Below are 68,101 nucleotides of genomic sequence, written 5' to 3' on the forward strand. Positions count from 1 at the left end.
CTGCTTATGAAAAGATTTCCATTTCATACTTTAGACCCTCTGAGACAAGTTTCTAAGTCAAAAGTCGACGGGATGTTTTTATACACAATAGTTTTGTTGTTCGTAGCATAAGCAGGTGTTTATTTGTACATATATACATATATATATACACACATATATATGCCTCACAAATGGATGGACTACAACCCTGAATGAATAACAAAAATAAGTATAAAGACCTGGCAGTCTGTGCATAGTTTATCTTGTATAATTAAAAAAAAGAAAAAGTATCGTAAAAGTTCTGAATCTGGCACTAAATCAAAATCCTGTGCAAGAATTGGATTTGCCGCATGCTCAACCTAAACCTCAACCATAGACTTTTATATGAGCACCCCTCCCATAAAGGCTCATAAAAGTATGTCCTGTGTTTTCTTGTGCAATCCTGCAAACAGACAGACAAACAGCCAGACAGACCAACGCAGATTTAAAAAAAAAAACGTTTTCCAAAAGGAGGTTAAACTGTTTTAATACCCGAGTCATCCTCAAGCTGAGCGTGGAGGTACTGCTGTTTGGTGTAGAACTTGTTGTAGATACAGTACACGGCAGCCATCAGGGCGACGGTCCCAACCGAGGCGGCGATGAACATGCCCACCTTTGCCTCGTCTTTTCCATCTGTGGACACAGTGAGAGCAGGAACTGAACTCATCTGATGCCTTAATGCAGCTGTTCTGCACGACCTACATGTGTTCTTTGCATTTAAATGGGGAGTTTCCTCTTTTCTGAGCAGGCCCCGCAGTTGTGGTGGGGGAGTAGGAGGAAGAGGAGGGCGCGGAGCAGGAGGAGGCGCAACAGCCCGGACCTGATGGATGCCGATCTCCTGTTCAGATCGCAGGGTGCTCTGAGAGCTGCTCAGTGGGAACGCCAGCAGCAGGCAGAGAGCTGCTAGGCCCGCCATGTCACTCACACACTGGTGAAGAAAAGTGCAAAAACAGCCATCGGACAACCTTTAGACAAATGAAATGCTGATGATGCTAATTATCATGTCATGCATGTTAGAGTATATTTTCAAGTCTATAATATTTGGCCCTTAGTTTATTTAGCAGGGTATTAACAGTTTTATTCTAATCCACGGTGAGTTCATGGTCTGTTGTAGAAAAGAGTGGCAGCGTAGAAGCAGTAGATGGAGGTAAACAGTGTGAAGAGGTGGAATTACCCCCCCCCCCCCCCATAAAGGGATCACAAAAACATCACATCATTTGACAGAGATGTTTTTGTTTTTTTAGCATTTTTATCAATTACACATAACCTATTTGAATCAGCTATATTAAATGTTGTCCATATAAAGAGATTATTATATTATAAATATCTTGTTTTTACCTGAGGCCAAGGTGATGTCGTGCTTCTCTTGCTGGGTGTTGGTCCTGTCCTCTCTGGCTCTGGCTCACTTGTGAGATCGCATCCAAGACGACCGGAGTCCCCAGACTCTCAACATTTCCACCGGGACACCCGAGTACCCTTCCACACATTTATATAGTCACTGGATCCACAGTGCTAGTTAGTCACTCCTTCCAATCTAATCATGCAGAACTTACCTCCACAAAGGAGGTTCTGTTTTTGCTGGCCTTTTCCAAGACTCTGTGGAATCAGTAGTGGGCAAACAGATTTGTTGCATCTTCAAAAGCTACGGATTTAGATCCAGAAGAATCCACCGCTACTGGAAGTATGCTGTAACTTCTAAACGAATAATATTATCATCAATGTAAATCCAATTGCTAAAGGTTTGTTTTCATTAAGGAATAAAAAAAATATATATAAAATAAACGCAGGACCATTATTTTTGGTGTAAATCACAATATAGTGGGACTGAGGTGCTTGGTGGAGGTTTTCTAGTTTAAATATGGAAATAACAGTAATATATAATATTTAGTAAAAATATTCTGTGGATAAAGATGAATAGATTTGTGATAATCTTTTATTTCCACCTGCTGATAATCAAGCAGATGGATTTTATATTTGTTGCATGTCAGTGACTCTTCATACCTGTCGGTAAAAGCTAGAAGGAATTCACACATTTCACAATCTGGTCAAATCCCAGGTCAGAAGGGCAAGCTAATCTTTATATGATATATAATCTACTACATGCTGTCCTTGCAGGCAGCCTTACAGCAGCACATATTTAGATTTAGAACCAGCAAGTAATTTAATGGAAGAAATAGAAAACTGAAACATTTCCAACCCAGATGATTGTTGATATTGTCGAAGCCGTCTCAGTTAGTACAATCAGTAATGACCTTGAAATGACTCTCGGTATTCTCTGTAACGGGAGACAATAAAACGCACTGCAGTAAAGACGCTTTACCAGAAAACTTTCCTGAAGGATAAGGATTCACTAGTATTTGCCAGCAAAAGGGTTTAATGAAGTTTCACTTGCACAATTTACACTTGCAAAGTAGAAATTATTTACATTCAGACACAGAATACTCAATGAAAAAGAAAAATGAACATCCTGAAATTAATTTTATATATATATATATAAAATCTTCTTTGATAATCTGCAACCTGGAAACACATTTTGAAAATAATGCACATAAATAGCTCAAATGCTTAATTACAGTATTACAATTTCTCAAACATTCATATACTACAAAGAGTACAGATACTACTTTGAAGTGAAAATTTGTTTTGGCTTATAATGATACACTACGTTGGAATGCTATTAAATGTAATTCAATCAACCTCATTAAATTTGAAGCCCTTTAGTTAAAAAACAAAAACATTTTGATGCAGATTCATTTTCAAAGCAACTCACTGTAAATATTTAAAAATACACCTTTAATACAAAAGAGGCACAGAGAACTAAGAAGGCATCATGAGCAAGCAATAAGTGAACAGAAAAAACAAACATTCAAATGTACAACAATGTAAAATATAAAGAAGCCCATGTGATGAACTGGCGCCTCATCCAGGGTGTACTCTGGGAGTAGCCCGTGGCCAGCTGGGATAAGCGACTGAAGATGAATGAACCAGAGTACTTTTTATGTACCGTTTAAACACTAAACATAGTTCCTCCAGAAGTCAAGATTTAAAAAGCATACATTTACAAAAAATTACAGATTTTAATTTAAATAAATGTTCAGAAATCTCACATCTCATTACATCATAAACATTTATTTTGTGTCATCTACTTATAGACAATACAAATGCTCTTAAATTAACATTTGGCATAAATAAACGTGGCAGCAGGTCAAACAGAACTTTGTGAAGCCGCTGGTTGTCGCTTTCTGTCCGACATCAGACAAACAGAATAAACATGTTTAGAGTCCGACTTGATGCCGTAACATTAAAAATGAACCGATTAGGACAATAAAAGCTGCAGCACCACTGCTGTATCAGCGGTCCTGCACATTATAGGGTACACCGGCCCCCCTCAGTGGTCGGTAACGCAGCCTCGGTGCTTTCGAGCTCCACGCGTGGCAGCGAGGTTAACCCTGGGGCTTCAGGGTTATAATGCAAACTGATCACAGACGCTCTCCATTGGTTATGAGGACCGTCACTTCAGTTTAAATATATTACCAAGTACACTCCCAAGTGCGGGCTCTAGCTAAAGGAATACAGTCGTCCCTCGCTATATCGCTGTTTCTCACCGAACATTCCTGTCTGTGTCGGTTCTCAGTCATCCAGGTCACGGTCTTTGTTTTTTGGACTTTGTGATATGCATAAATGTTTAAACTTCCATTATTTTATTGATAAAATTATCATTTTCTAGCCTAACAAAAATAAAAACATACAACTACATTAAAAAACATATTACGACACACTGTTCATGAATGAATAAGTTCATCGTGAGAATGGAAAGCAATGCCCCCGATAAACAAGGGACAACCGGAACGTTAAAATGCTCACACCTAAAATAAGAACACATCTAACAATATATCGAGTAGAGCAGACGAGTAGAATTTGATCTACGTGTGCCGTGACAATGATGTGGCGACGCGTTTTTGTGCCGTAACAGTCCATATCCAAAGTGTAACCGTGTCCACAGTTCATGAAAAGGAGTCGGCCGTCCCGTTTCTCTGGTCCAGCTCGGACATATCAGTCATGCTGGTTTCAATCTTGTCCTCGGTGCCGACAATGCTGTACTCACCGATCTCTGCCTCTCTGGCCCTTTGCTTTATTCTGTCCCGCAAAAGGCTGTGGATCAAGGCCACCGGGATGGGCATCAAGGCAAATACGATCAGAAGAGCCAGAACGGCCAGAGCCCAGCCAGGGTATTCCAGGTGCTCCTCGGTAGCCTGGGGAAAAAAGGAATCATTAAAAGAAGGCTCACCAATAATTAGTTCCTTCATGATAGAAGAAGCAGTTTGCTTTACTCCAAATCAAACCCCTAAACTAGTTGTGCTTTATTTTCCAGGCGGAGAGGCTACCTTTTCTTTGTTCCACGCCACATAAGTGGGATATTTGATGAACATCAGGATCACTGTGGCCGTCAGCATCCCCAGCATAGCAAGTAAGGAGACGTACTTCCACAGGTACTTGTAGACCACGCTGGGACGCCAGCCCAGCATCTCTTCTATGTCATCGAGGAATCTTCAAAGGCGCAGTAGAAAACACTCATTTTCTTTACCCCGAAACTAATAAAACGAAGAGCGGAGCTAACATTTGCGGGGGGAGACCTCACCTGTCGGCTCCATACAACCACGACACACTGATCGTCTCGAACACCACCACGATGATGAGGGGCAGAGTGGCGGAGTAGTCGTCAAACATGGTCACAAAGTAGTTCCCACAGTTCTGGGTGAAGAGCAGGCCGATTAAAAAGCCAACGAAGCAGCTGAATACTGGAAAAACGCAAAAAGCAGGACAGACATTGGGATGAAACAACTTGTGGCAGTAATACGATACGTTCGTGGTCAGCGGCTCACTTGTGAATTTGGTCTTGTTGTTGGCCAGGCTGCTGAAGCGGTCGGTGAGCGGAGCCAGGATGCCCTCCATCGTCCCAAACATGGTGCTGAGTCCCAAGTTGAGCAGCATGAGGAAGAACAGCGCCGACCAGAAGGGGCTGCCGGGCAGGAGTGACATGGCCTCTGTGAACGCTATGAAGGCCAGTCCTGTCCCATCTGCACCCTGAGGACAGACGATTCTTTTATTTTATGCGCAGCACAACAAGGTCCACCTCAGCAAACACACGCTAGTTACCTTGCTCATCTCTTCTTCCAGGTCACACCGAGTTAAATTACCCGGGAAACTACTTCCATGCTGGTCGAACCAGGCGCCGTAGTTCTCCACAGACACAGCACCGGGGTCGGAGAAGTTAAAGCTCGGAATCAGGGTTTTGTCCACGCCGCCGCTGCTCAGCTGATCCGACAGCATCTTCAAATTACTAGCGAAAAGAAAGAAACAAAGAAATGTCACATGTTTAAACAGTAAATGAAAACAATCAATCAATCGGACGTTCCTGCTGATAAACGTACATGCCGACACACTCGAGGGTCTTCCGTTTGGCCCGGAAGCCGAGCACCGAAAACACCACGAGAGTCGCGAGCACGGAAGTCAGGAAGTTTATAGCGGAGACGGTGTACGCGTCACGGTGGCAGTTGTTGTTCTTGGGATTGTAAGAGGAGTAGGCGATGATGGAGCCGAAGCCAAGGCCCAACGCGAAGAAAACCTGCGTCACCGCCTGCCTCCACACCTGAATGTCCCCCCAGATTTCTGCCTAAACATCAGCAGAAGGGAGACAATGCGTCGGGGAAATGTTCACTTCGGCATTCCTTGACGTTCAGCCGGACGTCTCTGCCGATACCTTTGGGTAGAACATGTGGGCGATGCCCTCAAAAGCCCCGTCCAGCATGAGCCCTCGGACGAGGAAGCAGATCAGCACCACGTAGGGGAAGACGGAGGAGAAGTACATCACCTAGGAGCGAGTAAACATGATTAGCATCGACAAGCTACCAGTGGCGGCCATTGTTTGCAGAAAGAGCGGTTAGATGCAACATTCCCGTTTTACCAGTTGTTTATGTAATCGCCGGCGTTGGATTGTCTGTCTGTTAGCAAGGTAACTCAAAAATGACAGATTGTGATATTTTCTGAAAATGTTGGGAATGTTACCAGGAACAGATGATTACATTTAAGAGGGGGGGGGGGGTAGAACATGATTTTAGGGTTGCTCCAGAATAGATTTCAATTTCAATTTTAATTGAGAGGCGGAAATAATTGTTTAAAAAAATATTTAACCTCCCATTCCTACCTGATACTAACTGGCTGATGTGTAAAACAAGTATAAATTGGCATTTTTATTGGGGGGGGGGGTTCAATACCTAAACCTTAAACTCCAGAGACTCCATCACAGCAAAATCTGGAATCAAAGCCTAACAGATTACCAAGAATATCCAAGCCCCAGGGCACAGGGATGATGATGATGATGAATATATTTATTAGATAGAATGTTAAAGTACAAGTACAGTCACACAGTAGAATGTATTACAGTACAAATAAGGTCAAACATCCTGTCTAAGAGGAGCATTTCAAAAAAGCCCTTGCGGTCTTGTTTCCGTTGAAAGTCCTTCGTACATAAATCAGACATTTAACAACACAAATAAAAATCAAACCAGTATTAAATTACTATCATAAACAGTAATGTAATAAATCACTGCTCATACAAATATGTAATATCATTTACCTACATCTTCATCATAACACAGATGTTAGGCGACATTTTAAAGGTTTAACTTCTCTCCTCACTGCCAGGAATAGGCTTCAGTCCATTAGCTAGGCTATGCTACATTTAAGCATTACGCCACCTTGAGGTTAAACTCAACTCAGGAGATCGCGGTTACCTTGACAGAGGTCTTGATGCCCTTGAACATTCCCAAGCAAACAATGGTCCAGGCCGCCAGCAGGCAGCAGACGATGTAAGGGTTGAAGGAGCCCGTTTCACTGATGGAGTCTGTGATGTCCAAAGCGTTTCGGTACCAGAAATACGACGTGGGGGAACTCTTTTCACATTCTTTTACTGGTTTAAAAAGGAGGCAGAGAAAGAGGAATTAGTAGCGTCACACGTCAAAAATGTAATACGTGAGGTTGTGGCACCCATTGCTCTGCGTTTACCTGTTACATTATCTCGCATCGGACAATTTTCCCAAGGCAAAGGCTGCTGGAAGGAGTTCCCAAGATAGAAAAGACTCCACGCAAGGATCACATTGTAATAGACGGCCACGAAGGAACACACCTGAGGACGTTTCAGATCGAAATAACCAGGTCAGGAAGAAGCAGCCATCATATTTGGACTAGCTGCAAATAACAGTTTCCATATTGGGAGGAGTGCCGACGCAAAAAGAAGAGTGAGCGCGCTGCTGCAATCCCATTACTATTCGTTATACTCGCCACACAGCTGGAGTAGCCAATCCCGACGAGTTTGGGGGAGATGAACTTCCACACGCCGATGCTGCCCTGTCGGATGGCCTGACCGGCTGCCAGCTCCAGGAAGAAGAGGGGGATGCCTACGACGAGCATCAGCAGCACGTAGAGGAAGAGGAAGGCTCCTGGAGAGAAGAGAACGAGCGCGAGAGTCGGATCGCTCGCCTGAAAAAGGAGGACACGCTGTCCGGCTTTCTTAGTGAAGCACTCACCTCCTCCATTTTGCTGGCACAAATACGGAAACCGCCAGACGTTACCGAGCCCGACACTGAATCCAACCTGAGCCAAAAAGTACTCCATCTTACTGTTCCACCCGTCACGGGCAGCAGGTTCACAGGATTCCTGCTGCCCGTCCTCAGCGGCGGAGCCGCCAAATTCCGACTCGACCGTATTGCCATCGTCTCCTGGCAGCGGCTGCTTCTCCATCTGAGAGAAAAGGACAAAACATAAATAACATTACTGTTAGATATTTATTTACATTTTAAATATATATTACATTCAACTTTCTTTTTTTCCTTTTACGATGCTGAACTGAAATATCTTTGATGAATGAGAAGGCCTTGCACAAGGAATACTTAATAATTACAGACATCACCTGAAACGGATAATTAAAAACACACTAGCATGTTAGGCAATTCCATTTCTAACCCCAGATTAGTAGTTGGGTCTAATAAACATATTGGCGTGCCTCCAATAAAGCAAACTGACCTGGTCACAAGTTTATGTTGTCAAGGAAGCAGTAGAAGAAGCCGCTGGAGCGAACAGCAGATAAAACACAGCGTCGGCGGTAGAACTACGTTTCCCGACTATTCAGAAGTGAACGCGTGTACTCGCTGCTAGGAAGCCCGAAGGAAGGAAAAGCAAATTACTCTTTTTGTCTTCTAAATATATTGCAACTTCGTAAATACGCGCATCCCGACATCTACCTTGCATTTGTATACATTAGTGTACATTAGTATACATTCGTGTACACATGTTTAACACAAGTAAACCGGGCGGCACTTGACAACACCACTATTCAGCCTCGCGCGCGCTTGGTTGGGTTTCCTTCCGCGTGATGCAATACAATTGACTCCGCCCCTCTTACTACAATGCTGCTTTCAAGGGCTGCTCGGAAACTGGAGACATTATTTTACCACACACATGCGAACTAGCCGAATAAAGCCACAAAACAGATAAGAGAATGTTTTGTGGCTCTTTGGGACCCCCAGACCACATCTCACAGACGTGTATTTCCTAACAGAGCTTGTCTGTGATGGACAGGACATTATTTAATGTTTAAAGACGTCGTTGACGCATTTATCAACATTAACACGTGGCATTTCAGATTCTGGCAAAATGTCACTGTTTTAGCATTAAAGTTATGAGCACAACTTTATTTACCGCAGCTTCCCGCAGTCCCCCTAAAACATCAGCGGGTTCCCCGGACCGCATCAGAAAGTCTCTCTGAAACCAACTCTCTGCCACGTATGCTTTTTTTTAGAAGCACATAAATGACACATAAAAAACGAGTCTATCACCACCTCGTTAAAAACGTCACAATCTGTGCAATTGGAAATCAATTGCATGTATAATTGAGCGCTTTTAAATACCTTGTGGTTTCAAATAGGTGATATCCTCGTCACTTGTCCCCAGGTGTCCTCTCCGTCAAACGAGCAGCTGGATCCTCACGTCAACTGCGCCGTGGGTGGACGGAATGGCGTCACGCCACCTTCCCCTTACAGCTGTTGTGACATGTGCCCCCCCCCACGCTTCGATATTAAAACTCAATGAGGCCAGCTTTACATGTTGTTATTTTTATTTGTTTGTTTGTTTGTTTGTTTGTTTTTTACTTGGCATGAATTTTATAGTCAGAAGTGGCCAAAACGTCTAATCTGCGTGTCAGGAAATGTAAGTGACGCTGACCCCCCCCCCCCCCCCCGTGCGTAAATACGCAAGGTCTCTCTTAACGGGGAGCTGCTTTCCTGGGGGCATCATGACGGGAAAAGCAATGGTAATATTCTAGTGAGTAAACGATGAATGTTTGTTCATCATGTTTTCTGGATGCCTGAAATTGAAACAACTCATGCCCCAGGAGGATTTTGGAAAAGCCTGCCCATGCATTTATCTACAGTTTAATGGTGTGCTTACAATTCTCTGTAAAAAATAAATATCTGAACGCTGCAGAATGCTGCTTCTAGAGTCCTCACTGAGTCCAGGAAGGTGGATCAGATCAGATCGGTCCAGTTCTTGGATCGCCCCACTTGATATTTTAAACTGAGGCTGAATACCTTTATGTTTATAACTGCCTTTATTATTTAGTCAATTATTTACTCGGTTCACTGTACTGTAACTTTGATTATTGTATGTATTTCCTTAACAGCCTATTTTTTTTTTTTATTAATCTTCTAAATGCATGTCACATTGATTTAGATTCTTTTCATATGTTGTCTTAATGCATTTTATATTTTCTATAAAAACTTTCTTGTTGAAATGTTGCGTACAAATGAACTTGCCTCACATTTTTATAGGCGTATATATCTAGCCTAGATATGCTTTTATTTCAGGTTCAGTTGTAGCCATGGCTCAGATATTTCAGGTGAGACAGTGTGTTTATCCCTCAGGTGGAGTGGTACAATGGGCGGGGCAGCTCAAGGTTGACACGCCTCTGCTATGTAAAGTCTTGCAATGCCAAAGCAAGCAGAGTAAAGAGTGAGAAACTTGTGGGGACTTGAGACACAGGACAGGATTTACTGTCGTTGTTAACATATGGAATAAAGTCTCTCGCCGCTGGTAAGTTAACGAAACATTTATTTCCAGTCAGCCTCTATTGAAGTCAGAAGTTGTAACATTTAGATAACCTCATTTATTTAAAGCTGATGGATGTGAAAAGTAGCCATGAAGGAGACGCTGCACTCAAAGACGTGAGAAAGTCTGCTGATTTATTAGAAACTACCGACTACTTGTGTAATCGTTTCTGTCTGATGCTGGAGTGTGTGTTTAGTGCATCTTGCTCAATAACAACCCAAACATGGCTTTTTTTATTACGTTTAAATAGCATTGGAATATAAACTCTGGGGTTATGAGACGTTACTCTTTGTCATAGTTATTAATAACCTTATAATCACGTGCTGCATCACTTAGGAGTCGACAGCAGTTTGGTCAAAAACCAGTTAAACCAAAACAACTTCATTGAAACCAGTCTTAAGCAAGTGTAAGGATACTGGAAAGTGCCCTCCCTTGATACCAGCGATCCCAGTGAATGAGGTGGCAGAGGACTGAAGTGTGCTCTTGTCAGACTGGTTGGGCAGCTTGCTCACACACAAACTGATCCCAGGTGACTGAGGCAAAGGGACGGGTGCTGACGTAACGCAAGGCAGGAGAAGAAAACGTTTGATGTGTTGGTGTTGTTTTCACAGGTATTGCTTAGAACACCAGAGGAACTGTCTGCATCTGCGAGTGGAGCAAATGTACTTTTGACTAAACCTTCTGTCGCTCCATAGCCCTCCCCGATTTGTTTTAGTCAGTCACCTTGACCTTTAATCTATACCCACTTAAACATCATCTTGGATGAAATGTAACACCGCCATGTTGAAAGGGGGGTACAGGGGTACAAAAGATATCTACAAACTCATGAAATCATTTAAAAGTCAACCAATTCAGAGAGGTCCCACATTAACACACACAGCGCGCAGATATTGAAATAAAATACATGCAAACCGTAGTTGCAGACACGATAGGGCACAGCTGCCCACAGCTGTGTGTTTCACTCAGAGGATAAAATAAAGGTGTGATGTATTGATCAAAGGGGATGGTGCGCAGGTGTCCTATGGAGTCGCCATCGCTCACCAGTCCACCCGATGGTTTCATCGTCAATCACAAAGGATGGACTGAAGCCTCCTGTACTAGCTGAGTTAGCGATACCATTTATTTTGCTCACGTTAACTCATGATCAAACGGCAGCAAAAGATCAAACATGAAACCAGTATACGCACATCGTCCAATAAACGTGGAGCAGATACTTAAAGACGCCGACTGCACAGCTACATTTTTTCAGCATGACTTATTCAAGCTAAAAAAAAATAACTTCCTCTTTTCCTGCACGGCTGATGCACAGCTCAAGCAACGAATGACCTTCCATGACCTCTTTGCAATAACATAAAGCATCTTTTTAACTTTAGTTCTCTTTCTTTTAATGCTCATCTATTTGCAGTGAATTGTTTTTTATCGTGATAAAATACCTTTTAAAGCTACTTCATAACGCCTTTATCTCAACTGATTTTTTTAAAGAAGGTTGCCCATTGGACAAAGGATGAACAACTTATCAAGATATCTTGTTAATGTAAGTCTTATCCACTAGGCATTAGCCAGCACTTTCAAAGCTTTACTTTGATTCATCGATTTTTCTGCTCATCCTCACCCTTTTGCTTCTACCTTCTCCCCGGTTTCAGCATCTGCTGACGTTCTCGCTACAAGATGGGGACGTGCGGAGTGTGGAGGAGGCCCAGGCACGTCTCTCCTTCTTGGCTCAGAACAAAAAGCTCTGGAGCCAACAGATGTACCTGGATGTTGGAGCGGACGCCATTCGCCTTCGAGACATTCAGAGTCAGGTGAGATCAGGTGTTTCGTAGGTTGTAAATGGATGATGGCAGAATTTAGGCCATTCACACATGTCAACATTTCATTGACTCATGTAGGACGAGCTGGAGAAGTACTCCTTCACATCCATCTTCCGTTGTGATGCCATTAACACGGAAAAGCACTTCCCATCCCTCCTGCTGCTGGTCTGCCAAAGTGCAGATCAGATGAAGCCGGACATCCAGTTCTTTAACTGCGAGACTGTCAAAGTGGGTAATATCACATGAATGAGCGTGCAGGTCTGGCCTGCCTAACTCAGTAGGTCACTTTTTAAATTGTCTTATTCTCACAGGCTGAGCAAATCTGTGACGACATCGCAAGGGCCGTTTCAGACTCCTCCAAAAGCAGGAGTAAGAATCTACCGGACACCCTCAGGTACAGTGAACGTGCCACAACAAAAAAAATTAAATGTCTTAAAAGTGTTGTTCCGCTATTGTTTGCATGTACTTGCACTCAAATTTTAATAGAGGAGGTTGGCGATCATCAGTTAGATAATATAAATTTGTATACAGTACAGTAATCCACAAAATCTCAGGCCCAAATCATTAGAGAGAGAGCGAGAGAGAGAGAGAGAGAGAGAGAGAGAGAGAGAGACTTGTTTGACTGGTTTCCTCATAACTTAAGAAGGTGTGACAGAGACAAGGCCATTGTGACACAAAGCAGAGGGCGAGCAGAGGCGGCAGAGCAACAGAGCCGGCACTAAACAAGGCCGGGGGCCCTGAACTGATCTCCTTCTTAAAAAGAATAACTTCTCTTTGAAAGACGCGCGAAGGACAGACACAAGCGGTAAGACAAGAGCGACGCCGACTGTCCATGATGATTCAGTGAGGTGCAGGTTTGAGTCGGCACCGTGCGCTGTTGGCATTTTCTCTAAATGTGTCTGTAAGACTGAGGAAATCAGGAAAGCTTTCACCGAATCCAAGTCCGAATTGGTTTTGTAAAACTCTCGTGTCATTCCCTGCCTTGTTGAAGAGGGGGATTTCTATTGAAGTGTTGCGCGCCCATGAAAAAGCACAGTCAGACTGTTTACTGTACGTTCATGGAGGAATGAGGGCTGCTGGGCGGCCTTTCAGAGGCATCGCATTTTGTCTATTGGTGGAGGGCCGATCAAAGATGCTCCAGAATGAAAAAAACAGGCATTAGATCAGATGCACTGATGAACCTGCTTCCGCTCGCGGAAGGGTTTCCCCTTTGATTTAGGAATCGCCAACAAGGAGAGCTTTTGAATATTTCCCGCAGACAAAGGATTCTCGATTCTAACCGGGTTAAATTCCTCCCCTCCTCTTTAAGGCTACCTCACACTGGGGGCGAGATGCTTGACCCCAATGAAATTCCACACCCCCCCACCCATCTTGCTCCACACGTGCCACTAGCCAGCCCTCCACCTTACCCGGGACTCAGAGGTTAGTAAAAAAAAAAAAAAAACAAAGACTGCAATTCTGTAAAATGATTTGACCCATTCAGAAGGGAGGTAAGGAAGAAGTGAGAGGTATTCAGGAGCACAGTGCTCGCCTTGTGTGTGTGCATGAGCTTAAGGGGGGGGGGGGGGTTTCACAGGCAAAGGGGGGCCAGGCAACGCAGCAAAGACCGGGGGAAATGAAAATGGAAGAACTGAATTCTCTCCTCTCTTCTGCCACAGCGGCCGGCGAGCCCGACGTTGCTTTCCTGCGAGCGGAGAGAGAAGTGGTACGCCTTCCTGCCGACCCTTCGGACCCGTCCAGTCGCATATGGCTTGTAACGCATTGGGGGGGGGCAGTTGTACTAACAAAGCGGGTTCTGCGTTCCCTCAGGGCATCCTGAATCGCTGCTTTGACGACATTGAGACCTTCATGGCCAAGCTGCAGCAGACGGCAGAGGCTCAAATGGTGCTGAATCAGAGGAAGAAGAAGAAGAAGAGGAGCAAAAAGGAAAGCACTGAAGGTAAAAAAAAAACGCAACGACGGCCTCCCTCGCCAAGTTGAAGCAACACAGATATGTGACCAGACACCGGACGCCGCCGTGGGTGACGTGTTCTCTTGTATTTTCTTAACGACAGAGGATTTACTCACTTTAAAGGCTCGCCCTCCGCCAGAAGAGGAGTTCTACGACATCTTCCAGAAATTTAAATACAGCTTCAGTCTGTTGGTGTGTACCCTCTTGGGCTACATTTCATTTTTTTATATATTTTTTAATTATCTTTCTGCACTAGATAGTTAACTCTCTTCTTTATGTCATCACAGGCACGCCTGAAATCAACCATTTCCAATCCTTCGTCGGAGGAGCTCGTTCACCATGTGTTCAGACCTTTGGATATGGTGAGCGACCCGTCAATGTTTGCACCTGAAAAACAACATTTTCCTGCACTTTCACCCTTGATGGAAGTCAGGAGGGCTAGGGAGTTTACGTGGGGGGGGAAACCCCTAAAAAATGAGTGTGTTAAAAGGATCCAGTGCAGATTAGGGCTGTCAGGAAACGTGAGACGGCTTTATCTCCTCTCCTCTCAGTCTGTTTGGGGCCAGTGTCTCCGAAAGACGGCAAGAAAGGAAGCTTTGAGGCTCCACTAATGAACAGACTTCTTCCCCGTTAGCAGAGAAGACGATCTGACTCCAGCCTCCGATTCGGACACGATGGGCATCTTATAATACAGCCGAATATCGTTTAGTTTTTGGGGCCATGATGAACACACGATAAGACAAGGTTGGAGGCTTGTAATGGTAATGAGTTTATAATAGATGTCTGCTTGGACATGATGGGTGAACTTCAGCGAGCTGAGCATGAGTCACGTGAAACTAATGGGACGTTGTTTGACGGTGAGTAATGTTGCTGAACTATTTACGCAAGGCAGTGACCTGCGATTTGTCCTGTTTGCTAATCTTGATAAAAGCATTTGTTTAATCTGGTTTGTTTGGCAGTGTTCGGGTTGAGCGAGAAACATGATTTCTCTCTCTCTCTCTACATGTATATATATAGATAGTTTGCTGCTTTGAGTAAGAGCTGGCGTGCTCTCCACCTTTCAAAATTGGTCCCTCTGTGACTTTCATGAAAGACAAAGATTTGTAAAAACAACGCTTATCACCACATGTCCTGGCTGAAGGAGCTTTTTTTAAAGCCGCAGCACAAATGCAACCGAGCCGCGCCTCTAGAAACGGACATAAATAAAGTATAACGTACTTCTGCCTGGCTTCAAATCAAATGCGACTCTGCTGAGGTGTGACTTTGTTAGCTGTTTGACGCTTGGCCTCTTCTGAATCAGGATTTAGAGAATCAAAGGGTGGGGCGGGTGTGTTTGATTTGCGCATACTTGCTTCCCTGAATGAATACAAATAATCTCACCTCTCTGTGAATGTGTATTTTACCTTCTTTGTGTGTGTGTGTGTGTGTGTGTGTAGATGGTTAAAACAACAGGAGGACCAGCTTTCGGAGCCACAGTGTCCAGCCCTGCTATGACCAGCTCCGCCATCACGCTGCTACAAAACAACCTGAATGAAGAGGAGAGGCAGCTGTGGACATCTCTGGGCCCCAACTGGACGCTTCCACGGTCCGTAACGCTTCCGGGATCACACTGTGTGTTGGTGTTTTTCCTTCAAGCAACACAAGAATAATGACCCATTTAACTCTATTTCTGCTTGAGGTATTTTATTATATTTACATCTTGGAAAAGTTGTAATTAAAGTGTTTTGTCTTCTTATCGGGCGAATTTTTTGCCAAAGAATTCCATATCCAAATGTCATATGCTTAAATATTGACTAGTTTGTCAGTGCTCCGATGACGAAAACATAAAACACGGCGTGAAACTTTTCTTTCCATATTAATGGACGTGCTGAGTATCATGCGTTTTAAATGGGAACTTCTATTCCCTTAAATATCGCTGATGGCGAGCTCTGGATCCTGAAGGGTAATGTCTCGTTGTGCCCCCAGCTCTCAGCTCAGAGGGTCCGTAGCGCCGTACACCCCTGCGTTCTTGGATGGCTGGAAGCCGGAAGCCTCCAGGGCGGACGGGCAGGTTTGGGAGGATCCGGTTGAGTCACAACACAAACATGAAGACCTCAGAGAAAAGCAAGAGGTACGGAATAACTGCGTGCGTTGCATGACTCCGTCAGCAGCTCCACTGTGGTCCAGGAGAAACTATAATGGCGTTTTCAGTGTTAGAATTGAATACTTTTAATGACCTCATCCTGGATCAGCTCCAGAACAGCTTTATGATTGCGATTTTTGGCGTGTGAATTTAATCCATATTTTACAAGATACGATTAAATTTTTTTTAAAAGCCTCCATTATAAGAAAATGGGAAAATCCAGACTTTTTTGTATCCAGATTGTTCTCAAGATTTAATGGGATCTAAGTTAGACCAAGACCCATCTTCAGATTGTTTTTAATCAAGATCCATCCAGCAGTTTTCAGTAATCCTGCTAACAGACATAAAACATAACATCCTTGGTGGAGGTAATTCTGTGTACAAGTACAACAAGGTGATTGAACACAATAACAGACACACAAAAATACATAAATATCAAGTAGAAGTTATTCAATGGAAAGGATCGAGCATTTTCTTATCTGCCATGCTTGGTGCTGCAAGTTTTACATTTTAAAAAGTATTTTCTGAGTGTTTGCATTGTCTATAAAGTTTTACACTACACTTACACACACAAATCCAGAGTTGGATATGAAAGGCAGGTACTCGTTTATCTTTTTATAAGGCTGTGGTTTTGTGCTGTTTTGCAAGTTCCAACAGGTTCTCCTGGATTACACTGAGCCTGTTTGATCTTTTTAAGATGGCTACCGCACATTATCGCACCACAAAGTGCTTTTGCTGATACATTTGCAACTTGAACGCAGAGTAGGGCGTGCAATCTGACTCATCGCTGCTTGTTTCCTAATATTCCTCCAGAAAGCGTCATGCAGAAACGCACCCTTCCCCTCCATATGACGACTCTCTCTCTCTCTTTATGCTCATGTGTCTCTGTCCAGTCATGCATGTCCATCTTGTTTTCCCCAGCAGCAGCACCAGCCGCCGGTCAGACCAAGCACCCGCACCAGTGATGAAACGTAGGTCATGCATACCGAGCAAAGCGCTGAGCTGCAACAGTTTAACCGCCCCCCCCCCGACCTCATGAGCACGGTTGCCTCCTATCCCTTGCAGAGACGCGCACTCATCGGAGCCGGAGAGACTCTACAGCTGCAGCTACGACTTCATAGCCAGGAACAGCAGCGAGCTTTCAGTGCAGCAAGGGGAAAAGCTCGAGGTAAAGAAGACAAAAAAAAAAAGAAAAGCAGCACAGTGCGAAGTGCTCATCGTGTTCTCGTGTGAACAATGGCATCTACCCCCTGTGGCAGGTGATTGAGTCATCCAAGCGCTGGTGGAAGTGTCGTAATCGCTTCAACCAGGTTGGGTTTGTTCCTTTCAATATCCTGGAACCCATGGCGCACATAGAGACCCCTGTCAACAGCAGGCCCCCGAACGTAAGGGGCCAATGCACATACAAAAAGTACACAAGAACAAAGGCCTGTTCTCACTTACTATTGTTTTACTGTTTTCTCTCTGCTTCACATTCCTGCAGATCCCAGCTCCTCCTCCCCTCGCCAAGAGTCTGTCCGTAGGACCACCGAACCCCCCTGCGCCACCCCAGTACCCTGCACATTCCCCACAGACCCGCCCACGCAGTTTACCAGCGTACAACCAGCACATGCCAGCTGTGGACAACACGGAGAATAAAGGTTCCAGCCTTCATGTATAAATTATCCTTTTAATGCAATTATGTCCAACCAACAACCAGCACTGAGTTGGGAGAATTAGCTTCACGCTGAATAAAAAAAAAAAAAGCATGTAATTCATAATTGGTGACATAAATTTGGCAATTTTTAAGTAGCTTTTGTTTTAAAATTAAAACTTTCAAATAAGTTGATTATTTTTTTTCTTCCCCCACCTCATTTGAAGATAAATTGTTTTGTTACTATGAACGCAGGTTTTTAAGTTGTTATAGGTTCTATTCTTGCAGCAGCTGTAAAGAAAACAAATTATTTCAATATTAATGTTGTATTTTTTTTATTTTGAACTATTTGTTTATTCAATGTAATAAATATAAAATCTTGTAAAAAAACGCTTGTGACATATCGATGTATTATTATTATTATCTTTAATCATTTGTCATGAAGGATTAAACATCACAATGCTTTCTGTCGTTCTCTTTTCAGCCATGATGGTAAATGATGAGCTCCTCCAGAGGCTGACCAACGGAAAGCCCAATCTCAGCAAACCTCTGGTCATCCATCGCTCCTCAGAAACCTCCGTTCCTCTGGACTACAACTCGCCTCCGGAGGAGGTGGCCCAGTGGCTCCGAGAGAAGGGCTTCAGTGATTCGTGAGTGCCGGCTGCCACACTGTTTACCCACAGGGAGTGCTTGATTACTCAGCCAGTGATTTCCTGCGATTGACCGTGACTTGATGAAAAGTCAGACGTTAGAAAATTATTCCTTATATCAAAGTTCCACTTATTGTTGGAGGCAAACCATCACGATGCGAAGGATCCAGTGCAGGAGATCCACAAGATGTTTAATTGTCCAGCTTTTTGACATTGAGGTCATCAGGTTTACGTCACCCCTCAGGACGGCGATGTGTTTGGGAGTGCTGACTGGCGCCCAGCTGTTCTCCCTCGACAAGGACGAGCTGCAGTCCGTGATTACAGATGAGGGTTCCAGAGTGTACAGCCAGGTCGCTGTGCAGAAAGCAATGCTGGAGGTAAATCAAAAAGCAGACAGACGCTGGGTTGTGTAAATACTTCTACTTCTAACAACACTACAACACCTCACTCAAGCCTTGGGGGGGAGTGGCATGACAATGTCAATTCTTTGTTTGTCATTAAACAGTAATTCACAAAACACAGGAGGCGGAGCTAAAAGTGGCAGAGATGAAGATGCTGAGGTTCTCCTTGGGAGTGACCAGGTTGGATAGGATTAGGAATGAGACAATAAGAGGGACAGTGAAGGTCAGATGTTTTGGAGATAAGGTCAGACACCAGACTCTGATGGTTTGGACGTGTCCAGAGGAGAGACAGGGACTATATTGGTAGAAGGATGCTGAGGATGGAACTGCCAGGGAACAGGGTTAGAGGTCGGCCCAGGAGATACATGGACGTAGTGTGGCGACCCCTCACGGGACTAGCAGTCCACCCGAAGGACAATGTAGCACGTTGTTTTCGGGTCAGTTACAAAGACTGTGATACTTTAACACTGTTTTCTGTCAGTGAAGAAAAGCTGTGGTTTTATAAAACTTCAGGTCAAGAACACATTCCTGGATCCACCTCTCTGACTGGATCTACTAATTTAGGATTAGTGCCAGGCCCATCAATTTGTGTAATCATGTAAACTTTTTGTTTTTGAAAAAGTTGGCCACTGAAGACAAATGTCCAGCATTGATTTGAACTGAGGATGAGAACATTTTACCTCATGAACTGTCACTTTTTTTTGCTTAGCCGCTGTTATAAGTCTCTAGTCGCTAATTCGAGTAAGTCTTCTTTCTAATAAACTAAAATGCAACTACTTGCCTCATCTTTCCACAGGATGCCCACAGAGCGACGGAGTTGGAGGCCGTGATGGAGAAACAGAAGATGAAGGTGGATCTGAAGCTGGAGAGCAGCACATTGTGAAGACTTTCGGACGGACCGCGTTCTTCTGATACTTTATCTGCCAGAGAACGATTGTTTGACTTGACCCTTCAGCTCCGTTTGAAGCCCTCGGTGTTACGAGGGTCATCGAGTCCGAGCTACGTCGCCTTAATGCAAAAGTATTTGTTTAAATTAATTTCTGATTTCCACCCAAACTGTTGAAATTAAATGATTAACATTTAAGCATTTGTAATGTTGTCACGTGAAATATCATTCCAGACTAAATTGAACGTGTTTCTTTGTAAAATAATTAAATGTCCCAAACACCATGGGAAGAAAGGCCAGCAGAAATTAAAATGTATTTTCTTTAATTGACTCCTTTAAAGATTTCCAGCAGAACATAAAAGATGACTTCACACATTAGGTTACAGAAATGCATCCATTATAACCTGATTGCAACTATAAATGTTTCCAAATTGGGTTTGAAGTTTATGCATGACTAATACAGGTATGTACACTTTTAGATAATCACTTTCCAAAATATCACTTCTGCATCAAGTTTCACTCTGAAGTTTATTTCACTATTTTAAATAAACAAAACCAAGATAGAACCATTATGAAACATGACAGTTCAAAATAAGAAAGTTCTTCCACTGGCCAAACCCTCAATCAATCACTTCCCTTCACTAATAACTTGATAAGTTTACACAAAACAGCGGGAGACTTGGGGCTGAAACTAAGGATCACAATTTTTAAAACATTTGTTTTATCATCGGGCTCCTAAACTTTATCTGGGTTTTAGAAATATACCGTTAAGTAAAAGTGGACAGATTCAAGAACTACACCGAAGCTGCTTGATAGAAGTTAACCAGCAAAATAAAAAATAAATGTTAGGATGGGGCTTTAAAGGCCATGACAATCAGGAGGCCCAAAACATATTTACAGGAGGAAAAAAAGACATCAGGAAAAAATAAAATAATGTTGATCAGGTATATTTAAACCAGCCCAGCAGACCATCAGTATTTTTTCTGTTGGAATCATCATAGCGTAGTTTATAGCAGGACAGAATGTGTTGGATACAAACGGCCACCAAGTTACAAATGTGGGTTTTACGGGCGCGGAGTGGCTCGGCTGGATTAACTGCTAAAGCAAAGAAAGGAGGCAGGCAGGAGAACAAAAGGGTTCCAAGGCCAGGGCCGTGAGTAACACCAGCTTATCTGAAATGGACAGACGCGTGAAAGAGACGTGAGGAAGTCGTGTGCTGATTGATGGTGTTTGGTCTTCAGAGGTCCCCCGTGTCCCTGTCGTCCCCTCGGCGGGAGTCCGACCTGCCGTTCATCCCGTCCCGCCGGTGGTCTCGCTCTCGCTCCCGTGACCTATCTCTGGAGGAGCGCTCCCTGTCCCTGGATGACCTGGAACATGGCAGCACACAAGCTCGTCAGGAAAGTCCCCCGAGTATTAAAATGCAGAGGAAGAAAAGTAAGGGGGAGGGGGGCTAATTTATAAGATGGGGGGGGGGGGGGCTTATTTTAGTTCAGGATATTTGAATTACGATATGCTTCTAAATACCAAAAGAATTAAAGACTTAAATGTCTGAACTTCAACCAGTCCGCATGAGACAGGAACTATTTTGTTCTTGTTTACCCTTAAAGTTTTTTGTTTTACAGGCAGGCACAACCAAAATCGTGCTGGAGCTGCTGGTTGAACTCTGTGGTGTGACCCGCGTTAGAGCTGCTAGTTGAACTCTGTGGTGTGACCCGCGTTAGAGCTGCTAGTTGAACTCTGTGGTGTGACCCGCATTAGAGCTGCTGGTTGAACTCTGTGGTGTGACCCGCGTTAGAGCTGCTAGTTGAACTCTGCGGTGTGACCCGCGTTAGAGCTGCTAGTTGAACTCTGCGGTGTGACCCGCGTTAGAGCTGCTAGTTGAACTCTGTGGTGTGACCCGCGTTAGAGCTGCTAGTTGAACTCTGCGGTGTGACCCGCGTTAGAGCTGCTAGTTGAACTCTGTGGTGTGACCCGCGTTAGAGCTGCTGGTTGAACTCCGTGGTGTGACCCACGTTAGAGCTGCTGGTTGAACTCTGTGGTGTGACCCGCGTTAGAGCTGCTAGTTGAACTCTGTGGTGTGACCTGCGTTAGAGCTGCTGGTTGAACTCTGTGGTGTGACCCGCGTTAGAGCTGCTGGTTGAACTCTGTGGTGTGACCCGCGTTAGAGCTGCTAGTTGAACTCTGTGGTGTGACCCGCGTTAGAGCTGCTGGTTGAACTCTGCGGTGTGACCCGCGTTAGAGCTGCTGGTTGAACTCTGTGGTGTGACCACGTTAGAGCTGCTGGTTGAACTCTGTGGTGTGACCACGTTAGAGCTGCTGGTTGAACTCTGTGGTGTGACCACGTTAGAGCTGCTGGTTGAACTCTGTGGTGTGACCACGTTAGAGCTGCTGGTTGAACTCTGTGGTGTGACCACGTTAGAGCTGCTGGTTGAACTCTGTGGTGTGACCCGCGTTAGAGCTGCTAGTTGAACTCTGTGGTGTGACCCGCGTTAGAGCTGCTAGTTGAACTCTGTGGTGTGACCCGCGTTAGAGCTGCTAGTTGAACTCTGTGATGTGACCCGCGTTAGAGCTGCTGTGTGTTTACTTGTGTTTGGAGCTCTGCTCGTGGCTGTGACGGTGTCCTCGGCTGCGGGAGTTGGAGTTGGAGTTGGAGCGGCTGCGATGCCTCCTCCTCCTATCCCTGGAGCGGGACTTTGAGCGGCGCCTGTCCCGGGATGCCGAGCGTGAGCGTCTCCTCCTGCGATCACGAGAGCGGGATCTGACAAGGACGACACAAGAGCTGCAGTTATTCTCCGACAACCATTTCTTCATGATAACTGGTTGTTTTTAAACCGAAACGGATGGAGCAGCGTTCTCACCTTTTTTGCTCTCGGCTCCGTGACCTGGTCCTATAAAATAAGCGGTTGTCAAAAGCAGAAATGTTACAATAAATATAAAAACAATCCATCGAATGAAGTTCCACAAATGTCACAAAGAGCTGTTTAGAGACAAACCTTCATTGAAGAGTTATACTTTTGTATGTATGCTCATACGTTTTTGTAAGCATAAAGCGTTCGTCAGTGATTCCTGCTTGGCCGAACTTCTCTTCTGACGCTATTCAGCAGACAAATCACTCGTGCATCTTGGATTTAGACTAAAGCAATGCATGTTCACAATTGAACTTACAACAGTCACCAGCTTTTTGAATAATCGGGGGTGACCAATCGAGTGCTTCAGGATATTTTAATGAAAAACATGGATAGTTGCCGTGTAAAATGTGCATCGGTAGGCAGGCCTACATGAAGGTTTCTGACAAGTTTGCTAAATAAACTCAGAATAGTAGTAGAGCACCAGGATTCTCAATGTTTGCACTCACTTCTTCTTCATCTTTTCCTCTTTCTCTCTCTCTTCTCGTCTCTTCAAGCGATCCTGGTTCCTTTTCTCCTGCTTGTCAACCACAGTTTTCTGTTGAAGAGAACGTAATACTTGTTTAATAAAAAGGAATAAAAAGAAAGAAGAATAGAGAACGTAACACTTGCATCGTATCAACTGGCTTGGAACACTGCACGAGTTAAAAAGCCAAATAACGAAGGGGAGTTTGTAAAAATAAAAAGGCCTGTGACGTTGTTGAAACACAGTCTCCTGAAAACGACAATCTAAAACGAAGGGAATCAGACATTCGACTGTGCCGCAACACTGTGGAACAGAATATTGTAGATAAACATGGCTACTGAATGCCGGTTGTACTCTGTTTAGTGTGGGATTGTCATCATGGTGAGCTCGGTTGAGACAAACCTTTAGCTGATCCAGTTTCTCTCTGATCTGGATGAAGCCCAAGTGAAGCTTCCCGCCAAAATGGTCGGCCAAACGACGATCATTGTCATGAAGACCCAGGTAGGCAGAGCACACCTCACACACCCGGAGCTTCTGCTGCTGGAAGCTGGAAGCCGGCATGGAGTTTCTATACTCTTCCTAGTGGGGGGAAAAGATTAAAGAAGAATTATCCAACTCGACCCATTACATCGAAGAACCTTCAGAATATTTGATCCTCACCTCTGCATCCTTCTTCCTGCTGCGGACCTTCTCCACTTCCTGCAAGACCTTCTGGGCCTCATCGACATTGCCCTCGGCTCCGAGCTGCTCAGCCTTGGCCAGGAGTTTCCCAATTTCCTCATTTAGCTCGTGAACCTTCTCTGCCTGCAACACAACACAGTTTACATATGCTGCGGGTCAAACAAAGCAAAACTTTTAGAATTCCAGCCAAGATTGAGAAGACGATAGACGGCGTTTCTTCTGTATTTAAAAGCTCACCTTGGCTGCCACCTCGGCACTGATCTCTTCTTGGGTCTCAGCCAGACGCTTCTTGGCTAGTTCTGTCCTACGGTCACAGTCGGCAATGAATGACTCCAGGTGATCCACGGCCTTCAAGAGTGAGACAATGCAACACAAAGACAGACACAGACCGTTTGTATACATGGGTACACTCGGCGAGACCTACACAAATCTCAGGCGAAGAAGAAAAAACAATCAGATTATAGCATTGATCGTGGAATAGTCAATTATAAAATGCCTGTTTGCTGTATCTCAATACAGTTTACACCAAACCCCCAAAATGGCAGCTGAGACAAAATACGTTGGTCAAAAGCACTACTGCAGCACTTAATTTACCCTCTAATGAATGAGTACCTAAGAATTTTCCACACCGGGCCCCATTTATTGATCACAAGTTAGGCATACAATTGGCTTTAAGGTAGTTCCTCTTAAATCAAAGCATCACATTGAAGCAGAGAAAAGTCTGACATCCCGGAACACCAACACACCAACACTCCCGGCATCGCTTACATCAAGCTCGAAGAACAGATCTCTATCCTTGGAGGCGATTTCATAATCTGCCCGAAGTGCCAGGTCGTGAATCTTTGTGCACTCTCCCAGGTCCATGCGCTGCCACAAAAACACAAGCGGGCAGAGAATTACAAAACATTTGTTGGCGATTTGGTGATGATCATCATCTTTTAAAGATTTTGCTGGTATCCTATTAAATGGATTTAATGTATTAGAATGACATCACCACACCCAGTATCGCATTACAGCAAATATTTTCTGTTACTGGAGCAAGTAGGCACTTTAGGGGGGGGAGGGGGGAGACTCATTCCTTTTCTTAATAATAATGAAGAAATGCTCGTAGAACATTGTTAGTAAACAAGTCGTAGCATTTTTGGATGGTCAGACCCAAACTTCCAGCCACTCACCGTTCCAGACAGGATGTCATGAGGACAGCAGTTTAGAAGGTGACTTTTGCAGACTCGCTCGTCAGAGAACTTGACCCTCTGTCGCGTCTCATCCCCTGAAACAGTCCAAAAAACAAGCAGTCAGAAAGACCTCACATTCTTGCAAGTAGGGACGAGGCATCCAGCGCTTCAATACGCATTTACGTGTCATGATAGAGGCGTTCAAGCACATTGTGCCCACCTACATGAGTGAGGGTCAATTCTTACAATTCTGACTCTCGTGGTTCCACGTATTCTTCATCAGTCTCAAGTCTTTACCAGAGATAGAGTAAGAGATTATTATTCTGTGTTAGAATAACTTTATTATCTATTTATGCGTCAACTGAAGTAAATGCTACATGTGTGCATGCATGCATGTATGCATGTATGTATGTATGTATGTACTCGTATTCTTGATGCTTACCTTTCTCAAGCCTCACTAATAACTAAGTTTACTAGAAACAAGGCTCTCGATCCAAGCAGTAAATATGAAGAGATTATGCCAATGCGGGCACAATACTGGTGAAAATCTTTACTCTTGCTGTTCGCAAAATTAAAGATAGCTTCGGTCACACAAATTCAAAGTGTACGGTACACCTCAATACAACTGCATAAGAAGGAAAGTCTACTGATCGGGATAAAAAAAAAAAAAAAAAAAAAAAAGACTTTTCAGACAAATGTTCCAGCCAAGCCTTTTACAAGTATAAAACATCGAAAAACAAACTCATGACCGAAATACAAAAGAAAAAAACGTGTTTATACACACTGTGATCTGCACCACATACTGTACCCTTCTGCATCTTCAAGACCTCAGCAGCAGAATTTTAAACCCACTGTAGAAAAGTATAAAAGGGAACAGTTTTCTTGCCCACACCTGTAGTAAGAAGTTGGGAGTCATACACAAGTCAGACTGTAAAGTATGTGTGCAAAGGTGTTGTTTGGATGACTGATAAAAATGTCTTCTGAAAACAGGCGTCTAATGGAAAACTGCTCGCTTGGATTCAACGCGACCAGACGCCTTAGCTCAAGCTGCATAACTCTACTCCAAATTGTAATTCTACTTCCACTGAAGATATACCCATTTGTGATTACAAAAAAAAAAAAGGCTTCATTAACAAATTGTTTGGATATTCATCATAACAGCTTTAAAAATTATGTGTGACTCACGGCTCGATGAACATGAGGCTTTTCTGCAACTCCTTTGCAGATTGATGTAGGCTGGCAAAGATACACTGAACCTTAATGAATAAAATAAAGGGGCCACAATTGTTCAGTTTGTATGCAACAAATTTATGGGAAGAATTTAATATCAATCTCATCACACATACACCCACAAACTCACAACAGAAATTCACTCCAATTGCACAGGTTGAATTATCAACTGGACAAAAGACAATCCACCCGGGCTGCAGTTTCACTCAGTCAACTGTCAGGATGAGCCTCTGATGAATAAAATCGCAGGGATGCAATAACAAGTCATGTTCTGCCCATTGGAATCCAATTTGACAGGCGATTTACCTTTTAATGTTTGTATCCAAAGAGTTGGAAACTAAATCACGTCCAAGCACCCACACAACAGTCTTTATATTATCAGAAGATACATTTATTGTAGCACATTTGAATTTCACATATTCACTTACAGAATGCCTTTTTTTTTTTTACAAATTGTATAATCGCTACACACTGACACAACACTATCATTATCTGTTATCGTATTACTAATATTAGTCGTAGTGACTTATTTATGCAGCAATAAGAGTAATATTTTTGTCTGAAACCTATCTGTTGAATTTTTAATTCAATAGGTGATTAAGATCTTGAAAGCTGAATTTTAATTTTCAACCAACTTTATATTGCTTTTTAAGAATCTGTTAACGTGAATAGGATGAAAAGCAACACGTAGTGAATAAAATGTATGCTTAAATAACAAAAAACAGTGGCATTAATAGTATAAACTTTCAACAAGACATCCCCACACTAAAGCCAAAGCACGCTATGTGGCACAGTTTATTAACATTATGCCACATAATATCTCTGCGACGACAGACAGACAGCCGTAATACGACCAAAATCGTTAAGTTATCAATCACGAATATTTTTAATGTGTAAGGAAATTCTATAAAATTCAATCCAGGATTTAAAAAACAAACAAACCAATATAATATAATATAATAAATGGGTAATTGACACGATGCCGCTCGACGCAGTTCCGGAACTTCACAGTAGCTACAGAGGCTGGGTGCGTTTCCATCAACGCTCAAAGTGTTCAGATCAAGATTTGTTGGAGCCAAGATGGATACAAACATTAAATCGAATTTTTACTCGGTAAAAGCAACTTGTCACTATATCCAAACGTATTTTACACAGCCCTCGGCAGTAACGCTAAATCCATTCATGCAGGTCTGTCCATCACACACCAACACAAGACAGCCACAGCCACAGCAGCGGCTCCATCTTGGCTAGCTACTAGCTAGCATGCTACAACAACTCACCATCCCTCGCTGTTCCCATTAGCTGGTCGAGCAAAGCTCTCATTTGGGCTTGGGCAGACATGTTTGAGTCTCTCTGGTCGATAGCACTAAAAAATAAATCAGCTAAAAACGTTCTTTAATATTATTCTAGGCTATTTGGTTATTTATTCGTCCAAGCATCGCCTCTCGCCGATTTCGCTCGTTCGTGAAGGATCCAGCTTCCGTTTCGTCTAAGGGAAGTGACGAAGGAAACCGGATATGGAACAGTTGCGCGTTCTCGTAGAGACCTTAATTAATCTCGATTTATATTTAGTTTTGCGAGAAATAAGGTAACAATTTATGTCAGTGACATAAAAGGAGTTTTTGTAATTGTTTGTGTAATTTATATGAAATACTGTACACCGAACTGCAGGAAATAGGAGAAACACAGGAAGTCAATGACGAATAACTTTAGGGAACTCGGGGAGCAATAATCCACAATCAGAATAAACTTTTTTGCTCTGGTTTGTGCACGTTAGGAAGGAATTTGACTGGTTTAACGTGCTTTAAATTTGCATTATTTATATTAATCTTAATAAAGTACAGTAAGCTTTTTTAGGTCAGATTATAAAATACAAAAAACAAAGTCTACCCCCGGACCAGATGGTGGCGGTAATGCAACCAAACAGCTGAAGGAAACAATAAAAGAAGACGAAGAAGAAGCTGGAGGTTTCCTGGGATTTGTTTACCTATCTGAAGTTGACAGGCAGTTCCGTTTTTCTGTCAGGCCTACCGCTCATTGTTAGCCTCAGAAGTCGCCATCTGATATTCAAGGTAACTTGAAAAGTGAACTTTTCTGATACATCCTGCTTAAAACCCAAAAAGTCAGAAGGACGACTTTCAACTTTTCGATTAACTATTCACTTAATGGAATTCCACGTGACGTCCCGTTTTCCTGTGGCTTAGTGACTTAGCGAAACGGTTTAACTCGGCGTTAACAAGACATCGCTGTGCAACCTTAACCACAAGTTATTGGACAACTCGCAGCAAGCGTGATTCCTCATTTGCGTAGCTAACACTGTTCGGTCAATTGATCGATTGTAATTGCTTAACACTTTTACACACATTTTGATAGTTAGCATTTGCCTGGGGGTGAAAACAGGATGCTGAGAGGCCTAGTGATAAAGACAAGTCGTTGTAACTTGGTTGTTTTTGCTGCTGCTGACAGCCGAACAGCCTTAGATTCAGAAAGGTTGATAAAGCAGAACTAGCTAGACTGGTACACAGTGGGACACACCGAGACTGTTATTGTCAGCACGTTTTGTCTGCCATTATTGTTGGTTACTTTGTGATTCCACAGCGAGGCAGATAGATGTGAGTGCCCCGGCGGAAAGGCTTCAGACGGTTTGACCAGCAATAAAAGTAAACTGTAATAAAATGTTCCTGTCCAACAGACCTGTGAGGTGGCGGTGCTTTCAGGTACCAATGGAGACTTCAGGCAATCTCGCAGAGGGCGATCCTCTGAAGAGGGAAGAGGACGGGGCGGAGGCAGGGATAACACCAACGGGAACAAAGCTGCGAAAGAAGAGCTTCAAGGAAACATTGGGTTTTGCCAATCTAACCCACTGGCGAACCGCCATCTTCTTCTTCTCCCTGTTCCTGTGCCTCACCGTTGTTTTTGCCTTCTCCTTCGTCATCCCCTGTCCCGTCAGACCACAGTACCTGGCTTCATGGGAAAGGAATTTCTCTGATGCAGGTGTGTTCATTTTGTGGGCTTTTCCACAGCTTGGTGGCGTTTCAAATGTCAGACTAACTATCGCTGTCCGTTTCTCCATCGCAGCAACGTATGACTTCTTAGCGATTGAAGATACAAGCAGGGACAAAGTGAATGATGTCCTGTTTGTCCTCAAAACACAAGGCAATCAGAACAATACATGTTCTGCTGCAGGTATGGAGATATATTTATATATATTCAGTGTTCCATGGAAACGAGTGTAATTCAGACTTGCTGGTTTTTGTGTTTTTACAGGACTACCCTCGCCGTGCGTGTTTGTGTTCGCAGTGGATGGGACAGATGGAACAACCGTGTGGGAGCGTCCGCTGGCCCCTGAGTACCACTGGGCCCAATGTGGACTGGAGGAAGGAACAAGCAGAAGCTGGGACTGTCTGCTGTCTCATTCTAACCAACTCACAGCCATTGACAAATACACTGGTTTGTGACACATTGCATTTTCTCTGGATCACATGTACTACAAATTACATTGCATTTTCATAATTCAGTATTTCTATACAACTTTTAAATATATATTTAAAGGATCTTGTTTTATACACCGAGTTGTTTGGATGCCGTTGATGTTTTAAAAATTACTCAGACAAATATAGACTTATTAATCCCCGAGTGTGTAGATGTTTGTATGATTGTAGTGCATTTCAAATTGCTTTGATGTTATGAGTGTTTGTGAAAACTACCATTCTTTTTCATTCATCACAGTGTCAATGGGTTGGATTTGGTCAAACACACAACGAGGAATCTAAAGCATTGTGATCATTAAAACACGTCTTTTAATAATGCTAAATGTTTGTTTTTCTCTCTATGCAAAGTTTAGCTAAGTTAGCGTGCCTCAAGTCCAGATTATTTTTTTAAGCTTCTGTTTTCACGGTTAGAAATTACTATTCTCATCTGAAAAAGAAAACGGGTTTTAGTAATAAAAATGTCATAAACTAAAGCGATGACATGAATCCAGGTGATGTCAGGTGGCAGCAGCCTCAGCCCCCTGGACTACACCGCACTCTGCCTGCTCTTAGTGTTCCGGATCTGGATAAGGATAAGGTCAGCGATTTGGCTCTGGTGGCGTCCAACAACACACAGGTAAAGATCGGTGTCGTTACTGGCTGGCTGGATGGATGGATGAGGATTGAGTTACATTATACTTTTGAAATTTTCCTATGTAAGATCTGCTGACACACATTTGAAATATGACGCCATGAAGTCATATGATAGTAGGAAGCTCTTTAAGATCAAACTCATCTTATTGCAATGTCTCTTGTCCGATCCACAGATTCAGCTGATATTCATTTCAGGGAAGACGGGCAGTCAGATTGGTTCTACGGTGGTTCTCGATTCCATAGAGTCGACCATTCACCTTCTTCATCGCACTCCGGGAGGATCTCACTATGTACTACTGCAAAACGGTTTGTATCTGAAATCGCTTTCACAACAGACTACTGTCCCTCTGCAGTTAGACTAGCTATTTGTTTTCAAGTGGAGGTGTGTGTTCCACTTAAAGCAGCTAAGCTAAGCAGCATCAGAAACTAGATGTTCTTCTGCTTTTAGTCCTGAGAAAAAGAAAATAAATTACAGAGAAGTCAAAAAGGTGTAATGATACCTCTGGGATCTGACTTAAAGCAGATCATTTATCCCCACTATGCACAAGCAAAAGTGAGTTCTGTGAAAAGACCACATTTTGTTGCCCTTTTGATGGGGTTCTCCTTTTTTTCACCATTTTATTTTGACATGGAATTTTTATTCTTAATGGAATGTTTGATAATGTGTTTAAAAGAGTCTCTTTTTATTTTGCTTTATTTTGTAAAAACACAAACCGTGCTGAAACACTGTTGCATGCAGACGTTTACTCTCGGATGCATTCTCCCGTTGATGACAAACCGTGAATGATCTCTACTTGTATGCAGACACTGGTTTGTATGGACGGGCACTGTGGAGGATTGCTGCCGAGGCTAACCCAGGGATGGAGGCAGACCTCAAGAAGGACAAACACTGGGAGAACAAAGCTAGTCCAACATCTGGCTATGTGCCCATCTACGAGTAGATTCATCAGTTTATTACCTCTTCAATGCCACACATTCACTTCTCAGCCTAAATTACTGCTGCTCGTTTCTACCCTTGTAGATCTGACTCCATGAGATACGTACGGAGTATAGGACGGACGGACAAATCGCCCAACCTGCTGGTCGTGACTGAGACGGAGGCGGCGTCAGTGGATGGAAAAACATCGCAGCTGCTGTGGCGATTCAATACCAGCGCAGTTCTCAGGTAATCCTTCTTCATTATTGCAAGTGCAAATTAGCTGTCGCGGATGTTCGTTGTGCAGGTGGGTGGAACCTCCGCCGGTGCCCATGGGACAGCTGCAGGTCCATCAGCGTTAGGCCCCTTTTATTCCTGGAACATCTCCTGGTGGCTCAGCGAGGCTCCACGGCAGCCCTAACCACTTTCTGATGGATGAATTGGCTTTTCTATCCATCGTCCCTCATGGTGGACGAGGGGGTCATCACTCCCCTGTAGAGTGTGAACTGTAGCACCAGGTGTTTTAAATCATTGATTGTCAACCATTTTCGTTTTTGTCCTTCCTCTATTCATTCAGGGAGCCGTCCTTCGGCCACTTTAACAAAGACGACGTACTTGATGTTGTGCTTGAGGAGGATATTGGCAGCTACAGAAAGAGGGTAGGCTTTACATTTCTTCTTGCATTGATTTTCCATTCTCCAGAACCTCTCGTGTGGTAATTGATTTGAATCGTTAGCTGTGCTACCTTTCGCCTCGTACCTAGGTCATAATTCTCGACGGGAAATCTGGTGGCGTACTGTGGGAAGTTGAACTCATGGATGCTCCAAACTCACCGAGACCCGACGCCGTACACACCATAAACTCCTTCTCAATCTTTGTGTTTTGGGGCTCGATGCCCTCAAAGAACTCGACTGTAAGTACTCCGGCTTTATTCAAATTGCCTCCCAACAGCTTTCCCACAATAGGCGGATCTAACGAGAATGTTTCCATCCAGGTACCGATGATCAGCGACCGATGTTCCTACATGCTCCATCCTCTCTACCCTAATATTCTGCTCGAGTCTCCCAGTTCTCTCGACCACATCGTAACATTTACAGGTGCCTTTTGCACATCTACATCGTGTGATTGGGCGGTTGGAAGGGTAAACACGGCTCTTTGTTTGATCACTATATGTGTGTGTTCTCATCTTAGCCACGCTGATGGAGCACGGACGCCACGCTGCCTTCATCCTGCTGACGGGTCCTGAAACGGAAGGCGCCGAAGGCACCGTGGTCCTCGGCAAGCGAAAGCTGAAGCAGGACGTTCCCGACAGCAACGTGCGCCCTATCGGAACCAGCGGAACCTCAGAGACCAACGAGGACATCAAGGCGATCTTCAACCGACTCCGCTTCAGCGATTGGTAGAAGGACCAAATGAAGCCAAGGGTAGTGCAGCCTGAATGCTAATTTGTTTTGTGGCTGTGGTTGAATTGGAAATACTAGTCACTGTAGCTGTACGCCTTTCTGACAACCAAAATAATCCAGTGTTTGGAGCCAGCTATTTAACGTCCAGAGGAAACACTGTTGGAACTGTTTTCCGACTTGACCGTAGTCACCGAGTGTCCGAAGAGCTACTAATCCCTGACAATCACACCACACAACTTGCTCTTCTCCTGCTGATGAATCCAGAACGAGTGCCTGGTTTACTGCATTTCGTTTAGCACTTTGTGTCAGTGCGCTTTAATTGCCGTGGATGTTTCCCACTTAAACCGATGCAGCTTTTGTCACACTGGGCTTTAAACCGAGCACTCGCATGCTACAACAGATGGTAATTCCATTGTTTCAAATGGTAATAGGTTTAAAGGAACATTACACATTCTTGTCTCGGTACATTTCCTTAGATTGTACAGTAGAACTCGTACTGCAGTATCTATACTCACCTGGTTATAATGTTTGTTACATGTTCTGTTTAGGATATTGGGAAGTATTAAGTGAAACATGGGTCCCTCGCCTATAAATCCAAAATGCTGTAACCAGTGATGCTCTCCAATAAACACTGAATGAATTTTTGAGACCCTCCATGCTGGGTCTCGAAAGTTCTGTGATATTCTGAGGGTTTACGACTCCTTTTATGTGGACATTTCTGAATGAATGATTTTCTTTTTTTGCTGTACATTAGTGTTTTAAACCTGTTTGTTGAATCTGATTTAGGCTTTCTGATGAGTTATAAATTGAGCAATAAAGAATTTTAACAAACTCAATTCAATTTTGTATCGATGTTTTCTAGAGGCAAATATAATGCAGCTGATGCTGAAAGTATCTGTGATGGGTTTGTGTTTAATATCGGCTGAATTTATTGCCCCTGTGGGTTCAGAAAGGAGGTTAAACATTTATTTGCCACATCTTTGTGTATTTTTTCCTTAAAAGGTAAAGTATAGGGCTGACAAAAAAAACCAGATCAATGCATCTATCTTAAAATGTTAATTTATAATGTAGTCATCTTATAAATTACTTAATATTCCCACTTTAGGTTTAATATTTATTAAAGTAAATACTTTCCTCTCATATTTTAAGTTCGTAAAATATTGATTAGCGCACAAAATGATCTTAATCAGAAATAGAAACGCGTCTTTGCGCCCTCGCGTTCTTATGTCGGGTGCGTCGGAAGGCAATAGCAGCGGAGCGTGTGCGCGCTTCCCTGTCCATAGCTGACCTGAAGTCAGGCACGTATCACTGTGTGTGTGCGGTGCGCGTCACCATGAAACGCAGCTGCAGTTCAAAATTAATGATTAACAAAAAATACGCCAGAATTCTTCCGCGTGCGACAAAAAGAAAAAGTTCCCATCCGTGCGTAAAACGTGACATTAAACAGCGAGATGCGTGGCTGGCGGTGCGTGACTCGCCTCTCTCATCCTCCCGCACGATAACCTCGGGCTGTGCGTGAGGCTGTGCGTTTCTCTGGCTGCCGGTTCAACGTGACCGCGCCGCCATACCGCGGTGATTGGGCTGCACGGCGCACACGCGCGCATCGGAGCGACGACGCACTTTCACCTGTCCGCTATAAAAGTCACCGGAACTCGAGCCAGCAGCTGCTAAACCAGGTAACGTGAACCTGCGCGTCTCCGGCTCGGTTTAACCATCTCTTACCGGTACGCATGCCGGTTCATCGCCTCCGTAGAGCAGAGGAGGAGCGCTTTAAAAAAGAAAATCAAAGGAACAAACCGAATAACGCGAAGAGGAAATGATCACACAGGCCTGGAGGACGAGGTTATCGATAAGCCTAACCAATAATAACGTTTAATACTAATAAACCCGTCATTGATAAACCTGTAAAGTTGATTTTTGCTCTGGGATGTAAATGTTATAGATCCTAGAAGCGTCCCACACGCAGGAATACTGTCAGGTCAACCGGGTTGAATGGATTAGGGTCCATTATTTAGGAGAGCTTTCAAGCTGCATTCAGTTAGAACCAAGTGGAACCCACATGTTTACCCTCCTGGTCCATGTTCAGTATAAGCCGATCGATCGATCCGTTATCGTGTGATGCCGTTGTTGCACTGAACATTCTCTGTGCACACCTTGGCAACAGCTGCCCCCCCCCTTTTCCTTTTGCACCCAGCAGTATCGATCACATTCTCCCAGAGAGAGAGAGAGACGATGGCAGAGGACCTTAAGACGAAACTTGAGAATTATCGCACCGCACCGTTTGATGCCCGATTCCCCAACCAGAACCAGACCAGGAACTGCTGGTCCAACTATTTGGGTAAGACCGTTCAAGGTCAGAGCAGCCTGGAACGGTTTTCCAAACATTTCTGTTGGCAAATACTGAAATTCTGCCCACTTTTTTTTAAAATAGTCATTGCTGTTATTCGTCTTTTAATAGACTTCCACCGCTGCCAGAAAGTTCTGTCTGCAAAAGGAGCGGACACCGCCCCGTGTGAATGGTACGGGAGGGTCTACAAGTCTCTCTGCCCCACATCCTGGGTAATTTATTTATTTCACCTTCTTCCTGACCGCTTTTGTCCGTTACCGGGTCACGGGGTCATGCTGGAGCCTATCCCAGCAGTCAACGGGGCGAGAGGCGGGGTTACACTCTGGACAAGCCGCCAGTTCGTCACAGGGCCACACAAAGACAGACAATCATTCCCACACACACATTCACACCGAGGGAAATTACGCCTAACAAATTCACCTAAGTTGCATGTTTTTGTCGGGAGGAAGCCGGAGAACCCGGAGAGAACATGCAAAGTCCTTACAGAAAGGCCGCAGCTCGGGTTCGTACCTGTGACCTTGTTGTTGTGAGGCAACAGTGCTGAGATTGTTTAACAGAGGTCTAAAAACGTAACCATTATTCGCATTCCTGTGAGTCCTTGTGTCGTTCTGGGAATCCAGACATGAAAACTTTGTGCTCAAACTGAGAGAAGAATCTTCAGCCCAATAAGGAAGTGTTAGTCTGAATGTCTGAGGGCGGGAAAAAAAATGTTTATGCTCTGTTTAATGTCTGAAAATGTCATTCCTCTAGATCCAGAAATGGGATGAACAGAGAGAAGAAGGGATCTTTCCAGGAAAAATCTGACCGCGCCCGCTCCGAAGCCGTTGGTCTGCAAAGATGTGATCTTTCCAGCCTAATGTCTGTTAACCGGTGGGAGACGAATGCGGCGCCGTCGCCACCGTTCCACTTCTGATGCTCGGTTTGAGAACCCCTCTGCAACTGGTTTCTCCTCTCCAGTAAGAAATGTACATCAGAGTCCATATTAAACTAACTCAGTCTATATTTAAGTTATTCCGTTCTTTTTTTTTTCTCTTGATCCCACAAGAGGATATTAATGAATCCTGTTTGACTCAAGAACCAAGTCAAGCGAGGAAATCTACAATACAGGCCTGCAGCACAAAGTTAAGAGTTCATTCCCTCACGTTTGAGGAGGTTTATCTTAGGAGCAGCTCCTCGAAAGGACAGTCTAAAAAAAAGAACCATAAACAAATCAATTGTTTAAGACTTTTATTCATTCAAATAAACTTAAATCAAATATATTTACTCAGGAATAGAAAAATAAAATTTTAAAACACTTGTGGCCTCAGGTAGAATAATAGCCACCACCCTACAAACACAAGTTTGAGAAAGAATAAAAAGTGTTTCCGTTGGACACACTGGAATTAAATGTGTGAAACTGTCAAATAGTTTCTTGCATTTTGAAAGGCGTGGGAAATCATGTGCAGCTCAGTGAAGCGGTATAAACGCAAACTTAAGGATTATTACAGCAGGAAATGCTGAAGAGGCGTCATCATGCAACACGTTACGGTAGATACTGACTTTACAGCAAAACACCGAACACAAAGTATTATCGTGAGATAAATCACTCAGTCTGAGGTAAGGTTAGAGTACTTGCATATAGAAGTTGCCTGTTACTGAATGTACTTAACACCTACACGGGAAAATACTATTTCTTTTTCTGGCTAAATTATTAAAACTGCTTTACTGGCTCGAGAAATGTAGTTAAAAGGTCACTTGGATTGCAAACAAGTCTTTTATTTGTACCCAACACTATGCAGAAGAAAACACACAAACCCAATTTTGTAAAGCCAAACATATGTCAAAGATTTAAGTGGAATCTGCAGCATCGGGTTTAAATTTATTCAAGTGTACAAAAATCTGACCGCCGCACTGCTTTGTATCCAATTTTAACGCTTTAGTCATTGTAATATATATGTATAAACATTCCAAAGGTTAAAACCTTGATGGAAATACCTACCCAAAAAAATAAAAAGATAAAGATAAAAAAAAAGAAATATATAAATTAGTGTCTGCATAGAATTACGACTGTTGGTGCCCTGGTTGAAGTGCGGGTCGGGTCGATTATAATACCCATCAAGAAAAGCGCTGATCCGGGTTCGTCAGGGGACACAGAGTGTAAGTTAAGAGTATATTCTCTTTCTTTTAAATATTAATAATGCACAAGCAGTATTTAAATATGCAGCACAAAAGTCACAATTAGCAGCCACAGATATAGTGTTTAGAACTAGGCACAACAATAGGGCTGATTAAAATGCAGCCTTAACAGGGATTATCCTGGCACTGTGTGGGGTGGGAGGTGGGGGGACCAGTACAACCATACAGTACACGACTCTGGGGTGGGCTTGTATTTGTACCAAGGGAAAAGGGTGTAGGCCATCATTAATATGGACTTGAGTGCATGTGTGTTTACAGATCTATCGGTTTGTGTCCTCCTCAGTCAGGACCACGGCTCCGGGGTCCCTGCTTTGGGTCTTAGTGGGAAAAGCTGGCTTCAAAGGTCCGCCATCGTCCTCCCCTCAGTTAGCATGACTGCTAAATTCACCCGACAGTTCATCATCGCCTGTCACTACCTTCTCTTTCCGTGCTTTCCACCATCGCTCATGCAGGTTTTCGGACGAAGGGCTGCAAAGAAAAATAATTTGTTGAGGAATAAGTTTACAACGGCTGTGTCCTGAAAGGGCTGGTCGTTTCCCCGACTCGCCTGGATCCGCCGTCTGCTTCTTCTTACTGTGATGGACTATCTGGTTCTCATTGATCATCTTCACATCCTGATCCTCCTCCACGTAGTTACTGCGACACGGTAAGAAAATAATGGACAGACAGTAAAAACAATGAAATTATTTTTGCTGCATCCATGACAAACGGGGGGGGGGGGGGACATTGCACGATAGATGGCTAACCGATGACAAAGCTTTGAAGCCAGCGGTTCCAGGCCTCGAGACCGAGGATGGAGCTGGAGAGGTACGGAAGGAAAGAGACGGGGGAGATGGGAGTGGGGGAGTTACAAGTCAAATGTGTAGCAAGGAGGTTATGGGATGGCTGGGGGACTGGAGGAGTCGTCAATGCAAGAATTGACCACAGGGGGAGTTGCTCTTTCAGGCGCTCTGCTACTCACGGTTGCTGGCGTCTTCTGCCATGGGGGCTGAAGTGGAGAAGAGCAAATCTTTCAAAATAGCTCACTAACTTTTGGGCAATAGGGCCAAATCTGACCTTTGTAAATTCATCACTTCCTCTGTTATGGACTTTGAATTATACGTGAAATGCTCTTAAAGACAAGCAAAACAGTGAGATGTACATTTATATCCTAAAAAAAAAAAAAAAAAAAAATCCAGCTACCTGACGACTGTGTTTCTTTCACGGCGTGCGACGTAGGCGTCGTCTGAGAACAGGATGCTGCGGTAGGGCACCACTGGGTCGCAGGTGGGCAGGATGCCTCGCGCCACATGGCTCACAATGCTCAAGACGCCGTTATACACCAGCAGGTCGTCCACCAGCAGCTGCGCACGCAGACACACACAGATTGCTGCTTGAGCTGCTTGAGATCTAGACGACGAGTGACGAGCTCAACAGAGAGGGGGGGGGGGTGCTTACCCCAAACTCCTTGACTCCCCTGTGTGGTGTCTTTGAGTAGTTCCACAGTTTGATCATGGACACAGTCACCGGCTGATCAAAGATGACGTACACGCGGTTCACCTGATGCGACATAATCAATACGTTTAATGCACTCTTTAAGAGCGTGTCGAATGAATGAAATCCCCTCTCACAGATCCTCACCAGTCCGGGGAGCACCGGGGCTAGCCACACGTGTCTTCCGTCGGTGGTACTGTTGACCCCGTCTATCAGTTTATCTGGAGTCCTCACATCACCGCTCACGCTGTCCAGCGCGTTCACACTGTCTGGAAAAGCAGCGATGTCTGGCAAACGCCACGTTGAGGAACAGCGACACATTTCTACCCCTTAAGTCACCAGGTTAAACCCATCGCTCATATATTGTCGAGCAATGTTTAGATATTCAAACCCCTGGAGAAGAGAAATCCATTTTAATCCATTTATTCAACCATGTTAACATGTTACATGCATGGATTCCAGCTGCCGAGGAGACTGAAGCGAAGATAGAAGAATGAAGAAAGGATACTGTTGTCGCTGAGACGGATCTTCTCGTGGTTCCGGTCATACAATTCTAGGCCGTTGAGGCCGATGTAGTACGGGTCTCCCCAGGTCGTTAACAGCTGCAGCTGAAAGATGACTGACGGGAGAAGGTCAAGGAACACACAACCGGGAGAGCACATCGGGTCCGGGCGGTGTCCGCCTACGTGATATGAGGCATCAAACTCCAAGAACCCATTCATTCTTGCATTATTTTCCACCTTGTTGAGAGCTGGGGCATGAATCCTGGTGAGATGAGCAGATGTGGGAGGAATTGTTTGGCCTTAGTCTGCTTTGTACCGACTGCTTCTCTGGTTTTATAAAGATAAAAATGAAGGTTTGGGGGAAACGGGATGTTATCTTTTCAGAAATTAAGGACATTTTGGTGGATTATTCAGTAATAATACATGTCATATACATAGATGAAGAAAAAAACAAGATGTAGAGAAAGTTGGAACAACTTTCCTTCGTTTTCTATTTTGTGAACCAGACTGAGATGGATAAGGCCACCTTTCTCAAAGTCAAGGTATTAAATGGTTGGTACATGTTTAAAGAAGCAACTGCCATCTCTCCATTGTGTGTGTTTCTAATCAGAAGGATAAATACATTTTAGAATGGGGTGACTGGAGATTTTAAAAACATTTAAAGGAAATGAAAAAATGTTGAGGAATTTGGGAAAAGTTAACATAAAATTACCTGAATCTGACTCTATGTTCTGATTTTTACCAAATATACTCTGGGCACTGGTGAAAATGTAACTTCCAGGCAAAGATAAAGTTTACTGCAGCCTTAAAAATACAATGTGATTCAAGTGAAAACACACACCAACAATAAACACAACCGTCCACACGTCTGTGTCACAGGGATACATCCACAGGGCATGATGGGAGATTCGTAGTCCATGCTGGCCTGTTCCTGTCTCTTAGAGCTTCCTCTGAATTAAACAAAGATATTATAGTTTAATCAATACAGTTTTCAAACATCAGCGCACGCCATTTAAATGACTGCTCCCTACTTGTAGTAATCCTCTTCACTCTTGCCGTTCGTGGGCGTTTGGAGGAAATCTATGAAGAGGATCTCCTGAGCAAAGTCAAAGTGACAGTTACCCAGTCCTTTCCGGATCAGGAATCCCTCCGATGGGGAGATGGCGACATCATCCATGTATACATGGATCACCTTCACCTGGAACAAAGTGATGTTTGTATTCTCAAGCACTGAATCTTTATCAAGGTAAAAAGCGAGTTGTATACGCACTATTTTATTTAATTATAAATGTGTGTGTGTGTGTGCATACAGTATATGATATAAGTAGCTCTCACTATCATTTAAAGAGAGCTTGAGTGTGTCTCTTGTTACAATATCACCATCATAGTCAACACGTTTTGAGCAACAGAGCCGTGTCCCACCCCTCTATAGGAGTCCTCAGGGGACTTGTTGTAGTTCCAGATACGGAGTCCAGCGATGGTTTGGGTCTGACTGAATGTCACATTCAAGGTGTGGGGCTCTCCATAGGAGAAAGGGATCAGCCACATGTGCAGGTCGTCGGTGGTAATGTTGCTGCCATCTATAAGTCTGGGGCAACGAAAACACGATGAAAACCACAACAAACACAACAATGACCAGTCTGGACTGTGACTGTGAAGTGAAATATGATTTAGAGATGTAAATCATGAAGAGAGTAGGTCATCGTTTTATTGCTACGCGTACTGTGAAAACATGACTATTAACATAAATAATATTCTATATCCTCAAAGCGGTGAGTGTCGTCATACTTATCAAGGGTGCGCAGGTCATGTCCGCACTCAGGCAGGTCATTAAGGTCTCTCGGTGAGGCAGCCATCATGCTGAGTTCCAAAGGGAAACTCTCTCCATCCTTTCCCACCACCTCCAGTCCCGTCAGGCCCATGTAGTGGAAGTCGCCCCAGGTCAACACCAGCTCTATTCTAAGGCCTGGGGTGGAGGGAGACTATTATCATTAGCATCCAAACAGGAAAACAGAGGCGTGAACGTGAAGCAACAGGATGCTGCTGATCTGATCTACTCACACTTTCCGGTGTACATCCCAGGAATATGCTCCATGTTCTCCACAGACTGGCTCATATCTGGATTTAGATGCTTCAACTAAGGCAAGTAAACAACAATGTTTTGCGAAGACATATGATTTGAATATCCTGTTATGCACTGTGCCTGCAATCATTTAAATTTGACATTTAACACGAACAAAGTTGAACTAAGACTAGAACTTGTGTCCAAGGACAAGGAAGCCCTCTTACTAGAAAGACCCATTCTGTGTTTATGTGGATTGACCAAACCTTCATCACTGGCGATAAAGCAAAATGACATAAAAGTTCACTTCAAATCTGTCTAAAATGTAAAACAAACAAATGGGCAAACCCCATTTAAAGTCTTCTATGAAAACCTGAGCCCACCGTGAAAGCCGTCTGAGCTTACCGTAATGTCTTCATCTCGGAAACCAGCCTGGGTGAAAGGTCTTTCCTCTCCTTCCCCGTCTGCGGTACGTGGTCTCTGGAGCGCCTCCTCGTGAACCAGACCCTCAGGACCCTCCCCCTCACAGAGGAAGGTCTCATCATAATACGACATGGCCTCCAGGATCTCATCATCGGTGGTGAACAGGATAGTGTCACCGAATTGGTCCAGCTCTGAAACGATGGCAGGGTGAACAAAAAAAAAAGTGAAGAAAAATAACACACAAAAAAAGACTTGTGATGCGGTTCCTGTTCACCTACCTCCTGACAAGGTCCCGGATGCTTTGGCAATCTCGCCCCTGAAAATACACCTCCCATCCAACAGTATCTCCACCTCCTTCACCCCACGGAAGGAGTGAATGCGCGACTTATTGTAGTTCCACAGTCGAATCATGGCCACCTGGTAGGACGCGCCAAAATCCAGGAAAATGGTGTGGCTTCGGCCAGGGGTGAAAGGTGCAAGCCAAAGATGCATGTCATCTTGGGTGCGATTGATGCCATTTATCAAGTTTGCGACCACGCGGGGATCTTTGCCATACGCGGGAAGGATATTGATGTCTGGAGGGTCAGCGCTGATGCGAGCAGGTCGCAAAGGCTCTCCGCTGGAACCGAAGACTTCAAGCCCATTGAGGCCCACGTAATGGCGGTCCCCCCAGGTGGACAGGATGTTGATGAACAATGCTCGTCCCTGGGGCAGCACTGGGATCTCAAACTCATCATCCCGCTCCATGGATGGATCACCATCAGGACCATCATTCAGTGCCCCACGGGAGGTCAAGGAGGAATGTGGGCTCATGGGTGCTGTGGAGGAGTTCATCGGGAATGCGGGTGGAGAACGGATCTGGCGCTGGAGAAACTCGTCAAAAATGTCCCCTTCTAACGCCATGTTGGAGATGCGTCCACGTTGGCATTGGTTGAACTTAGTGAGAGAGTCCCAGGACTCCATGAGGGTTTCATCCAGCTGCCTGCGGGCCAGAGGCGTGCACTGCCTCCTGCTGGTGCTCACCAGTGACATCGGCTCCTCTGCAGAACCACAAGATAATCTATCAATTACTGAAGAGCTACAGGAAATTCCTGTACATAATCAAATGATCGAATGATAATCGTCACACAGTGCTGGGACAAAAGACTTGGTTGCTCAGACCGTCATCAGCTTCACGAAGCAGAAATGACTGTTTTAGACAAATAAGATAATGTCTCATGCAAACAAGAAAACTAACCTGGTCTCACGAGTTAACTTGTGCAATTAAAAAAAAACAGAACTGGGGCTGTCGCGGCTCTGCATGTGTCTGTTTGTGGTTGTATGCGAGTGCTGACTGAAAGATAACATGTGGAAAAGCCCATTGTTGACTAATTGCTATTTTGAGGCACAGACACGGCGCCAATGACAAAAAAAAGCACAACTTTATTTTAAGTTGGACGCATCAGTTGCATTCCTACATAGGGACACACACCTTAAATCATTTAATAGATTTAGAGGAGATGCAAAGCACCCAGACTATTCACCAATTAACCAGCACAAGGGACTTAAAGTCAAATACTAAGTTACTAAAAATACAAAGCGTTTAGCTGATAGTTACTTGATTGAAGAATCCCTATGTAACGTTTGCTGCTTGTTGTAGTTCAACAATAACGGTACAATTTTAAGCGATTGTAATGATAAAAACAGAAGTTTCGGTTGCCGAAATAGTCAATAATGGCTAAAACAGACCAAGAGTGATGCACAAGAGTGACAACCCTAATATGAAGATGCTCCATTGTGTCTGTATCATCATTTTAACACAGTGGTCGCTTCTCCTACCGGTGCTCGAGAGGGCGGCAGCTCCGATGTGCTGCTCCTCTGCCTGGCTGCCAGCGACTGCAGCGCTTCGGAGTGAGCTCCTGCGTCCGCCGATGGGCCTGTCCGGCTTTGGCTCGTCAGAGCTCAGGTCCAGAGCGCCAGCTCCCCACTGACCCCCATTGACTGTTCTCTCCATGCCCCTACAAACTCGGCCCGGGTTGCAGGGCAGGTCCGATAATACAGAAGAGGATGAGACGGATACAAATTTGGGCTCTGCAGCCTGCTGAGGAACCAGCCAAAGGGGCTTCTCCCCGCCGGACTCGCAGCCCTCTTGAGGTCCTCTGTTCGCGGGCTGACGCCACTGGGGGGAGACCCGTGATGACGACGGTTGGGTGGTAACAGTCGGCTCCATGGGCGCGGGCAGTTCCACCTGCTGCCTGACTGAATGGGGCTCTTCCAACACAGACAGGTCAAAAGAGCTTCTTTGTGCAAACGGGTGAAGGGGCGATGGGGTGATGGGCGGCAGCAGCGAATGTGATTTATCTTCAATGTCCATCATTGGCTGACCTGCTACATCAGGTGGCTGCAGATTCACATTGTGGGTAGCGCTGGAATCCCCACCCTCCCTATCTTCATGGCTTTGGGGGGTGGCACCCCTTAGACTGTGTCCAGAAGACACAGGGCTAGCAAACAAATCCGAGACCTGGAAATCCTGGAGGTCAATTGTGGTGCCGTAATCAAACACCTGACTCCCGCATCCCTTCTCCAGCTCACCTTCAAAAACCAATGTGCTGTTGAGGTACAGCTTTATATGCCGTGCACCAATGTCGAGATCCTGGGAAAAATGAAATCAAAAATCAGCGCTTCAGATTACCTGAATACACAGAGGTTCAACAGATTGTACATATTTGTGCCACTAGTTGTGCTAATTGGAATTATTTGAATATTTGACATACACAAAATAATTCTGCACCTTTGATTAAAGACAAAAGATGCAAATGATTCATTCAGAAAAAAGGTTTGCTGTGATATTGTATGACAGAAATCTCATCTTTCATAAGTCTTATGAATAATTTTTTGGGGATATTGATTCGAATTCAAAGCAACACAGACATAATAAAATGACATCCAAAAGGTACATCATATACAACGCTTCATGCATTCACTATTGATTCATTTCACGATTTCTCATGGCGCGCTCAAAGCTAGCAATGATTAGCATTCTCACACCAAGTCTTAGCTGCCGGGTCCACTTGAAATCCACTCTTATCCTCCAGGGACTAAACCAACATAAACCACGATTACCCACCAACAGCTCCTTACCTTCAAGGTCCAAGACAGACAGTGATTTTACCAAACTGTAGTTACAAATATTCTATGGACTCTTTGCACCCCTCAGTGAACGGCACTGAGCTTGAGGCAGAATCCCACCCCCCAACATTAATCCTCTGAACCTAATCTCTTATTGCTCCACATTTGGATGGTGTGACTTGCAGCTCAGGCAGCAACTGCGTGTTAGTGACTTCATGGTGCAGTGGGAGTTATGAGCCACAGTGCTCTGACTTTCTTAATGATGCAGAGAGGGGAAGAAATCAAAAGCTGTGTGGAAGAAATTACGAGACATCTCAAAGCTCAATTCCACTTCCTGTGAACTGTGGCGATGCATAAACAATTACATTGAGGCTTCTGTTGTAGTTCCAGATTTTAATGGAAGATATTCCAAAGTCCAAGGAGCGCTCCGTGTTCCTGATGATGAAGTAGAGCTGGACGGGAGGGTGGAACAAACACGTCCACATGTGACGCTCTTTGGTGGTCTGTCAACCCAAGAGAACAGATCAGCAAATGTTATGCGTAAATAGATGTAATACACCAGAAGGTTATAATGACAATGTGGCAAGACTGTATTTTAATGTCTGGCTCAAACTGAAGGCTGAGCCGTCTGCAGCGCCACACCTTCATCTTCCCATTGACAAGTACAGCCAGATTCCCGGGGTAGTCGACGTTCCTGATGTCGAGATCGTGAGCTGACACGTACAGCATCTTGTTTTCGAGGCAGAAGAACTGCAATTCGGTCAGCCCAACATAAAAAGAATTCCCCCAGTTTGATAGGATCTCCATGGTAACATACAACGCAGGGGTGATCTCTGTTGAGTGCTGCCTTTTCTGCAATGACAACACAAGACATTTAAAACGCGCTTCTGTGTGATTGTTTCTCAATCACGCTCGGCCGCCCTGGGGGGTTTCAATTTTTAAATTGCGACAAGTTATTAGTGACTCACCGGCTGATTGCCACAGTGCGGTTTGACACGCTGGGAAATGTTGGAACTGGGTCCTTCTTCAAGTTTCTCCAAGGTTTCCAGCAGTTTTTGCTGTTGTCTGAACAAAAAAGGAAGACACTCAGATCTGCTACTGTCCCTGACAATATCAATATCCGAGCAGAGCTACAGTGAAAATGAATTATTCACGGTCAAAGGGTGTGCATATACTCTATATATCTCAGCTAGTAAAAGCTTTAATAAAATAAAGTTTGTTCAGTAGGTGTTCTTCCATCCAGAGTAAACAGTATAGTTTTCATACTTGGGACCCATGAGCGTTATTCTCTGCATGGCCAAAGTAACACCGTTTTCATCCTTATCCGTGTCCCTGACATGGTGAATGAAGCCATTCATCATCTGGTGTCCCCTGCCCTGGACAAAAATAAAGACACAAAATAAATTGACCAGTGAGACATAAACTTGATGGGGTAGAGTTTATATCCAAATCAAATCCATCACAATATATTAATCAAGAGCACACAAATGTGTAAAGCGATAGATGATGTCAGGCTGCAACAATTCAGAGAGTTTTAGTGTGCAGCAGCCGAAGCCGAGTGTTTCTTAGTCAATAAGTCATGCGATGGGGTTGACGCTGCATGCCCCGGAACATGTATAGAAAGACATAAAGCTGCATAGAAACTGGGAAATGGATGGGCAGCTGGAGGGCATAACGTGCAGCAGGTAACTAAAGGAGGATGAGAAACAAAAATGTTTGCGTGATGTTCACAATTTTCATGTAACATGGATGGCAAACAGTTTTCCTCGGCACGTTAAAGAGTTCCTTACAAACGCGATGCTCTCATTACTGAAGTAGATGGCCAGGGTTTGAGGAGTTTTGCACCCTTGGTAAGCGGACTGTGAAAATAGTGCCGTTGTAAAATGCCGCTGCTACATCTTGCATGTAGCTTTATTCCCTGACGTCGGGAAAGTTTGCATTAGTTCACAAAGCATTTGATTGTTCTCTTTCCTTTGTATACCTGCATATTTTCCTTTGAGTTGAATGAACCTGTAAACAGTCGGTGCATGCACGTGTAAATGTAAATATTCCACTGTCATTTATTTTATTTCATTTACATTGGTGGTCTGTGAAACATTGACATTTGTGCTTTTTTATTAGTAGTTTTACGGCGCTTGAAGACGTTAATTAAAACTACACCCGTTTGGTGACTCTCTGCACTCATTGTTGAAGCCAAGGGCTGTTAGACTGAGGAAAGGTGGGACGTGTACGATGTGGGGATGCTGACCGTGTTGTGGCTGAAGCGTTCAGTATTCTGCTCAGAGCAGTTTTCTCTCTGGACTGCCTGGCGCACCCTGCGGACCATCTCCTCTGGGTCCTGCTCCTCAATGGACGCCTTTCTCGCTGCCGACAGGGGAGTCTCCACACGACTGCTTGGCCCTAAAGCAAGGAGCACACATTTTTTACACAAGAATCATTCATCAAACTATTCAAAATAGATTTGTTTGTTTTTTTAATGGGCTTGTAAAAAGAATTTCATTCTAAAAAAATAGGAAAAGCCAGACTTTTGGACTGTATATTTTTTTATTTCTGGGCTTGTTCGTCATTACTATTAGTTTATAAATGTTAAACTACTTACGCCGGTCATCCCAGCGTGCTTTAGAAGTTGGTTGATCGAAGGTTTTGCTCCTCACCAACAAAGGCTTGGTCGGTATAAAGGTGTCAGTGGTTTCTTTCCTTTTTGCAGACAGAGAGCGTTCAATCTTACAACCTTGAATAATGGATGACAGGTAGAACCATTTTCAGATTATTAATATGAGGCATAAAAAGTTTAAAGTCCTTTTGAATCCTAGAGTCACGCTTCAACTGTGAACAGGCAGTTCATCTAGTTGACTATTCTGCACGTGTGACGATCAGTGCTGGTGAAGCAGATAAGGAGATGGAATCACATCAGGTGACTTTGACTCACCCTAAAAAAAAAAAAAAATCAATCAACAAATTTGCTGTAGATGAGTGTGGATGCTGAGCCTACCTTTAAGTGAGGGTCCAAAGTCCAGAACAATGAGGTTTCCTGAATCGAGATGGCTTTGAGAGCTGCTGGGCCGAGGGTTGGAAGTAGACTTGGAAGTTGGGAGCGGCAGTCCCAGTTCATCGAGACTCTCCGTGCTCTCCTCCCTCTCAATTTGCTCCTCAACCCACTCTTCATCAGACTCCTCTCCCGCTGAGCTGTGACTGCTGGGGCGCATGCTTACCTCTAGGCTCCGACGCAGAACCTAGTAACAACAAAGTCAGCATTATCTATTCTTCTGTACGCATCGCTAGAACTCATGGGCACAAACACACAAATATGTATTCTGATAGTTTAAGTAATCCAAAAACATAAAATCACATTAACAAGAAGATACACTATAGATCACGCCACCTAGATATAACCACTGCATGCATTTCTTCTTTCGCTCACCTTTAATTCCTCAAGGTTGAGAAGAACCTTCTCACTGTTTTCCTGATTCTCTTGACTCCCTTGTCTCTCAGATCGGGAGCTGAAGGAGTCTCTCAGAGAGCAGGGACTACGAGGCGAGTGTGTACCGGATCTCTGTATGAAACAAGGTGGCTGGGTTGAGGGAAAATGGCAGAGACGGAAAGATGCAAAGTCGTACAGACAGCTGAATCTGACACAGCCCCTCCCCTAGAAAAAACACCCACCCACACACCCAGGCAAGCATTGTCATGTCTTCACTCTACCTCCATGTCAACACTGTCACAGGGCTCAATATCATCGGGGTAGAGCTTCTCTGGAGAAATCAGCAAACTTTGTCCTTCCTCTGTTCGAATTCTGACAGGATTCTGCGTAAATAAAAAAAAGAACATAATTTTCATGTCTATACTTTGACAGGAAAACATTTACTTTTGAAGCATCATAAGCACAGTTTGCTAAATGGAATCCCTATACCTGCATCCATTCCTTCCTTTGGACCTTTGCTGGAGCTGTGTGGCTTCTCTTACGGCGGATCTCCTCCAGATTAAAGCTATCTTGAGTTATTTTGTCGGCACTTCTACAGCCATCTGCAGATGAGTAACAGCACAGACAGAAAGATGAGCCTATTGCTGGAGACTGTTGCCTCAGAGAAGGAATACAGTAACATAAACAGATGGTCCATGCCCATAGCGGAAGACCGAAACACTGACCAGGAGCTACGACTGTCGCTATCATTTATTCACTGGAATTAAGCCTGGGATCATGTCATGCAAATACAAGTTGACGACTGGTGGCTCTTAGGTGCTTTTCCATATGGCAAAATGAAAAAAACATCAAGAATAGAGCATGAGGTGATGCGTCCAATGTGAAAAGTGACTGAGAACAAGAATGGTTGTGCCTGCATACTTTAGAAGTAAAATAAATGTTGTGATCCGATGTCAGCATTTTATTCTTGAGTGTCCGTATGTTTATTCTGGTCCAGCGGCAGCATACCTGCTCCACGTGCAGACCTACAAGCAGACTTGCGGTCGGAGGTCTTGGGATGCTTTTTACTGCTTTCAGCATTGGCTCCATTAAGGTAAATGGAAAATCCATGCTCAAGTTTCTCCAACTCAATCTCCCTGGGGGCTTTGACCTGAAGGCGCTTTGAGATCCTGTGGAGAAATTAATTGTCCGAGCAATGATTAGAAATTTGGTAGACATAGAAGGTATAATACGTTTCATATGTCAAGTGAATTCAGCACATTTCCAATTGGCTATAAGCTCCATTGTTCCACATTTGACACACAAGCAAGTGGTCCTATCACTCCAAATCATGAATTCAACTAAGCTTCACTTAAATCATGTGGAATTTGCCCTTGCCCAGCATGAAATCCCACCAGTCTCTCTCCCCATTAGCCTGTGCTCACACTTCACCTGTTTCTGTGCTGGAGGGTGATTAAATATTCATCCAGTGCATGATCAACAGCCGTGGTAGGTTCCTCTTGTTGACACGTCCTTTTCTTCTTTAAGAACGCGAGCGTGAGCGTAGCCATGATGCAGAGTCAGAAAACAACACATCAGCTATTAAACAGATATTAACCTTGATTGTTGCAGAACTATTCCCATCCATGGAATACAATCCATGTAGTTCTCTCAAGACATTAAAGACATGTACAGCCTTGAGTAAATGAAGCCTCAATAAAGCATACAGTGTGACAAAAACATGCAGTCAGTGTCAGTCCTGAAGTATGTGTATCGTCTGGGTGTATCTTCTGATGTTTTCAGGATCATGACAATATTCAGTTAACTCGAAAGGACTGCAGAGTTTGAAGAGGTGGCAGAACAGTGATCTTTCAATTAGAAAGATGAATATGTGTTGGAGGGACATAACACAGCCATCTACAATTCATGCCATTCACTTCTGTTTTTACCGATCACGCAAGACGACCAAATGAATCACAAATCCCTTACTTAGCTTCTAAAACTGTCCAAAGTCAGAAGAGAGGCAAAGAAAACTGGAGAAAGAACAGAGAGACTGTTAGTGACGGGGTTCAAACAAAAGGCGGTGCCGTAAAATTAGAATGCTTCTTGATATCGTCTCACGTCAAGAAAAATGACAGATGTGAGTTTAAAACCTCAGAGAGAGAGAGAGAGAGAGAGACCAATAATAGTTAAACACACGTTTCTGTGCAGATTCTCAGTCATCAGCCAGATCGAGGTAAATCAAGAGCAAAAATGTGTTCGCTAACCTCGTTGTCCATTGTGTGGCTGTCAAATTTTGAAGAGGGGCAATGATTCTCCAAAAATATCGCTAAAATCTGTGTTGTGCTCAGTTACATCTACAGAGGAGACACAGATAGGAACACAACGATTAACTGCGAGCAGGCACCTAAATTACAAACAACATTTAGCCGAACCTCGTTTAACGATTGAGCAGAACAGATGCATTGCCTTGCTAAGCATTTTTATCACCACATTTCACTGACTTCTCTTTTGTATCCGCAAAGCATCACGTTTATTCATGTGGAGTGTTAACAGCTGTGTCAACGTTCGCTTGTTAGGCTAACAGGCTAGCAAGTTCTGACTATTTAAACATTTAGTATTATAGAAATGTCTAAGGCATATTACGACCTTCAGTAGCGTTTCAGGGGTGAAGAATTAAACGCAAAATAAATAAAAATAAAATACTGCTATTATCAGAAACAACGTTAGCAAAGATGCTAATAACAAACTGAGTGGCTAACTAGTTAGCGTTAGCATGGATCCACTAAAACATTAAACTACATGAAAATTAGCTTTTCCTCCTAACATAGCCTTCACGCCAGTAATGTGGAATATTATTAAATAAAAATACATACTCTCCATGGAAATGGAACTTTCTTTGTCACTACAACAAAAAACAAACAATTCTGTTTTCCCATGCGTCCAGTGTTGGTCTGTAACCAGGAGAGCTCTCCACCAATAGGAAGAGCCGCATCAGTGTCAGGAACGCCCCCCAGTATGTCCGCCCTCCGTCAGCTCCTCCAACCAATAGGAAGAGCCGCATCAGTGTCAGGAACGCCCCCAGTATGTCGGCTCTGGTAGCTGCTCCAACCAATAGTAAGAACCGCATCTGTCAGGAACGCCCCCAGCATGTATGTCCGCTCTCTGTCAGCTCCTCCAACCAATAGGAAGAGCCGCATCAGTGTCAGGAACGCCCCCAGTATGTCGGCTCTCTGCCAGCTGCTCCAACATCATGTAGCTGCCACAAAACCCCACAAGCCATTACAGTATACAAGTACATCATTATTCAAAAGTTCAACACTGTTTTTATTTATTATAAATCAATACATTTTATATTTAAAAAAAATGACAATTGGGGTCTGAAACAAAACCACTGTAGATGTAAACCAAACAGCTCAGGCTATGGCCATTCTCTTACCACATGACCCATATCACAGACTTGATTAGCCAGAATGTAGTTAACTCAATCACATCCCAAAACACCCTTGGCTATGCTTAACATCAATCTACAATCTCAAAAGGTTTAAGTGGAAATCAAGTGGATGACATCAATCTCTCTGCAAAGCATTTGCCAGTATAGCAACTAAGCAGGCCATTGTTTTTGTGGAATCCGTAACAAACATCGCCAGCAGCAGTCAATATTTTTTTTTGTGAAGTGTATGCAAATGTTGCATCTTCTGTTAAGAAATGAGCAAGACTTAGCATTGGTTCTTTGCTGTGTGAGACACTTTCTAAGTTAGATGTGCTCTGAGGAGTTTGACAAAAGCCAGCATCATTGTGTTGTACACACTCAACCGCCTCTTGAAAGTAGGTGGACGTCAGAAAGGTACATGTTTAGGGTCAAAGCAAAGCCCAGCCAAATGCTTGAAGAAGCTAAATGGCTCACTCAAAAATAATCAACTCAGAAAGGATGGGTATGTTACGATGGAACTTGTATTTTAAAGGATTACATTTTTGTTTAATTCAAAAAAACAAAACAAAATCTGTTTGCCATTTAGCTGTAGGCAAAACATTGTAAAGGCAACACAAGTGCAACCAAGCAATTCTCTCACAGCAATGCAATATAAACAATAATTAAACTGCTAACCCCAATAAAGCTGATTTAAATGAACCATACAAAAAAAAAGATTTTTTTTGGTAGCAAATAATTGTTTTTCTCTACATTTCCCTTATTCTTTATGAATAAACGTTTCCTTGTTCAATTATACCAGCAGTGATAAAAATCGTGGTGAAATACCTGTTTTTCAAGCCAAGCCTTTACTGAGCTCTATCTGCTGGATTATGGGGGAAATGTAAATTAAAATGGAACATTATGTCCAATTGATAAAACACCAGTGGGAGGAGAGGAAGTTAAAACAATAACTTAAATAGAAGTGCTTAAAACAGTTCTTAGAGCCCTTTCACAAACAAAATAAAAAAAATACAGTGGCAAAGAAAGATTCCCACCCCAACAGGAAATGAGAGCAAAATTAACATCTGCAATGGTAATACTAAAATTCATCCAATGATTCACAGATAGACAGTTCACACATAGGTCATATCCTTCCCTTCCTTACATTGTTCCTTTTCTTTCTGGTCAGTGACCCCCCCATGTCTGTGAGCCACGGCTTCCCTCCGTTTCATGTCTGTCTGTGGTGGGTGGACACTCCATCTCAGTACACTTCCCCTCTTCCTCTTGTGCCATCAGTGCCTGCTCGTCCTCTTTTTTCCTACGCTCCAACTCCCACTCCACAAAGGTGTCAAAGAGGCTTGGCCATGCTTCGTCCTCGCTGTAGTTGCTCAGGTCAGAACCAATAGCCTGGGTGAAGTTGAGGAACATGTTCCATGTGTCCCTTGAGATGCCCCGAATACCCGAGGGGTTCTCCGACAGGAAGTCCAACCAGTGCTCCAGGGTTGTAGGCGTGTCCTGGGTGAAAACTAGGCGCCACAGGGCGATAGCGATTTCGCGCTGCAGGGAACGCTGGCCCTCCTCTGCATCCAGGCCAAACTGGAAAGTGAAGCGGTACAAGTCCTTAAAGTTCTCCTCTCCCCGGGCGTCCAACAGCATGCAAGGGAAACGTGAGCAGATACCCTCGAGGCTGTCAGCCTGGATAGCCTTGCAGCCCTCAACAAACTCCTTCCTGGTGACACAGAGTAAACAGGAACCAACATCAGAGTAATACTACCGGTAGATTGTTTCACTACGACGACGAGGCCCAGGGGCAAAGAGCAAGTAAAATTCTCCAAATCACAGCCAGCAAATTCCAAAAGTTACAAAGAGCTTCTTTTGCAATTTAAGAAATACACTGGTACAATTTCACTAAAAACACATCCACTATTTCATTTCAGTGGGTCTCAGTGCAGGCAGATATGGGGCATAATAGGCTTCCACACCCAAATGTAATATAAACCGCTTCAGTAAGCACCGGTTGACAATGAAGCGTGTCGGTAACCAGAGTGCAGCGTTGTCCAAAGCTGCATGATAGAAAAAGTGCTGAGCAGGGGAGCAGCAACAAGTCACCCAGCCAGCGGCCCTATTCATCTCCAACTGCACAGCGAGCGCGCAGCAGGATCCGTTTCCTGTTTGTCCCAGCCTGCACTGTGGTTTGCATATACAGTATGTGTTACCTTCTGTACACTGAGCATTTGAGAGGGATGGACTGACCACCGCACAGTCAGAGATGTCAGACTAGACAAATAAAAAGTGCCTGCAGGGGATGTCGCTTCTGTGGTTCGAGGTGGAGACAGGTGTCGAAACGTAAACGTGGAAGCGTGGAAGCGTGGACCAAATTTTGAGATGGATCTGTGTACGGATGCAAATTCTGGATCACTTTTTCTTTCCTTAACATTTCAAGATAGAGTATTTTCTCCCAACATTTTTATAGATTAAACAAAACAAAAAAGCCTTATCATAATCCAGATATGAAAGATTGGACTGCCACCACACTGTGTAGCTAAAATAAAGTTGATTCCAAGAGGTCAAATTTAGCATGAAAAAACTAGATCCGGCCGGGTCTGCTATTATGGATAATCGTATTTTTGAAGGTAACTCATAATAAAAGCCTAATACTGATATACAGAATGCTGTACATTTAAACATAATTTCTCCTCCTGAAGGAGGGTATGGCATGGCAAGACATTTTCAGCTTCACTGGAAAGAATAACAGAAAAAACAAAAACAGGAAATGTAGGGAGTCATGGGTCAGAAATGCAACAAAAGGAATCTAACCGGAGCTGATGCAGTTTTACACGCGTGTGTGTTTGTGTGTTTGTGTGTGTGTGTCTTAATCATGGCAAGCAGTGTTTCTCGCCATCTTAGAAAACTGTTTGTAGTAGCGGCTACGCTAGTTTATCCTGATGAACAATTATGCATGACATCAACACGTCTCATTCCGTAGAGTTCCACCTCACCTTGTAAACTTGCACATGGTGGCTGCTTGAAACTTCCAGGCAAGAACAAGCACCCGGAACTCTGCAGGATCCACACAAAGGTCATCACAAAACCTCTCCATGCCTTCCTCTAAGATGGCGTCTTCGTGTTCATCCTTGTAGCAGCGGAACAACTCATCGATACGGTGCATTGACAGCCCGTCTCCGTCCAAGCACTCGTCTTTGCATGGTTCTCCCATCATTGCAGGGATGACTGGCGTCTCCACGGTAACTTCTAATGCCTTGGTGCCATTTGACAGCTCGCTGGTGGCTTTGCTGCATGGAGCACTGGGCTCTTCTTTGTGGCCCCCACCGCCAGCAGCACTGCTTCCTTTCTTATGATGAGATTTTGAGCTGCTCTCACTCTTGCTGCCGAGTGAGGATGTCGGATTCTTACACTTGGTGACGCACTGGCCCATGTCTTCCTCCCTGGTCCCTCGTCTGGCTTTCCTCCTCGCCTTCAGTCCCCACCTGAACCACCTTGACGCCTCTGCTCAGGCCTGCCGAGACGTCTCAACATACCCTCAGGCCTGAAGTGAAGAAAACGTTCAGAATTATAATTAGGCATCGATCCGAGTCCGTCTCAATCACAATCTAAATGTTAGTGGAACAAAAGGAAACAGAAGCGATTTTTGATCACTGAAAGGTGAGGAAGTTACCTGTGCCAGATCTACAATCGAGGTCCTGCACTTCCAGACGTTAGAAAACCTAGAAAGTGAGAACCAAAGGTAAACACTTCATTTATATACAAACAAGGGAGATAAACTCCAATAAAAACATATGGAAATAGAAACAAATAAAGTAGAATCGGTTTTGTGTTACACAGAATCACTAAATATGTCCTATTTCGGCTTTAATGTGTCGTGAGTTTTTGTGACAACCTACACACTCTAGTCATATCAATGCTTCAATACTACTGTGTGTTCAAACATCAGATTTATATCAGATGCAATAGGCATTAAGTAGAGAGTATTGCTGCCATGCCACATCCCAGCAGTAATGGATGCTGCAAAATTCACGAGAACGGGATTATTAATAACTTCGGTGAGCAAATATTTAAAGCCGAGAGGAAAAAGAAGACAAGTAAAATAACTTCAAAAACAGCATGAGGATTACATTTTACGAGTAGGAGACGATCAGAAACCGATGAATTACCAAACTGCCGAACAGGAAGTTGGCATCTGGCCACTGATCACAGCATCTTCCTATTCTGCTCCATCATTGTGACCTTGGCATCTGCAATGCTGAAAAAAAAACACAATATCTTGTCATCATAGGCAGAAACTGATAGGCTTCCACTGTGGGACTGTTTTTGGTGAACAAGCTAGTTTTGTAAATACAATAAAAGTGCATGTAGGAATAGGAAACTGAATGTCCAACGTGAATAAAGAGCCTGTATGTGAAGCATCGAAGACAAGCAGCTGTGAGTCCCTGCGTTGGACATGTCCAGACAAACGCCTCTGGTTCATTCTGGCGAACTCCACCTGATCGAAATAAGACCCGATGCACGTCTAGTAATGGGTTCGAATGTTTAATCAAAATCCTCAACACACTAGCATCCTGGGCTGCGTCAGTATGTCCCCTTTAAATGACTTAAAATAGATTATTGGTCCTAAAACTGTCAGATTTAGTAAAGAAAAAAAAGTTGACAGACAGAAAACTTGTTTTGATAGCGGCAACACTAAAAGCAACAGCCCAGGTAAAATTAGATCATGTGAGCAGATACCGGCGCTCACATCTTATTTTAACCAAGTTGTTTTCTCGAGAAGTGGCGAATACAACACTGGATCTCAGCTACAAAATGCCATGTAAACAGTGATATTATGAAAATTTGCTTGTGACAATTTTACTATTCAGTCACTCAGACGGTTGTTGCAGCAGAGCAATAATTGCTTGCAAACACGTCGCCGCTTTAGGGGCCATTTCCATCAAAACCGATTTGACTCCGACGACGTCGCGATTGCTAGCTTAACTAAAAGTTAGCTATCGGCTAAGCTAGCTGTTTCGATGGACACAAAGAAACGCCACAACAACGTCGAAAATAAACTTACCTATTTTAGGAAATTCCACAGTATGGAATTTGGATGTGCATCACTTCAGGAATGCCAGAACAAATTAGTTAGCAAGTTGATCAAGGCGGCGATCAGAAGGCGAACTGAGGCAAACTCGTCGCGTTAACTCATTTTGCTAGCTCGTGCTAATAGTCAGCTGGCAGTTTAGAAAAAACAAAACTTCCACATCTATATAAAAAAATACTTCGCTTACAAAAAAATAAAAATAAATAGAAAGCTAACAACCACCGTGGCCCCCCATTCCCAAGGATGTTCGCTCTTTGAAGTGGGTTATAACGCCATCACAGAGTAAAACAGAGCATTTCTTTGTGCTTCCCCCTTTCAGTCATTGAGTGGAGATACATTGTGGGCATTTTCCTGCATCACTTCCTCTCTAGCTACAAGCTGCTAACAGCTGATCCTCTTCTACGGAACGATGAAAATGTTTGTATTAAATGTAATAAAGCAAGGCGTTCGGAAATGCTACGTTATATTAAAACAGTAGAGCAAATATTAATCCAATTACAGAAGTATGACACTTTATACAGAGATCCTGGAGAGAATATTATCGTGTTGGAGCTGTCAAATTCAACTGAAAATAATTTAACTTGTTCCAAGAACAACAAATTGTGGAAATGCTGTTTGTGTTTAAACATTTTAAAATATGTCTAATACTGTGTAAAAATATATATATATATATAGGCAGTAATTAAAGTTAGCGTCTTCTTTTATTCTTTACAACCTCTCCGACTGGGTATCACTGCGCAGGAAGACAACGTCATCATCAAGCGACAAATGTACTTCTGCTGGACACACGGCGAGCTGTCGTTCAGGAACAGTCGGTGGGTAAATGCTTCATAAATTGTAACGACATGAGCGATAAGGCTAATTTCAATTGTTTAATAAGTGGTCACCTTCTTTGTTATTTATTACATTTACCTTATTCAGCAGCAGCGCTGCTATTAGAACTATCAGGAGAGTGTTCCAGGATAAATGTAGATAAATGTCACCAAAGGCCTGTTGTTGTTTTTGTGTGTGGGAAATGCTATATTTTAGAAGCGATTATAGCATTGTTATTTCATAACATTTAATCTCATCAACTCATGTGTTTGGATGACACAAATAGATGCTGTAACTGTAATAGATGCTTTTAATGGGTATTACAAGAATTAAACTTTTCAGCCACAAAAAAAACAATGATCAGGAAGGGAACAATCTAAGTTATTTAATGCCATTTTCTTTTATAGAGAGTCACTACTGTTGAGCCTGTTGGAGCCTGCGTGATGGCCTCCACACGTAGGGTGGTGTTATCACTGTACATGCGGGTGTTTCGCATCGCCAGGACCTGGCAGGCGCAAAGCGGGGTTACAAGCGACACAGAGACAGAGAGAAAATACATACTTAAGGAGGCCCGTACTCTGTTCAGACAGAACCAGCAGGTTTGTATGACACATCTGCTCACAGAAAAAAGATTAAAAATAAATAAATTTCATCACCTTTTCTATGACTTAACTTTCTTTCTGTGATCTTCTCCTCAGCTCACTGATCAAGAATCAATAAAGAGATGTATAGATGAGTGTGAGGCAAGGATAGAAATAGGTAAGAGTGGAGAGCTGACATTTATTGTTTTCATGCATGCTTGATGCAAGAAAACTCTCTCTCTCTCTCTCTCTCCCCCCTCAGGTTTGCATTACAAGAACCCATATCCAAGGGCTGTGAGTAATGGCAATGCTTGAGACAGATAAAATATATTCTGTTTTTGCTGCATTTTTAAAATTATATTAATAATAATACATATCTGTACTGTTGTCTAAAATACCCCTGTAGACCTATCTACCACCAATGGGACTGGCTACTCAGAAAGGCAGGAAGCTGAGAGCTCAGCAGCGCCTGAGGAAGCAGGCCAAGCCAATATACTTACTGTCACAAGACGAGACCTGATGCTTGTTGCCTACGCTCCTCCCAAAGAGCTCAAGTCACCAAAGGACAGGAAGCTGGACTGCAATCAAAAAGCTGATCTCATGGGTCGACTTGATGGAGGGCAGGCAATGATGCAGGAACACCAGACATTTCAGAATAAGTTTTTTACTCCATAAAGTGCAGCTGGAGAGTGTCCGCTTCTGTACTGGGAACCTGGCATGTGTGGAATGATCTGTACTCTAAGTTAAATTGGTATTTTTTTGTATTTATTATCTGCGGAAACAATTTTGTAATAAACACTATCTCTATATAAAGTTCAATTGTGTCATTATACACACAAAATAAAAAATAGTAATAAATGAATGAAATGAAAACCCAGCAACATTGGCTCTATACCGAACTGAGTAAGGGTATCTATGTTTTCAAGGCTTGAACATCTAAAACAGATGCGGTTAAGAACATCAGTGGGAAAATAGTTTATTATTCTTTACTTCTTTAAATGTAATTAACTGGCGAGGTGGTACTAAGGGGATTCTGCCCTGTAATCGTCCAGTGTTTAAGATCTTGTTCAAGCATTACTCTCTCCGTCCACCAGAGATCGCACCACACTAAGTCCTGACATCTCATCGGGTTCAGTGAGGTCACCCATCAGGACCATGACCTCACTGTTCAGACGTGAGTGAACCACAGGCTGAGGTGAGCATTATATACCTGCCCCAACACCGTTCAGGAAATATTATGAACCACTCCCAAAAAGTAGGCTTCTTGATAACAGGGTGAAACAGACCTAATGAGTTCCTAGTGCAGCACGACGAAAGACAAAAACATCTGATGCAAATAATACAACTGTCTTATAAATGGAGATTATTGCTGCTCTGACCGACGACTTTGTGAAAACGACATTACCTCAGTGATAAATGATTGTCCTCACTATAATAGACCACTGATGGGAAACCAGCGGCAGACTGCTGGCATTAATCAAAGCAGTGGCCCGCTGTATAAATTTATATGTTGAACCACAATGTTCTATGGGCAGAAGATAATTAATTTAAACAATGCACTGCTTTATTGATATACATGGTCAGACAGATCAGAGGTCATTCATTCATTTTCTTCACCGGTTATCTGGTTGCATGTTTTTGGCAGTGGAAAGAATATGCACACAGGCAGATTTGAGGCCAGGCATTTCTTGCAGTGAGGGAACAGCGCTACCCACTTTGCCACCTGGATCAGAAGTTATATGCTACAGAAAAATAAAAAAACATGATTAACCTGCAAGGATCACTTTCACAAAGGAAGGAAAGCAGACTAGAGACCACAGACTCATAAAACATCCTCAGCATCGCCTGGCAGATGTTGAAGGACCTGAGCCTCCTCAGGAAATAGAGGCGGTTCTGGCCTTTCTTATAGAAGGTTTCAGTGTTCCTTGCCCAGTCCAGTTTATTGTCAATGCGGACTCCCAGATATTTATAGTCCTCCACTGAGTCCACGTTGACCCCCTGGATGGAAACAGGGGTCATTGGAGACTTTGTCCTCCTTAGTTCCGTTGTCTTTGCCACATTGAGCTGCAGGTGGTTCAGCAGAGGTATTCAAAGAAGTCTCCCACCATGGAAGGCTAAAATGGTACTGGATTATGTATTTTCTAATACTTAATATGACACAATAATAATTAGAAGTGTATTATTTTTTCATTTTCTGCAAACAAATAACTACATCTAGTGCAAAATCTGAACCTCCTTGAAATTGTTCACTGTTTAAAAACCAAAAAGGAACAAATAGGCGACTGAAACTTCAAACACATTCCCTATGAAAGTGTTGGTAGTACAGCAAATATCTTTTTTAAGTCAGTTTAAACGTATCTACTTTTTCTATGATGCCAAGCACTGAAAACTGGATCATGCTTCTTTTGAAGGTCAGTCTGGTGTTAATATAGATATTTGGAGAATCACCTGAGAGCAGTGTCATTATGGAAATGATAAATAAGCTTCAGTCGAAAATGAACCGAACAGCTCCGTGAAGAAGAGAGCAATCAATAATGCTGTTTCTTTCGGCTCTTCTCTGTGTGCATTATTTAGGGGTTTCACAGAGACCCAAGAGGAAACATTCTGGACCCAATCAGTGGGAACGGGACAAAAGGAAAAGGATAGGCTAAAGAATAATGCAGGAGTTAGATGTCTAACATTGTGCTTAAGTTGCTACGATAAGGTAATTAGACTCTTGTAAATGGGAAATCAACCTCCTCATCTTACCTCATCAACTTGGTTTCAATCAATAATCTTTAATGAAGGACTTGTCTGTCTTATACTTGAGTGCAGTCTTATGATATTTAAATTCTTAAAATGTAAGTTTATCAATTCACATTTTTCCAAGCTGGATGTCTGACAAATACTTTAACCTAAGAGTACATTTTATCAAAGACAAAAGTTTGCAGCTTACTAACAAGAGGATTTAGCAGCAAACTGTTATGAGCTGTTTTGCTACAGGTTGAAGACACTTAAATGTTGGCTGGGTAAAAACACTGCACAAAAACATGAATGAATATCTCAGAAAAATTGAGAATATTCAACTCATTTGTATTTTAGAAAAAGTTGAACTCGACTAAATCACCTTGATGTATATTTATTTTGTTTTTGATACACATCAGGTCAATATATTTACAGATTATATACAGTATGCTTATATATGATGCAGGTGAGTGAGGCTCTTGAAGCCTGCACTCAACATGGAGGGTGAGATAGAGCGGCCGCTCGATCTCAAAAGTCTCATGACAGGACGGACTCTCAAACGACGACACGGTTCTGGTTTGTTCTGCAGGCGAGTGAGTTGAACTCGACAGTTCGTCATCATCATGCCAGGAGGAACGGTGCACCCCTCCACCGCTGGCATCTGGATCCGGCCACCAACAAGCTTCTTCTTTAACGGTGGGGTGTCATCATTTTCAGATTCAGATGCTGCAACAGATGAGGCCGTGTGCATCCGGCAAGGAACTGCGTCCACGTGGCGGTCGTATCTGGGATGCAGACGCGTCAGTTTGACTCGGCAGTGGACATTTATGCCAGAAGAAGACTGCAAAGCCTCCTCCTCTGGGATCTGCAATGGGCCGCAAAGACGCTGCCTCTTCAATGGTGGCGTGTCCTCTTCAATTTGTGATTCAGATGCAGAAATACATAAAAAAAAATTTTTTAATTATTTCTTTTTTACAACAAGATAGTTCTGAAGAACTATCAATTCATTAATGAATAATTACTATCCAATTAATAGTCTTTAAATTTGAAAGTCACAATATCAGCTTTGCTTTGTAATTTCCATCCATCCATCTTTCTTTTCTGTTGTAAAACACTTGTCTTAAAGGTTTAAGTGAGCTAGTTTCTTCCCCGTCTGTTAAGGTGAATGCTCAACAGCACTTTCTTTGCCCTCTTCCGGCTTGTCCCGTCAGGGGTCGGGGGACACAGCAAACATTCTTAATTCTGGCAAAGTTTTATGCTTTTTTAAAATGGATTATTGATCATTAAACAACCACACAGCATCTGGTTTTTAATCACATTTCAATATAACTGACAAAAGCAGTCTTACCATCATTAGTGTTGGGACACTCCCTCTGGTCTTGCTTTCGCTTCGGGTCACCAACACGCTTTGTGTTTAACGGTGGGGTGTTGTCACTTTGTGATTCAGACGCTGCAACACATAAAAAAAAGACCTTTTAGTTTTTTTTTTTTTTTACAAGATAGATATTCTTCAGTATGTAGGAAATAGCAATCAATAAGGACTTTTCATTAGTCACAATATCAGCTCTACTTTCCATTCATCCATTTTTTCTTTTCTGTTGTGCAAGACTTGTCTTAAAGGTTTAAGTGGAGGTGGTTTCTTCCCCGTCTGTTTAGGTCATATGTGACCTAAAGGTTGAGGTTGATGTTTAACTTGTGTTGGAGGATATTTTTGTTTACTTATTATTTAATATTATTTACTTGAATTAGTTTGATTGTTGATTGATGGAGTAATGTGGTTTTCTCAACCTGATAAATTAAAATGATTAATGTTATAATTAGAAAAGCACTCAGAGAGCGCAGACCTCCTCCAAGCAGCTGATGCCCTTCAAGCTTAGATTTACACCGTCCACATGGTGATCTGGATCATCCCCAAAAGGTTCTAGATTGTTCTTGGTATCTTTATGCACCCAAACGTGAAAAATAAAAGTGAATCAGAGTTGATGTGTATTTTTAACTGATTTTTAATCTGTAAATGGGGTTTTCATGTTAAAATTAAATATTTGTTCCTGACTCCATTCTGAATCCTATCCAGATGACTTTTGGTGGTGAGATAGCGGCCCCCACCCAACATGACTGTGTCAAAATCCATAAACATCGGTCAATAATCAACCAAGATACTGACATTTTTAAACTCCATTGACTGTATTGCTAACGAAGAATTCTAAGTAATCCAGAATCCATGATCTCTTCTGGATCACCACCAGAATTTAGTAATCTGTTCCTGGTAACATTCCAAACATTTACTGTAAATTTCATCAAGATCCGTCCAGAAACGTTTGAGTTATTGTGCTTGCAGGCAGACAGACAAACAGACGCCGGCGATTATGTAGTATGTACCGTAATTGCTGAACTATTATGCGCACCTGTGAAAAAGCCGCACCCACTGAATTAAAAAATATATATATTTTGTACTAAAATAAGCCGCACATATTCGTAAGCCGCAAGTGCATTGAGACAAATGATATTTAACGGAACACGGCTCGTAACGATATCCGCAGCAGGTCTCCAAGGTGAACAGCCTCTGGCATGTTAGAATAAGGGAAGTCAGAAAATCAGATCCGTAACTTCGGGATAAGGATTGGCTCTAAGGGCTGGTTCGGTCGGGCTGGGGTGCGAAGCGGGGCCGGGCTCGAGCCGCGGCTGGGGGATAATTCGCCCCGTCGCCCTCCCCTCTCCGCCCGTCGGAGGCTGCGCGGCGCGCGCGCGCGCCTGGCGGGGTGTCCCCGTCCCCCTTGCCCCCGTGCCCCTCATCCTCCGTCCGCGGGAGCGTGGTGCGGCAGGGGTGGGGACGCCCGGGAGGTCGAGGGGGCGGGTTCCTTCCCCGCTACGCGGCGCGTCCGACGCCGCGTAGCGGATGGCGGACAGGCGGCGGGGACCGGGTACGGCGGTCCGGCGGCGGCGACTCTGGACGCGGCCGGGCCCTTCTCGCGGATCTCCCCAGCTCCGCGCAAGCGGGGCTTTCCCTCCGGGCGGGCGGGCGTTAATTTTGTAACGAAAATAAATAGGCTTTAACGAAACACGGCTCGTAAAGAAAGTGGGAAAATATACGTAAATTTGCCGCGTCGTTGCATAAACCGCAAGGTTCAAAATATTGGAAAAAAGTAGCGGCTTGTACACCGGGAATTACGGTAGTAGTAATAAGTAAGCAAATAATAAATACAGTTATTTAGCAGCGTGTTAAGGAGTAGTTACATTTAATTTACATTACATTTAGTTACATTTACACTGTGTTGCCATTACAACCATAATGCTGAGTGGCCCTTGGAGAAACTGAGTTTGAAACCCTTGGTTTCGGTAAATGCAGTTGATCAACAGTTGATCATTAAACAACCACACAGCGTTTGGGTTTTAATCACATTTCAGATAAAAACGCTCTTACCTTCATCAATGAGACGATCCCACTGGTCTTCATTTCCATCGCAGGTTGTGTCTGACATTAAATAACACAAGAAGGAGTCAAACATCGTATCAACGCTGCCTGTCTCCACCTCTATTATTGTATCTTCAATCAACTCTTGCAATCTGTCCATCTTTAAGCAGAATAAAACCAATCTGTACTGTGTACAAAGACCTTTTATAGGATTCTGATTCTTATAAGGTCCTGACATCAAAGCAAAACTTCTTGCCTATGATCTTTACATTTGTAATGTCATTGTTATTGTTTCCATGGTTACAAGCTGAGCTGAGTGGGATTTGTCTCAGGTGAGGGTTTCTAACTTTAATATTCTTTCGTGATGTACTTGTCTCTCATGTACTTGGCAGCAGTCTCGTAATATTTTGGTGACATGGTTTTACTAGAACCTGGGAGCGCCAGAAGGATGACTGGTTTTGTGTCATTGAGTGGAGATACATTGTGGGCATTTTCCTGCATCACTTCCTCTCTAGCTACAAGCTGCTAACAGCTGATCCTCTTCTACGGAACGATGAAAATGTTTGTAATAAATGTAATAAAGCAAGGCGTTTGGAAATGCTACGTTATATTAGAACAGTACAGCAAATATTAATCCAATTACAGAAGTATGACACTTTATACAGAGATCCTGGAGAGAATATTATTGTGTTGGAGCTGCTGTCAAACCCCCCATAATCCAACTGAAAATAATTTAACTTGTTCCAAGAACAACAAATTGGAGAAATGTTGTTTGTGTTTAAACATTTTAAAATATGTCTAATATTGTGTAAAAAAAAAATATAGGCAGTAATTAAAGTTAGTGTCTTCTTTTATTCTTTACAACCTCTCCGACTGGGTATCACTGCGCAGGAAGACAACGTCATCATCAAGCGACAAATGTATTTCTGCTGGACACACGCCGAGCTGTCGTTCAGGAACAGTCGGTGGGTAAATGCTTCATAAATTGTAAAGTCATGAGCGATAAGGCTAATTTCAACTGTTTAATAAGTGGTCACCTTCTTTGTTATTTATTACATTTACCTTATTCAGCAGCAGAGCTGTATTAGAACTATCAGGAGAGTGTTCAAGGATAAATGTAGATAAATGTCACCAAAGGCCTGTCGTTGTTTTTGTGTGTGGGAAATGCTATATTTTAGACCGTTCCTCCTGGCATGATGATGATGAACTGTCGAGTTAACTCATTCACCTGCAGAACAAACAACCTTCCCATGTGGTTGTTTGACAGTCCGTCCTGTCATGAGACTTTTGAGATCGAGCGGCCGCTCTATCTCACCCTCCATGTTGAGTGCAGGCTTCAAGAGCCTCACTCACCTGCATCATATATAAGCATATATAATCTGTAAATATATTGACCTGATGTGTATGAAAAATAAAATAAATATACATCAAGGTGATTTAGTCGAGTTCAACTTTTTCTAAAATACAAATGAGTTGAATATCCTCAATTTTTCTGAGATATTCATTCATGTTTTTGTGCAGTGTTTTTACCCAGCCAACATTTAAGTGTCTTCAACCTGTAGCAAAACAGCTCATAACAGTTTGCTGCTAAATCCTCTTGTTAGTAAGCTGCAAACTTTTGTCTTTGATAAAATGTACTCTTAGGTTAAAGTATTTGTCAGACATCCAGCTTGGAAAAACATGGATTGAAAAACAAACTGAATTGATAAACTTACATTTTAAGAATTTAAATATCATAAGACTGCAGTCAAGTATAGGACAGACAAGTTCATTAAAGATTATTGATCCTCTTAACAATTAAGGCGATAATTTGACACCCCTGTTTTATTGAGCTGTCTGAATTAGAAGCCTGTTTTCATGGTCAAGGAATCTAATAATATAGATGAAATAGATATATGAGCATTATTTTTGGTGTGAATCAATGCATGGGTGAATTGACTGGCGGAGGCCTGCGCTCTCCAAGTGCTTCTATTGTTTGGAATTGTGTAAGAAGTATGACATTGCATGTCATCCATTAGTCATTCAGCTCAACAGAGGCATATTCTCATTGCTTAGTTCTCTTGTCATCTTTGTTTTTTGGGATTTTACACATACAAAAGCTTTTTGCTCTGTTATTGCCATATTTTCATTTCTGTTCTGAAAGAAAATGGACTCTCGTTCGCCGCCCTTCACTTGCAGAGTGGTCAATTTTAAAATGAACGAGGGGCAATGGTTGTATACTCATTAAATAAAAAAAGAGAGAGAATGACAGTGGTCTAGATTAGGTCCAAATGGGCTCTTAGGTTGGTACAGAACTGGTGCCAGCGGAGGTCAGGTACGATGCACCCAGAGTGGTGAGTGATTCATTTGGAGAGTGGTTGTACAGCGACGAAAGAGCGAGCAGACAAAGAGAGCGTGGCTCAGGAAACAGTCAACAAAACTGCTCGAAATAAATAAATGCAAAAAAAAAAAAAAAAACGAAGAGTGTTGTGTGCCTTTCAGGGAAGAGGTGAGACAGGCTCTGGGCGGGCAAGAGAGGCTTCCAGAATACTGGAATAAAACAGCTAAGGTGATCAGGGAGACAGGTAGGAGAGTACTGGGTGTGTCTTCTGGAAGGAAAGCAGATAAGGAGGCCTGGTGGTGGGACCAGGAAGTGCAGAAGTGTAAAAGAGGTTACCGGTGGCTAAGAAGAAGTGGGACATTGAGAGGTCAGAAGAGTCTAAACAGGAGTAAAGGGAGACGAGACGCCCCCGTTGTTCTTATCACAGCAATTCTTATGACAAATAAGTGATCCAAGTTCTTAATACATAATAACTACTACTACTACTCTCATGAACATTTAATAGGTCACATGATTAAAGAGACATATCAGTCATCGCCAGATAGGAACAAAGGTATCAAAATGTCACTTATTATTACTTAGATCCGCACAAATCCAGTCAGTCCACGTAGGTCAAGGCTGTCAGGATGACCTAGATACTAAAAATGCCACCGGCTAATAAGATAAGAAGGCTCGGCGAGCTAATTCTTCAACATAATGACTGATTCTAGAGTTTGACAGCAGGACTGGAGCATGAATATTAATTACAACGATGTTGGTGACGGAGCAGCATTTTAATAATGAGCCGTTGTGACGCTTTAAAAACCATAGCAGTCACCTCAAAGCTCACCCCAATGGCCATTCTTATAACTGGCAGACAGAAAAGCATCATTAGTATTATAATGATAGTTTCTCACATTTTTGCATGTTGATGAGACGTCTGCCTCATATGGCATTTAGCCATTGGCTGAGGCAGCCCGCAGCCATACAAAAAAAAAAAAAATACAACAGGCAATGAGGAAAGGCCCACGTCTGAATCTATAATAGAAGATCTGGAATTTTAACCTTCCAGCTATCCATATTCTGTACCCACTTATCCTGTGTGGGGGTCACTGGGGGGGGGGGGGGGGGGGGGCTGACAGACAAGCAAAGTATGACCTGGTCATTGGAGTTATTGTCTCTTACTGTTTACGCCACAGCTGCAGTAACTAGAATCCCATGTTCTAGTTATATATCCTAATCCAGCTGGTCAACACACGACTCAAGCCAGCTGATGCTGAAATGGAGAATCACTATGATTCAGTGATTTAGTAGTCTGTAGCATCGAACCCAGATTTTATTTATTCTCCACACTGACCTTACAAAATACTGACAGTTCTGTTCTTCAGAATGTCTGTCGTCTTTGACGGTGCAGTTTGCTGCACAGCTGCAAGCTCAGCACTGAGGTCGACGAGCGCACAAAGCACTTTAGCTGCCCTCAGGGGTACTGCACGAGCAAACACACACACACACACACACACACAAAGAGGGGAACTGACACACTAAACCAAACTAAAGTGTTCAACTGCTCAACGGATGCTCAGATTTAAGATTGTGTTAAAGAAATCCAATGAAAACAAATAAAAAAGGTAACATGAAAGTTAAGTGGGGTTTTTTCTTCTCAATTAAGATGCACTGAGCTTCCTCTTATCCTTGCAGAAAATTTGTAGCACTGTAAAAAATACAAGGAGCTATCCGTAG

At 43.3% G+C, this 68,101-nt stretch overlaps 8 protein-coding genes across 10 annotated transcripts; 4 read left to right on the forward strand and 4 right to left on the reverse strand.

The window, feature by feature from the left end:
• Positions 1-3,951: 3,951 nt before the first annotated feature.
• On the reverse strand, positions 3,952-7,818 carry LOC137909880 (sodium-dependent neutral amino acid transporter B(0)AT2-like). Its single transcript, XM_068754313.1, has 11 exons — positions 7,605-7,818; positions 7,360-7,517; positions 7,084-7,204; positions 6,813-6,988; positions 5,780-5,890; positions 5,451-5,692; positions 5,176-5,359; positions 4,902-5,103; positions 4,658-4,817; positions 4,404-4,566; positions 3,952-4,271 (listed from the first exon to the last, which is right to left on the reverse strand). The coding sequence occupies exons 1-11, from the start codon at positions 7,816-7,818 to the stop codon at positions 4,023-4,025; spliced, it is 1,980 nt and encodes a 659-aa protein (XP_068610414.1). The 3' UTR covers positions 3,952-4,022.
• Positions 7,819-10,104: 2,286 nt separating this feature from the next.
• LOC137909798 (epidermal growth factor receptor kinase substrate 8-like protein 1) lies at positions 10,105-19,928 on the forward strand. Its single transcript, XM_068754218.1, has 19 exons — positions 10,105-10,164; positions 11,662-11,713; positions 11,823-11,981; positions 12,069-12,218; positions 12,302-12,384; positions 13,300-13,412; positions 13,649-13,695; positions 13,800-13,929; positions 14,045-14,133; positions 14,229-14,303; positions 15,378-15,526; positions 15,907-16,051; positions 16,985-17,034; positions 17,129-17,231; positions 17,323-17,448; positions 17,547-17,703; positions 18,181-18,346; positions 18,591-18,723; positions 19,544-19,928. Exons 2-19 carry the CDS (start codon positions 11,684-11,686, stop codon positions 19,628-19,630), a joined length of 1,992 nt encoding a protein of 663 aa, XP_068610319.1. The 5' UTR covers positions 10,105-10,164; positions 11,662-11,683; the 3' UTR covers positions 19,631-19,928.
• An 11-nt stretch (positions 19,929-19,939) lies between these two features.
• On the reverse strand, positions 19,940-27,514 carry luc7l (LUC7-like (S. cerevisiae)). Its single transcript, XM_068754219.1, has 10 exons — positions 27,372-27,514; positions 24,862-24,956; positions 24,455-24,553; positions 23,924-24,034; positions 23,666-23,809; positions 23,408-23,584; positions 22,989-23,077; positions 22,492-22,521; positions 22,218-22,391; positions 19,940-21,000 (listed from the first exon to the last, which is right to left on the reverse strand). The coding sequence occupies exons 1-10, from the start codon at positions 27,430-27,432 to the stop codon at positions 20,871-20,873; spliced, it is 1,110 nt and encodes a 369-aa protein (XP_068610320.1). The 5' UTR covers positions 27,433-27,514; the 3' UTR covers positions 19,940-20,870.
• A 580-nt stretch (positions 27,515-28,094) lies between these two features.
• Positions 28,095-33,370, forward strand: fam234a (family with sequence similarity 234 member A). 2 transcript variants are annotated; one of them, XM_068754449.1, is made up of 12 exons: positions 28,095-28,163; positions 28,784-29,085; positions 29,170-29,277; positions 29,359-29,541; positions 30,074-30,198; positions 30,389-30,521; positions 31,020-31,152; positions 31,237-31,380; positions 31,709-31,790; positions 31,895-32,044; positions 32,126-32,228; positions 32,323-33,370. In XM_068754449.1, exons 2-12 carry the CDS (start codon positions 28,815-28,817, stop codon positions 32,532-32,534), a joined length of 1,644 nt encoding a protein of 547 aa, XP_068610550.1. In that variant the 5' UTR covers positions 28,095-28,163; positions 28,784-28,814; the 3' UTR covers positions 32,535-33,370. The 2 variants fall into 2 exon arrangements, with proteins under 2 accessions (XP_068610550.1, XP_068610549.1); XM_068754448.1 differs by having other exon boundaries at positions 31,895-32,228.
• Positions 33,371-33,974: 604 nt separating this feature from the next.
• Positions 33,975-35,888, forward strand: cox6b1 (cytochrome c oxidase subunit 6B1). 2 transcript variants are annotated; one of them, XM_068754382.1, is made up of 4 exons: positions 33,975-34,210; positions 34,729-34,872; positions 34,993-35,093; positions 35,632-35,888. In XM_068754382.1, exons 2-4 carry the CDS (start codon positions 34,767-34,769, stop codon positions 35,683-35,685), a joined length of 261 nt encoding a protein of 86 aa, XP_068610483.1. In that variant the 5' UTR covers positions 33,975-34,210; positions 34,729-34,766; the 3' UTR covers positions 35,686-35,888. The 2 variants fall into 2 exon arrangements, with proteins under 2 accessions (XP_068610483.1, XP_068610482.1); XM_068754381.1 differs by having other exon boundaries at positions 33,989-34,210; positions 34,732-34,872.
• Positions 35,889-37,468: 1,580 nt separating this feature from the next.
• Positions 37,469-50,304, reverse strand: LOC137910179 (katanin-interacting protein). The gene is made up of 28 exons (XM_068754612.1): positions 50,293-50,304; positions 49,478-49,566; positions 49,055-49,215; positions 48,536-48,648; positions 48,328-48,429; positions 48,047-48,178; positions 47,618-47,858; positions 47,225-47,356; positions 46,874-47,025; positions 46,306-46,314; positions 45,892-46,001; positions 45,594-45,690; positions 45,268-45,477; positions 44,991-45,128; positions 43,336-44,149; positions 41,796-42,557; positions 41,500-41,708; positions 41,094-41,169; positions 40,821-40,998; positions 40,455-40,620; positions 40,064-40,230; positions 39,918-39,982; positions 39,038-39,148; positions 38,677-38,816; positions 38,494-38,595; positions 38,239-38,399; positions 37,604-37,692; positions 37,469-37,524 (listed from the first exon to the last, which is right to left on the reverse strand). The coding sequence occupies exons 1-28, from the start codon at positions 50,302-50,304 to the stop codon at positions 37,469-37,471; spliced, it is 4,794 nt and encodes a 1,597-aa protein (XP_068610713.1).
• A 1,885-nt stretch (positions 50,305-52,189) lies between these two features.
• dcun1d3 (defective in cullin neddylation 1 domain containing 3) lies at positions 52,190-54,873 on the reverse strand. The gene is made up of 2 exons (XM_068754765.1): positions 54,437-54,873; positions 52,190-53,166 (listed from the first exon to the last, which is right to left on the reverse strand). The coding sequence occupies exons 1-2, from the start codon at positions 54,871-54,873 to the stop codon at positions 52,623-52,625; spliced, it is 981 nt and encodes a 326-aa protein (XP_068610866.1). The 3' UTR covers positions 52,190-52,622.
• A 2,433-nt stretch (positions 54,874-57,306) lies between these two features.
• On the forward strand, positions 57,307-58,717 carry lyrm1 (LYR motif containing 1). Its single transcript, XM_068754695.1, has 5 exons — positions 57,307-57,347; positions 57,753-57,944; positions 58,044-58,104; positions 58,189-58,220; positions 58,333-58,717. Exons 2-5 carry the CDS (start codon positions 57,789-57,791, stop codon positions 58,444-58,446), a joined length of 363 nt encoding a protein of 120 aa, XP_068610796.1. The 5' UTR covers positions 57,307-57,347; positions 57,753-57,788; the 3' UTR covers positions 58,447-58,717.
• The last annotated feature ends 9,384 nt before the right edge of the window (positions 58,718-68,101 follow it).

This window comes from Brachionichthys hirsutus, chromosome 21 (genome assembly GCF_040956055.1).
Source record: "Brachionichthys hirsutus isolate HB-005 chromosome 21, CSIRO-AGI_Bhir_v1, whole genome shotgun sequence".
Taxonomy (NCBI): Eukaryota; Metazoa; Chordata; class Actinopteri; order Lophiiformes; family Brachionichthyidae; genus Brachionichthys; species Brachionichthys hirsutus.

Bases quoted from the DNA above. Each gene is read 5' to 3' on its own strand.
- LOC137909880 (XM_068754313.1), bottom strand. From the start codon at position 7,818: ATGGAGAAGCAGCCGCTGCCAGGAGACGATGGCAATACGGTCGAGTCG. The intron at 7,205-7,359 runs GCGAGTATAACG...AAACGTCCTCAG, and splicing joins TTGGCTACTCCAGCTGTGTG to GTGTGTTCCTTCGTGGCCGT. The intron at 5,360-5,450 runs GTACGTTTATCA...TCTTTTCGCTAG, and splicing joins ACCCTCGAGTGTGTCGGCAT to TAATTTGAAGATGCTGTCGG.
- LOC137909798 (XM_068754218.1), top strand. From the start codon at position 11,684: ATGAACAACTTATCAAGATATCTTGTTAAT. The intron at 12,219-12,301 runs GTGGGTAATATC...TTATTCTCACAG, and splicing joins TTAACTGCGAGACTGTCAAA to GCTGAGCAAATCTGTGACGA. The intron at 13,413-13,648 runs GTTAGTAAAAAA...CTTCTGCCACAG, and splicing joins ACCTTACCCGGGACTCAGAG to CGGCCGGCGAGCCCGACGTT.
- luc7l (XM_068754219.1), bottom strand. From the start codon at position 27,432: ATGTCTGCCCAAGCCCAAATGAGAGCTTTGCTCGACCAGCTAATGGGA. The intron at 24,957-27,371 runs GTGAGTTGTTGT...GGACTGTTTCAG, and splicing joins AATGGGAACAGCGAGGGATG to GGGATGAGACGCGACAGAGG. The intron at 24,554-24,861 runs GTGAGTGGCTGG...TTTTTGTGGCAG, and splicing joins ATGACATCCTGTCTGGAACG to CGCATGGACCTGGGAGAGTG.
- fam234a (XM_068754448.1), top strand. From the start codon at position 28,815: ATGGAGACTTCAGGCAATCTCGCAGAGGGCGATCCTCTGAAGAGGGAA. The intron at 29,278-29,358 runs GTATGGAGATAT...GTGTTTTTACAG, and splicing joins CAATACATGTTCTGCTGCAG to GACTACCCTCGCCGTGCGTG. The intron at 30,199-30,388 runs GTAAAGATCGGT...TCCGATCCACAG, and splicing joins TGGCGTCCAACAACACACAG to ATTCAGCTGATATTCATTTC.
- cox6b1 (XM_068754382.1), top strand. From the start codon at position 34,767: ATGGCAGAGGACCTTAAGACGAAACTTGAGAATTATCGCACCGCACCG. The intron at 34,873-34,992 runs GTAAGACCGTTC...GTCTTTTAATAG, and splicing joins CTGCTGGTCCAACTATTTGG to ACTTCCACCGCTGCCAGAAA. The intron at 35,094-35,631 runs GTAATTTATTTA...TCATTCCTCTAG, and splicing joins CTCTCTGCCCCACATCCTGG to ATCCAGAAATGGGATGAACA.
- LOC137910179 (XM_068754612.1), bottom strand. The intron at 48,430-48,535 runs GTATAGGGATTC...TTATTTACGCAG, and splicing joins AAAGGAAGGAATGGATGCAG to AATCCTGTCAGAATTCGAAC. The intron at 47,026-47,224 runs GTAAGTAGTTTA...TCCTTGCTTTAG, and splicing joins AGCACGCTGGGATGACCGGC to GGCCAAGCAGTCGTGTGGAG.
- dcun1d3 (XM_068754765.1), bottom strand. From the start codon at position 54,873: ATGGGCCAGTGCGTCACCAAGTGTAAGAATCCGACATCCTCACTCGGC. The intron at 53,167-54,436 runs GTGAGGTGGAAC...CTGTGTCACCAG, and splicing joins ACCATGTGCAAGTTTACAAG to GAAGGAGTTTGTTGAGGGCT.
- lyrm1 (XM_068754695.1), top strand. From the start codon at position 57,789: ATGGCCTCCACACGTAGGGTGGTGTTATCACTGTACATGCGGGTGTTT. The intron at 57,945-58,043 runs GTTTGTATGACA...TCTTCTCCTCAG, and splicing joins TGTTCAGACAGAACCAGCAG to CTCACTGATCAAGAATCAAT. The intron at 58,221-58,332 runs GTGAGTAATGGC...ATACCCCTGTAG, and splicing joins AGAACCCATATCCAAGGGCT to ACCTATCTACCACCAATGGG.